Below are 53,472 nucleotides of genomic sequence, written 5' to 3' on the forward strand. Positions count from 1 at the left end.
GAACAGTCCGAATTGCAAAATTGAAATTCCCAAATGTGAGAAAAAAAAGTTGCAATTACCTTTTGAATTTTTTATTTTGTAGTTGAAAAAAAGTCAATTGCGAGATTTGAGCTTAGAACTCCTTTTTTTCTATACAGGATTTTTTTCTCTTTGAATTGTGTTTATATCTCTCAATTCAACATTAATCCATGGCAGAAACAGGCTTCTATATTCATATTCACAGTGATGTAAAACCTAATGAGAAATTGTACTTAAGTTAAAGTACAGAGGCTACGTCTAAATTAATTTTATTTACAAATTAATTCTTTTTACTGTGTAAAATGTATTTTAAAATACTTATGTAAAATGTATTCTTATTATTCCAAGCACATCTTATATATAATCTAATCCTATTTATTATTTTTTGATTATTTAAATCTCCTGTTAAACAATAGGAAAATAGACGTGCTATAGTTATATATTATATATTACACGATATAGTTATGTATTTATCTGTTTATAATACACATTTAAAACTGTATTGTATACCTACTGCTGCCACAATAAAGGCCCATTTAGCATGTTTATGTGCTTTTCTTCCTATTTCTGCTCCCAGTCGCTGTGGTGGAGCAGTTATGAAGTATTGTTCTTTTAAATACTTTGTATGCAAATTACACCGAAGTACAACAGTTAACGTACTTTACGGTGTTCAGGAGTGATCAAAAAGGGTTTAAGCACTGAATTTTTTATTGATTTCTTCTCGTAAACTCAGAGATGTGGAATCGGACGGCAGTTAAATTACCACACGACCTTGGTGTTTGTCAAAAAACAGTAGGTAATTCAGCCGGGGAATTTTACGGGGGTGGTGAGAGAAAAACACAGACATCCTGGATTCGGACGGCAAATAAATCACAGACTACCCCCTGTAAATGGTGAAAATCACTTTCATCCCCCTGAGAAACAATTACCGTCTGAATAGGGCTTATGTAAGAATCGGGACATGGCAGATATACTGAAACAGTATCCTGGAACATGTTACCAGAATACTTTCAGCTAAAATTATCTGCAGTCTTCAAGCTTCAAAAATTGTGGGAAACAGACCATAATAGTAGCCTGCCAGATGAAATCATATAATGGATGCATATACACTAAAAATATGGTACGATGTCAATGAGACTGGTCACAAGAAGCAATGATATTTGATGATACTTAAAGATATATAAAAGTGTAGTAAATGAATTACAAGCATTTTTATTCTTTTTGGAGTTAGACAGCTCCATACCATTCACAGTTATTGTATATTGTATACTTTTGTTTTAAAGTAGAAAAAATGATATTGATCATGCCAAAACATGATGACAGCATTTACCTTTTTGAGTGAACTTTTCCTTTGACACCACACACACACACACACACACACACACACACACACACACACACACACTCACACACAAACACACAACACACACACACACACACACACACACACACACAAACACACAAACACACGCACACACACACACACACACACTATTCACACACCCACACACACACACACACACACACACACACACACACACAATGAGGTCCTGTTGATGAATTATTGATGTAAATCCAACTTATTATTCTGTTTATTGCCAGACATGGAAGCTTGGGGCAAAATAAAAAACCTTCTGTTTTATAAAGATCTCATGATGAAGGTTGGTTCAAATGAGGGCTTGACGATTTTCATTTGATCGCAGGGAGGTCGACGCGAGGACGGAGTTCTGGTCCGTATTCAGAAGAGACGGATCAGTCTGGAGAAAGCGATCCGAACCCAACCATCTCCACCGTAATCAGACCAGCCATGGCCCTCATCAGCAGCATGCTGGCGGCCTACATCTACATCACAGGTAACACCACAACATCTGCAACCCACAGCTACTCAGATTTGACTTTGAGTCTGTGACGTGGATTACTGTCCAGAAGTTTGGGGTTGGAAAGATTTATGTGTAATGCATTTTGAAGGAGTCTCTTCTGCTCACCAAGGCTGCATTTATTTGATCAAAAATACAGTGAAAACTCTAATATTGTGAAAAATTACTACAAATTAAAATTGCTGTTTTTGAATATATTGTAAAATGTAATTTATTCCTGTGATCAAAGCTGAATCTTCAGTGTCTTCAGTGTCACAGATCCTTCAGAAATCATTCTAATGATTTTCTACTCAAGAAACATTTCTCATTATTATCAATGCTGAAAACAGTTGTGCCACTGAATATTTTTGTGGAAACAGTGATACGTTTTATTTTTTCAGGATTCTTTGATGAATAAAAAGTTCAAAAGAACAGCAAAAATCTTTTGTAACATTATAAATGTCTTTTCTGGCCCTGCTGATCAATTGAATGCATCCTTGCTGAAAACAAGAACAAAAAAGATTTTACTACTGACTCCAAACTTTTGAACGGTAGTGTATTTTTGAATGATGTTGGCTTATTTTTCTCATTATGTTTAGCAAGATATTGAATAGGAAATCTATGGTTGGACTTTATCCATCAGGAATTAATTTAATCATAAAAAGTGGGCGGTTTATACAAAAAATGGTTTGCTAAAACAGTGCCTGAACTAGCTTCAGTTGCCTAATGTCAAATTGGCCTTAAGTGGAGTCAGTACAATTTATCAAAAATCCCACTACACTCTTAAAAATTAGAGTTTCACAATGCCATAGAAGAACGTGTTTGTCTAAATAGTTCCATAAAGAACCTTTAACATCTGAAGAACTTTTACGTTTCACATGAGGTTCTTTGTGGCAAAAAAAGGTTCTTCAGATTCTAAAAAGGTAAGAAAGAGATGCTTCTTTAAAAACCTTTGACTGAATGGTTCTTTGTGGAACCAAAAATGGTTATTCTATGGCATCGCTGTGAAGAACCTTTTAAGAACCTTAATTTTTAAGAGTGTATTTTAGAGAGTTTATATCCCACAATTCTGTGAAAAAAAGTCACTGCATAAACTGATGTATAAATGCATTTCTTCTACCAAATGCATAATGTAAATGTAAATATCTAAAAAACTATCATAAAATATATTTAAAAAAATTATTTTGAGTCTGTGCACCCATTTTAACCATGAAATTTACAGGTCGAATTTACCCGCTAACATCCCCATCATACTAAAATGACATACATACTGCAGATTCCACAACTTAGCAGGCAAGTTCATGACCCTGAATGAGAAATACTCAAGGAAAAGATCATCTGTTAACCAGTATTTCACAAAAATGCATTCAGCTCAAACTGACCCGGAACATAACATAAATTTGAAGAAAGTAAATGGGTCACATTTGATGTTGTCTGTTTTGTGTCTCCATCCTCCCAGAGCACCCGGAGCGCTGTGCGCTGTATTTCATGTGTGGCATCTGTGCCGGTCTGTTCCTCACGCTCTTCGCGCTGGTGGTTCAGATTTCCTGTCGTACGGACTGTAAACCTCGCCACGGCGTCGCTAAGAAGCGCCCGAGACCCGCGGACTCCGACAGCGACACCAGCGACTCAGATTCAGACTGGGACTTGAGCTCGGACCTCTCGGCCCGACGGCACCGGCGCTTCGAGCGCACGCTCAACACAAACGTCTTCACGTCAGCGGAGGAGCTGGAGCGAGCGCAGCGACTGGAGGAGAGAGAGCGGATCATACGGGAAATCTGGATGAACGGACAGCCTGACGTCCCAGGAACCCACAGCCTGAATCGCTACTACTAGAGCGCCGCCTCCGATCGGACAAATCCAGACGGGAAGCTACTGGAGTCATCGCCTAGTGTGGCATTAAATGGCATATTTGCAGTGGAAATAAGCTCTTCATTGAGGCGCGGTTTATCCATGAGGTGAAAGGTCAAATGCTGACAAGTCTGATTTGGGAATATTCTTACCTGATGTCTTGAAGTTGGACATTTTCTGCAGCGTGCGGCTGAAGCTAAGGCTCATGGGAGATGTGGTTCAGCTGAAAGGAGTCTATAGGCAGCTCTGAGAGGCGTGATAAGCTCTAAGCACTGTGATTGGTCCTTCACTCCGCCTGTCAAACAGTGAGGACCGCCTTCTGTAGAGAGAGACCTGAGCAAATGAAGTGCCTTCCAGTTTGATCTGACAAATACACATACAGTACAGTGGGACTGAAATGTATTTGGACACTGATAAATATCTGAATGTCATTGCATTAGGAACACATATAACAAACCAAGCTGCGACTGCAAGAAAATGATGCTGGAGCTTCACTTTTCTGCATCAGTTTTGCTTCATGACCTTTAATTTCCTCCACAATGCCACATTGAATTTTTTGGTAACACTTTACAATGAGGTTCCATTTGTTAACTTCATTAGTTAACATTAACTAACAATAAAAAATACTTTTTCTATGTTGGTATTTTAAACATGAGGTATACAAGCCTGTTTTACCAAATAATTTTTTTTTTCTCAGAATTCTTTACATTTTGCAATTTTTCCCTTGCACCACAGAATAAAATCTTTAAAAAAATAAAATAAAAATAATTGTGACTTTTTAGCTCACAATTCTGAAAAAAGGTTCTGGAAAAAAAAAGTTATTTGAAAGATGTAAACTCAAAATTCAGATTTTTTTCCTCACAATTTAATATCTTGTAGTTGTCAGTGAAAACTGAGAAAAGAAACTCAAATCTGTCTTTTTTCCTCAGAATAGGGTTTTTGACTTTAGTGAGATAAAAAGTTGTAATTACTTTTTTTATTTTTTATCTCATGCTGAAAAAAAGCTTCCATAAACACAAATAAACTGTAATTTTTTATCAAATGTTTAAAAACGTTAATGAATACTGCAACAAATGTATTGCACATTTTTAGTTAATTTGTTAATTGGACCTAATTGTAAAGTGTTACCTTTTTTATTATTATATTTTTTAACACTAAATCATTTAATTATTTATCATACGTTTAAACCGAACAGATTTATTCTGATGATTTGCTGAAAGTCTGCTTGTGCTGTGCTTTCTTTAAAAATAAATGCAACTTGGTTTGATATTTTATGATCAAATGCAATGACATTTGTGCATTTTTAAGGGTGACTTAAGCATCCAAATATTTTTGGATATTTTATATATATATAGATATATATATAGACATGCTGTAAAATCATCTCAGCCTTTATGAATTCTATTTTGATATTTAAATAGCTTTTGATACCACTATTTTTTTGGATGACATATTTTTTATACTGTGGCAAAGCTTGCCTGATTGCTCAGGGATGCAATCAAAGTGCTCTGTGTATAATCATATATTCTTTAAGGGGATGAGAGACAAATGAGATTCAAATGTTCCTGCGTAGATGCAACCGTGACCTCAAAGAGGTTCTTATAGGATGATGATGATGCACATCGGTGCCGTGCCTTAAACACAAGATGCATCTGCCAAAACAGCTGATCACTCAATGTCCTTATGCAGCGCTTTCTGATTGTTACAACTGTGCTTAATGTGTTTCAGGTTCTGTTACATGATAATGAGGGCTCAGAATTAATGTTAATGATAAGAAATCATAAACAACATCCTTTCCGTTCTTAAAAATAAAGGTTTTCAATGCTGCTTCAAAGAGATTCAGCAAAGAGCTTCTTCTCATTAAGAACTATTTATGACTATATAAGGTTCCTGAGTTGGCTATATATATATATATATATATATATATATATATATATATATATATATATATATATATATATATATATATATCTATATATATATATATATATATATATATGCCAAACAAAGTATTACTATTGCGAGAAATATTATACCTGTACCTGAAGCCTTTATTTTTAAGAGCCCATTCCCACACAGAGATCATTTAATATATAATATTCAAGTTTTTTGCATTTTTTTTTTCAAAGCAAGCCAAAAGAAGTGACTGGACATGTGTATGCATGTGAATGTTTGTATGTGAAACAGCAGGATGTTTGTGTTGTAAGCCTCTCACACTTGTTTTATTTCCCTGTAATATTTCAGCATGGCTTTATAGGAGTATCAGCTCGTGCACAGAGCAGGAGCTGTGGGAGCTTTTGTTTTGGTTGTTATGGAGCATTAAATAAACTCAACTTGTAGCGCCGCCTGTTGGTGAATTGATCCACAAGACACGTGAAAGGAATTGTTTACATCACCATGACAACCGCCAGTGTTTGTGGTCTCCGTGGAGACGGCTATAAATAAACCTCCTCGGGGAAGCGCAGCAGTCCTATGAGAGAACAACGTAACCTATTTTATTTACTTAAACCTTTAAATTATTTTAATCGAGATTAGGGTAATAAACCGTAATGTCGATCCACCTTTTTCTTCAACGCGGGAGTAAGCCTATGGCGGAGACTTCCGGTTCATTAACGAGGAGAATAACAACGTGCAGTAAACGGTAAAACTGTTTGCACTACAAACCGGTGTGTTCGTAATTAAGATAATACATTAAAATAATATGATAAGACACAATTTTGTTGCTTTTTGTGTTTATATAAGCTTTGACAAACTAAATCAGGGGAGCCAAACCCCGTAGACATCATTAATAATAGTTCGTATTTCAATAATTTGACAGTACATTAGCATATTCACAGTTCTCTGATTTGGTTAATGTTCACATGATGACATGCAGGTAAACAGATACATTTTTATATACACTACCAGTCAAAGGTTTTTGAACAGTTAGATTCTGAAAGTTTTTTTTTTTTTAAGAAGTCTCTTCTGCTCACCAAGCCTGCATTTACTTGATCCAGAGTACAGCAAAACAGTAAAACTGTGAAATATTTTTACTATTTTAAATAACTTTTCATTTGATTGTATTTTAAAATCATTAGCATCATTACTCCAGTCACAGGATCCTTCAGAAATCTTTCTAACATTCTGATTTGCTTCTCTTTAAAAAAATTATTATTATTATTATTATGTTGAAAAGAGCTGAGTATTATTTTTTTCTGGTTTCTTTGATGAATAGAAAGTTCAGAAGAACAGCATTTATCTGAAATAGAAATATTTTGTAACATTATAAAATAATAATAATATAAATGTTCTTATCACTTTTAAACTTTGGAGTCAGCATGGTGGATTATAAAAATTAATTTAGCAATTGCTAAATTAACTTTTATAATCCACCATGCTGACTCCAAGTTTTTGAATGGTCTAGTGCATAATGTTACAAAAGCTTTTTATTTCAGATAGATGCAGATCTTTGGATCTTTCTATTCAGCAAAGAATCCTGAATAAAATTACTCAACTGTTTTAAATATTGATAATAATAATAATAATCAGAAATGTTTCTTGAGCAGCAAATCATCATATTAGAATGATTTCTGAAGGATCATGTGACACTGAAGAGTGGAGTTATGATGCTGAAAATTCAGCTTTGATCACAGGAATAAATTACATTTTTAACAATAATAAAGTAGAAAGCAGTTATTTTAAATAGTAAAAATATTTCACAATATTTCTGCTTTTGCTGAATTTTGGATCAAATTGCTTGGTGCTTGGTGAGCAGAAGATAATTCTTTAAAAAACATCAAAAATCTTACTGTTCAAAACCTTTTGACTGGTAGTGTTTAATTTTTTTCACTAAATTTTTTATTTTAAAAGTATTTATATATAGGGCTGCGCAACCTGACCAAAAGTATATTTTAAAATATTTGATAAAATAATATTATTTTACACTACAAGTTACAAGTTAAATTCAACAGACTGTATTTATTTAATTACATTTCAGCCTTTGTTTAGATTATGACACTAAGCTATATGGCAATTTTATTTTGACTCATTTTGCAGCCATAAATAAATATATAAATATACATATACATATATATATATATATATATATATATATATATATATATATATATATATATATATATATAAATATATATATATATATATATATATATATATATATATATATATATATATATATATATATAAATGAATTAATTTAAAATACAGTTAGAAATAAAGGAACAATATTTATTTTTAGTTTAGTGTGGTTTTCTTTTGCATTTTGTCTGATGTTTGTTGTTGTTGTTGTTTAAAGAAAAAAAGTTAAATAAAATAAAAGCATATATACATACAAATACAAAAGTAATACAAAAATACATTCAGGATTAATTGTATTTGTTGTAGCAAGTCATTTATTCCGTTACTTATTTTCCTATTAATATATATATTTATTTTTCCTTTCTTCAGGTTTGGTCCCAAATAGACTGCATTTATATTTAATTTGAGCATAATCAAGGGGTATAATCAGTATTTTAACCCAGAGATCTGTCTCTGTGTTCTGGAAGTTTCTCCACAAGATGTGAAGGAGTATTCTCTCCTGAAGACTTCAGGGTTGGTGAGGAGGTTATGCTGATGGGGAGGCGCTTCCTGCTGTGTGACTGTGAGGACTTCAGCAGGAAACACTATGAACAGATTCACCCCGACATCTTGCTCAAACCACTTACTGTAGACACCAGAACACTGCAAGACATCAGGCGGGTCAGATACTAATATCACATCTCATCTTAGATAAAAATTAATGTAATGAACAGTTGTATGCAAATAGTACATTATTATAAGTGATCTATCTTCCACTTTCCACAAATAGGATCCACTTATGTTCTCTAGAAATGTTTTATGTGGTGACACTGACATCTAGCGGTGTGAAAGAAGCACCACGCAAATGTGTTTAGTTTGTGATGCCAGTTTGTGATTCAGACTCAGCTTTACAAGAGCGAAATCTGTCTGAATTAAAACCTTACCCAGTAATCACAAATATTTTATTATTATACATTTTTACGGATATTAAATTTTTAATAAGTTGTCCATGTATGACAATTTAATTGATGATAATTATTTGGATTATTGAAGAGAATTAGATTATTTTTTTTTTTGCACTAGAAATTAAGCTCATGACCCCAATGCAAAATTATAAATCAGTTTTAAATACACGTTATTTTCAATTCATGCTGGTTTTAATTAATATAAAACATTTAATGTTCATAACAGGATTCTTTTTATTCATACACATTTTTTTGATGATGATGAAACACAAGGACATACAGTATTTTCATTAGATTCCCATCCATTATCAGTTTGTGATGAAATAATGAAATAAACATGTTGAAATGTTTCTGCAGAGACAGAAAACTCAAAACAATTTAACTATTCAAAAATGTTCAATATTTATAAAGCATTGTCATATACAATCACATATCAAACTGCATAAACGTACAAAGCTGTGTGTTCAAAGACATTTCACTACTACAACACTTGATTTTCCAATGTTTCTTTTGCTGTTTTTTTTTTTTTTTTTGGATTGTCATGCAAGTCTTTTGTTCATTACAAACCCAGAATGTGTGAAGTCTCAAAATAACACCTCAGATTCAAATCATCTCAATACGTTGAGTGTCAAGCCTACGGTCTTTTGTACCTCAAGACATGCAGATACAGACCAACCTCAAAACAGCGCTTTAATAAAGAAAGACTGAGTGAAGTTTACAAACATATGCAGAAGAAATTACATGAATACTGAAACTGGAAAGAGAAGTTTAGTACGTTGACCAGAGCCCGCTGAGGGTGCCATCGTCACTTCCTCTGAGAAATGCCACATGCACTTCTCTTGATGTGGAAACAGGAAGCAGCAGGCAGATGAACATTTTCCTGTTCCTGTGCCCTCGATGTGTGGAGGCCATGCGCTGGAATGGGGCTGAAGTTTACGGCGCCTTGATCTTCTTGAGACGAGGAGATGTGCCGTTCTCTGCTTTAATCAGTCCATTCTCATGGTGACCAACTGCAGAACACACAAACAGCTCGCGTCAGAGAGGAAACCTCATGTAACCCAAGACATCAGACCCTTCTTGAGCATCACATTTTAGCTTTCACACACACACAACAAAAGGATATTACTGCCTAGAGGGCAGGGAAAGTTCACCTAAAAACATATTTACAAAACCTGTATGATTTTTTTTTCTTTAAGTAGACAATTCTAAGCCATTCACTGTAGCTCTGTGTGAGGAAAACAACTAAATGTAAGGGTCATGAATGTGCATGCAGCTTTGACAAAACAAACTCGATTAACTTTGGTGAGGACTTTTGTGTTGGGGTCAAATTGACCGTTTCGTTGTCTAGTTGAGATTTACAATAAAAGAAGTCAGTCAAAGGTTGTTTTTTGTTGTTAGTTTTGTGTATCTCAATTACTAGACTGAAAGCACTGAAAATAATGAGAGAAACCATTTCATAAAAGCCAAGACAGGAGTAGTACAAATAGCAGTAAATACTATTTAAACGAAGTACAAATAAAGTTAGGTACTATTTATACTGTACTTGTAGTGACTATTTGCACAACTACAAGTAGTCATTGTGTGTACAGTAGTACGCTATATAAAAGGCCAATTCATTCTTTATGGGGAAAAATGTGTGTGTGCAGCTAATTTTTGACATACAAAATATGTTGGTCAAATTGATCCCTAACACAATGAAATTCAATGGAAATAGATGCAATTTATTGCATTTTAAGTCTCTGACAAGGTGCAATAGAGGTTTTCATTTTTATGCGAATCTATGTGTTTTTCAGTGTGCCGATTTTTTGGCAAATTGCATGAAAACCAATGAAACCAACAGGGTTAATAGCGTTTTTGGGAAAAAACAACTTTCAAATTTAGTCTTAAAAGAAATTGCTGCAATGAAAATGGTTTTAATTTTTTATTTTAATTGCACAGGGTTTCTCCAAGTTTTATGAAGCTAAATTTTAGACCAATTAAATACCAATTAAAGAAAATGTTAGGAATAAATTAAAGAGAACACAATGCATCAATGTTCTCTAAAAGTAAATGTTTAAGGAGAACAATGATTTAAACGAACCACACTTCAAGTTTTATAAATACAACTTCCAACCAATCTTCATTACCTTTTAACTCATTTTACAAAAATAGCTAACTATGGAATAATCACACTGTATGTTCTTCATTAGTATTTTTGTGTTGTTTTCCAATGCAAACATACTGTATAAAGATTCTTAAATAAAGATAAAGCAAAAATGACCCATGATAAAGAGTCTTGTTTTTTAAGACATTTTTAAAAATGAAGTGAAAGAAATAAATAGCTGTCAATGGCTCAGAGAAATCTACTAAAATCAAAGGGAGAACAAGTCTTCATTTCCCATGGACGGATGTTTGCTCTTGTTTGAAGTATAAACACAGCTAATTTTGTTCAATTTCTCTCCCTCTCAAAATACAAAAACAAAAACAAAAGAAGACTTCATATCTTGATTTTGCATCTCAAGTATCTTGAATTAAGGCTGTTTACAAATTTGAATTTGGAAAAACAAGATAAATGTACTGGCAAAGATGTTTTTTCAGTGCATGCAACATTTAATGAATTTAAACTTATTAGACTTTCTGTTCTGATTTAAAACCTTTCAAGGCCTTAATTTCTGGAAGAGCCTTTTAAGATGGTTTACTTTCTCATAAAACATACTTCAATAATTTTTTATTATTATTATTCATTTTTTAAATATGTACCTGAATCCCGTTTGAGCGTGCGCTGCATCTGCTGTTTAGCGGCCGCTCTCTTCCGGGCCGCCTGCTCCAGTCTCAGCTCGCGTGTTCGGCTCAGCTGGAAACGGAAGAACTTCCAGAGCAGCCATGATTGAGTGAAACACACCACGAACAACACCAGCAGCCTGCGCGTCAAACACAGCTTTATCCTCATGTCTGGGTCTCTGATGAAGTACTACGACAAAAACATCAAGTGTGAACGTGTGTCTCACCTGATAGAAAGAGTGTTGAAGTTTCCCGTCTCCAAATCAAGCATCTGGTTTTCAGAACGAGCCAAACCGAAGCCCACAGCCAGGAACATCAGAGTCAGAGTGATCATCCGGGTCAGGACGAACCCAACAGACCACATCTCAAACCTACAAACACAATACAAGCATGTTTGCTGTTATACAGAGATGTTATGATAGACACCACCATCAAAAGAGACAGCTTACGGTTTAGCTAGAAGTCTCTTTCGCTCACCAAAGCTGCATTCATTTGTTTAAAATGCAGTAAAAACAGTATTATTACAGTTTAAAATGACTGTTCTCTATTTTAATATATTTTAAAATGCAATTAATTTCTTTGATCAAACCTGAATTTTCATCATCATTACTCCAGTCTTCAGTGTCACATGATCTTCAGAAATCATTCTAATATGCTGATTTGCTTCTCAAGATTGTTTTTTTATTATTATTAAATTTGAAAACAGTTGTGCTGCTTCACATTTTTGTGGAAACCATAATATATAAGCATTCTTTGATGAATAGAATGTTCAAAAGAGCATTATAACGGTCTTTACTGTCACTTTTGATCTATTGCTTCCTTGCTGAATTTCTCTTAATAAAATATGTATGTGTGTGAGGAAGTATGGCTCACATTTTGTGCTGGTTTTCATCAACGAAGTAAAACAGTCGAGACAGATGGAAACCCATCTCAGAAAGATACTGCAGAAACAACAAAACCAGCCCGACCCGCGTCAAACTGAAGAGAGATCACAAATACATATTAAACACTCAGTACAAATATCTGATATTATAAAGTGGAAACTTTTGATTCATTGGTCTTACTTTAACAGATATGCAGCCAGAATGTGTAACAGATAAAGACTGACATACTGCAGCTGACGTGGGATTTCCTCCTGAAAGCAGAAAAAAGCATCACAATTCAATTATTATACAGAATAATTACCATGTATATACACACACACATATAAATATACATATACACACACATACATATACATACACAAATACACACATATATGTGTATGTATGTGTATATCTCCCTCCATCAATGTTTCTGTTTTCCTTTCATCTTCTCTTACCTTTCTTACTTTCTGGAAGTAAAGCTCAGGTAGTGTGTGAAACCAGTACGCCAGCTGTGTGAGGTAGAAAAACTTCACCTGAAACCTGACAGAAAGACCGTATTACAGTCACATGACACAATCACAATCAAAACAACCACTGATACTGACATCCATGTTTTATTTGTCATGTTATATTCAGTATGCTATATTTTGTTGAACATCTACGAGTGAATTTTACCTAAAAAAAAAAAGAAATTACTAAGTTGCAAAAAATAATATCAATAAAAGAAAGTAAAAAAAAAATGTATACTGCATAAAAAATTAAATGTCTTAAGACAATTAATACATTTTGCATGACATTTTTTTAAATTAAATTATTTTGAATGAAATTTTTTTAATATCAAAAAAAAAAAAAAAAATCTCAAACCTGCAACAACAATACAACAGAAAAAAAAAAAATTTAATTTACTTTTTCCACATACATTATATTTTTTTTTACTTTGCAGTAGTGAGAATTTTGAAGCATAATGCGACCAAAAAGATCTCACGATGCACACATTGAATGCTTTATGATTACCTCAGGTGAACATGAGGATAATTCTCCCAAAGGCTGCTGGGATGCAGAATGTATCCCTCCTGCCAATCACATGAAAACAATCAGGTGACAAACAGAGAGTTTGATGTTTAATGTGTGTACGATCTGGTGGCTCTTACTGTGGCGATGACGTAGAGACTCCATAAACTGGACACCAGGTAAAACACACACAGCTGCCCAGATTCATTAAACTTTGTGTTTTTACTCTTTGACAGATGCAGACGTCGGTTTACTTTCTGAAATGGAGCACACAACAGCCAATGAAATGTAAATGAATAAATAACAAGGCATGCACATTAACTCTTTCCCTGCCAAACACAGAATTTTTTCGGATTCCTGTTTTTTCACTGTTATACATTAGGGGGCGCTATTACACGTCTCCTGAATGAGTCTAGAAAGTGCCGATCAGAAACAGACCAGAAAGATGCAGAAATGAGCTCTCTCATATGTATGGAAGCCCGTTTCCATCACTGAATTAGAAAACATAAAAAAGGTTATTGGGACTTTTTATCTCACGATTCTGACTTTTTTTTTTTCAACAGAATTTCGAGATGTACTGTAAAGTCACAATTGTGAGATAACTCGCAATTCTGACTTTTTTTTGCTCGCAATTGCGAGTTTATATCTGTGAGTTATAAAGTCAGAATTACATGATATAAACTCGCAATTGCAAGTTAAAATCCAATTTTGGGGGGGTTATAGACTGATATGTTCTCAGAATTGCAAGTTTATATCTCGCAATTCTGACTTTATAACTCAAAATTGCGTAATATAAAGTCAGAATTGTGAGATATAAACTCACAATTCTGAGGAAAAAAGTAAGAAAATGTGAGTTTGTATCATGCAATTATGACAAAAAAAATAATCAGAATTGTGAGATAAAAAGTTGCAATTACCTTCTTTATTTTTTTATTTATTGGCGGAAACAGGCTGCCATACATATGCATATGAAAAATAATGCGATCATCAACACTGCATTTACTGCATTTAAATGAAAACTGCCTAATGTTACAGAGTAATATGTCAATCCAGAAAGATGTAAAGGCCTGTGCAAGCTTTGGAATACTGATGATCTACTGCAACTTTGCTTTGACAATATTACTGAATATGATCCAGATGTAGCATTTGAAAAAATAAAAAAATTTGCTTAAAATGTTGCATTTTTTTTAAACCTTAAAAAAACAAAAACAAAAACAAAACATGCTTGAAGCTAGAATAAAATGTATTATTTGTGTTTGAAAGTAGAGGGTCTGATATTTATTTTGATGTGCTGCATGTTCAGATATTCATACAAAAAAAAAAATATTCTGGGGTCCATGAAATGTAAGTGAAAATCATCAAAAACGCTGGAGGTGGCTGGCAACTTTTTTCAAAAACGCTAGCGGGGAAAGAGTTAAAGACCTTCAGCTGTTGCTTGCAAAAAATGCACTAATTAGGTTAAAACTACATTACCCAAAAAGTATTGCAGCACTTACATCTAGCACATACTCCTGCACCACCGCGTGAAGAATGATGGTGATACAAAGATAGAAGAGGACAGTGGCACAGTCTTTCCATCCATAATGATACAGAGTCACCTCTCCATCTGAAACACACACTCACACACACATGAGCTCACGTCACTGATGCATCAGACCGCAGCAGATCTGAGAGACTGTCATGAATGTGTGTCAAACCTGTGCTCATGGTGCTGATGTTATACTGAGGCTGGATGAATAAAATGGCTGTTTTCGCTGTTGTCTGAAAGAGAGAAGAGAGAGAAACTGATGTTCACTACATAGAATTCAGCTTTCCTGCACAATGAAGAGTAAAACACACAGATGTGACCCCTGACCCAAAGACACACACACACATCACATCACATGATCTATAATAAACTCTCATGTGCTTTCATACAGTTACAGCTAGAATTAAAGAAAGTATTCTTTAATTCTTAAACACTTGAAAACCTCCTGAATGTGTATTTTATTACGGTTTTGTTTAATAGGAAGATGAAAATCCAGTACAAATACTTACAGGAATAAAACGACAACAAACCAGGATAACTTAAACCATAAATGTCTATTTCACTTCAAATAAAATAAACGTTATATTTAGTAAGTATTTAGTTAGTTGCCAAAGGAAGATTTCTCAGTTTGGTTTGGATAACTAAAACAAAAATGAATAAAAACTAATAGGAAAAAAAAACTGAATTAATAAAATGTTAAAATTAAAATTAGGAAAAAAAAAAAAACTTTTAAATAAACGGAATACTACTATAATTATTTAAAAAATATTACATTTTTTAAAAAAAAAAATATATATATATATATATATATATATATATATATATATATATATATATATATATATATATATATATATATATATATATATATATATATATATATATATATAAGCATCTCAATGATACAAAAAATAATATGCAACTAACAGGGGAAATATAATAATAATAATAATAATAATACTGAAATAAAAGTCAAATGCATTATAAAATAATTTTATATTTTATTGCAACCTGTCATACTTTGCAATTGGTACTTACTCTTTATTTACTACATCCTAATAAAATGTATTTATTTCTAAGAAATGTTTCTCAAAATTGGACCTTGCAGGGGGAATAAATTATGTTGCTGTCTGCGATATTGTTGGACATTTGACTAATAAAACTTTGCCAAAATAATAGCTTCTTATAATAAATCTAGTGGAAGTGGTGTGTTCATGAACACTGTATAGATACTGATCAGAGGATTGAGATGAAAACCAGTACTGACATTTCATATGATGCATTTTAGCAGTTTGATCCATGAAAAACTGCTAAACAAGTCAAATGACTTCCCACTGATTTGTGTCTTAAAGTCATGAGCACAGAGGCGTTTGAATGAAACACACAGATGTCGAGAGCAGCAGGTGTGTGAAACAGCAGATGTGAAGGGAAAACCCCGTCTGAACACAGACATGATGCTTGCATGACAGAAAATAGTTTCATTCATTTTTCTGAACGTTTGCAAGCATTCAACAGGCAAATACGACAAACCTGAGAAGACTGCTTATCTAGAAACTTCAAATGCACATTTTCTGCTTTAGATCACGGCTTTCTAAGCGACAGATCACGATGTATTTAAATATGAAGTGTTTCTGAAATAGATTTAAACCGGATTCTTCAGGAATGTCAGTCAAAGTGAGAGCCCTTGAGAGATTTGACGTGGCACTTCAGCAGAAAACGTGAGCAACAGCACCATAAATTTAAAATAAACCATCATAACACCTGGTTTATGTTTTCATAACTAACAAATTACACATTAAATGCATTATGAACTTTATGTATCTTCATCCTCAGACATATGGGCCCAGGTGATGGTGACAAGTTTTGAATAAAGTTGTGAAATATTGATTTCTTTTAATGCATTGAATTCAACGTTTAATGCATGCTTTTAATGTAACGTTAGATAAAATGCATAAACGAAGTGTCTGAACTTAGTTAGTTGATGATGATTTCAAAGGCTTTAACGTTACATATTCACATTAAAAGTAAAGTTTGTTGGTCTGTTTTAAAGCTGCACGTTTAATTTCGATGTAACGTTAAAAGTCAGAAGACAGAAAGAGAGAGAGAGACAGAAAAACAGCTGTGTGAGACGCAGACAAGAAAAAAAAAGATCCAAAGAAATCCAAAACTCTTGAACTCACCTCAAACATCAGTCCAATCAAAACAAAGATCACCAAACTAAACACAATGTCCGCGTGATTCTGAATGAGAAACTCTTGGCTGAAGAAAGGATAACTCTTGTTTCTCCTGCGAAAAGCCATTTTACAAGTTCCCGATTTTCAGCCGTGCTTTTTTTCCTCCAAATCTAAAACTTCCACGAATCACTCCAAACTTCAGCGAGCGCACTGCGCCTGCGCGCTTTAGCCACGAACCAAATTTAGCGCGCATGCGCAGTGAGAAGCTAGGCAATGAGAGAAAAATGTAGCAAATCGTATTTTTTTCATAAATGAGTTAGCATTCCGCACATAATATTTATGTAATTATTATTACAATTTTATCATGTTTATTGAACAGTAAATTTAGTCGTGAAATACCATGCGAACTAAACTTAATTTTCACGAAAGTACAAATAAATTAAAGCTATTTAACTAAATACTATTATTATATTATAATAATGAAATGATACATTAATTAATAAATTGAATCTTGTAAAATTCACAGCAACAATCGCTGTAAAATAGTTTATTTATTTTTATTCTTTATCCATAATCGTAAACGAATATGATTGGTCTATCCTGACCAGCGCTGAGAAAAGTAACGCTTACCACGTGACAGCACATCAACGACTGCGTGCCGCTACAGAAGTTGCTTGTTGATCATTTTACAATGAAAACGTTTAATAGCCAGGTATTAAATTGTACACCTAACGTGTCTGCGTTAATCCAAGCGTATTTCACTACCATTCCACAAAACCTCGTGTCTGTGTAGTCTACAGTAGCCTAGATTGTATGTAACATGATTATATTTAGTTCAGTGCCTTATTTATGCTGTTTAATCTGACACTTCATTCTATTAATAATCATAGTTTCCACTATGTGTTTGGTATATTCAGCAATTTCCTGCAATTTTATTTATGACGGCTATTTTTTCTGTGCACGGCAGAGATAAAAATGAGCTTGATGACATTTCACAAGTGGAGACATATGTGAGAGACATATTAAAACAAGTTCATAATTCCTGTCAAATTAATTTAATGAGTAAATGGAATTCACCAGAAGAGCAAACAATCCACATCCAGGAAAACCAAACAAACTTCCATTCACAGTATCTGCAAAACTCGATAATCTTATGGCTGAATTTGCATTGAAATTATTGCAAATATTGACCTGTTAGGGGACACGACCCATAGTGTTTGAGCACAGACATCCTTCAGAATAATGCATGCAAATAATAACAATTATTAGATAGTACACACTCTCAAAATGCTTTCATGAAAAACAATGGAAACCACACACAGTGCACTTCAAACAGTGAAAAACCACTCCAGTGGATATTCACTAAAATACCCCTGAAACATACTATGACCTTTGAGCTCCTGTCCAAGGCAAATGCATCAAATATATCTTTATTATTATTATTATTTTATATAATTTTTTTGAGAATTTTAAAGATGAGCTCAAACCATGAATCAGCTTTATAAATATTTGATACATTTAAATTTAAATAAACTTAAATGTAAATGAAATAAAAAATTATTTAAATAAGTAAATGAATTAATTTAAATGAAATACAACACATTTAAAATTAGGGTGCAACTGTAACACTTTAAATACCCCAAATGAGCAGGGGAAATAATTCATATTACCGTAGGGTCAAGGATAATTTTTGAAATCTGAAAAATACAAAAATATAAAAAAACAAACCTGTCCTATCCTTTGAAAGGCAAAACCAAAGATTTGTGGATAAGACAAAGTGAGAAATATCCAAGTACCAGCAGAAAAGATCAGAGAGCAAATATTCTTATGCAAGCTCTCATTAAATCAAAACCCTTATTAATTATATGGTAATCTACATATTCAGAGTCCGATCATGTTCTAAGGTGAGTTTTGTGTGTATTTATGTCTGTATCAGGCACTGTATGCCAAAGACTGATAATCCAGACCACAGCCCTTCATAAGAGTGATTTACATCACAGTCTGAGAGGATACGACTTACACTGAACACCTGCAGCTCACAGGAAGATTGTGCTTTCGGCTCAAACCAACAGCATGTGGATTTTTATTGGTTATGTTCAGAATGGCTTACTTCCATACATGCAGTAGATTATACAGTACAATGTAGGCTAATTTTCTATATGCATGAAATACACACATTGCTTTTTTATCTCCTCTTTGACTAATTTGTTTTGTACTGGCAACCATGGATTAAAACTATAAAATAACCATTGTTATTTTTTAGATGATAACTAGATGCTGCTTGTTTAATTTAACATGCGATGTGAGGAGGTCATGTGATACTGTTACTTATTTATCGTTGCTCACTTCATACAATTTCACATACTTATTAAAAAGCAAACAGTATATACTGTGGAGTACTCCATTCTGAACATAAACAGAGAGAGAATTATAAATAGAACCGAATAATAAACATTAAAAAAAGGTTTTGTTCCTTTAAAAAAAGTGAAAGTGAAAGTGACGTGACATTCAGCCAAGTATGGTGACCCATACTCAGAATTCGTGCTCTGCATTTAACCCATCCAAAGTGCACACACACAGAGACAGTGAACACAACACACACACTGTGAACACACATTATGGGCAGCCATTTTATGCTGCGGCGCCCCGGGAGCAGTTGGGGTTCGAGCCTTGCTCAAGGGCACCTAAGTCGTGGTATTGAAGGTGGAGATAACTGTACATGCACTCCCCCCACCCACAATTCCTGCCGGCCCGAGACTCGAACTCACAACCCTTCGATTGGGAGTCCGACTCTCTAACCATTAGGCCACGACTTCCCACAAAGACAGTATGTTTAAATATTTTACTAAATTCTATTGTCTTAAATATCATATCCGGGTTCAAGTTTCAGCTGCTTGTATTTCATTAATTAATGCCCCGTTTACACTGACAGTCAATAAGCGGTTGTATGTAACTATTGTAACTATTATTTATATGTGTGTTTTTATATATATTTTGTTAGGAGTTGTTACAAATTTGGAGTTAGTACTAATTATACTGTTATTCAGCAAGAACACATTAAATTGATCAAAAGTAACAGTAAAGGCATTAATAATGTTACAGAAGATTTTTTTTTTTTTATATTTTTTTTTTTTTTTTTTTTTTTCTATTCATCAAAGAATCCTTTGAAAAAAAGTGCATCACAGTTTCCGTGAAAAAATTGAAGCAGCAAAACATTACATTATTAATAATCTGAAATGTTTCAAAAATCATCATATTAGAATGATTTCTGAAGATCATGTGACACTGAAGACTGGAGTAATGATGCTGCAAATACAGCTTTGATTTACAGCAATAAATTAAATTTCAAAATATTTTCAAATACAAAAGAGTTATTTTAAATTGTAATAATATTTCACAATTTTACTGTTTTTACTGTATTTTTGATCAATTAAATTCAGTCTTGGTGAGCAAAAGAGACTTCTTTTAGAGAAAAAAACCAACTACAAACTTCAGAACAGTAGTGTGTGTGTGTGTGTGTGTGGTGTTATATATATATATATATATATATATATATATGTATATATGTATAATATATATATGTATGTATATATATATATATGTGTGTGTTTTCCTGCCACTACAAATTCACATTCTGGAAGGGACGCAGTATTGAAATTGCATCACAACTTGAACAAGATGAATGAGTATTTTTGCATGAATGAAATTCATTGCTGACAATTTCTGATAAAGTTTTCCACAAATCATTTTTTAAATTACATCCCTGAATGTGGGCAAAGACAAATTTCACAAAACAGTGAAACGCTCACAACAACGTTAACTGCTTCTCCGTCTTGCTTCATTCGGGTCATCTTCACTCTCATTGGTATTTGCCATTGAAGCTAATTTCCATGAGGTTTACACTGCCCCCATTGCAACAACTTTCATACTGGAAACCGGTGTGAATGCCACTTATAGCTGCAGTTCATATGCTGTTAAAAGCCACCGTCCTCTTCTGGACCCCTGCGGGACAGAACCACCTGCCTGCGGGGGCCTCTGAGGTGCATCCCAGAACCCTCCGGAAACCCTTGCCCGCTCAGTCCAGGCGCGGAGGTGTAGCAGGGTCCTGCTCGGCCCAGAAGCCCCCGGGCGTGATCCCTGTGCAGCCCGCTGTCTGTGGAAATGGGGCTCAACTCGTCTAGAGTTTTCAGTCGGGTTCCAGAGCCGAGACCGAATGGCGTCTCGCGGTCCAGACGAGGGTTACTGGAGCTGCTGGGCGACTGTGGGTCAGCGCTGAAGTATAAAGTAGAGCTGGATTCAGTGGGGCAATAATTGGGCTTAGGACTGTCCCCAAAAACAGACTTTCCCTCCGGCGAGCTCCGCTTGCACTCGGACTCAGGCGACTCTAACGGGCTCTCCATTTCAAGACTATCATGTGCTTCGTCTTCTTCTCCGGCTTCACTCACGCTCTCAAACTCCTCTCTGCAGTCGGACAGCGGCGCCATCGTCTCATCCTGGCTTTCTGAAGTGGACACGCACCTGTCCTCCATGATCTCTCCCTTTTGATCCACCATCAGTATCCCGGACACACCACCTGCCCCATACGCCCCGTTGATCTTAACCGGGTCACCGGTTTTCAGAGCGAGCCGGATGAGCAGCCAGTGATGGTGGCGACACTCTCCGTCCGGCTTGATGCCGCAGCTCCCGGGATGCTCCAGAAGAGAGCCGGGGATCCCAGAGAGGGAGAAGGAAGGATGAGAAGACGGGAAGAGGACTGGAAGTGGGGCCGGAGGAAGACTTTTGTCCCCCAGAGAGAAGGAGGAATCACCCTGCTGAAGACACTCTCGACCCATGTGTGCACGCTGACGCAAACCCAGAGAGATTTCAGTGGACTTGGGATGCAGGAAACGATAGTACAACATCAGGGACGTCAAACCTGAGAGAGATAGAGAGCAATTTATTTAAATTAGCTGAAAGAGATCAAACGCAAATGTTACTTGAGAAGGGCAGATATGAATCTATAGAAACTACATTCATATTTGAACTGCGCATGATTAGAAATTAACCACTTTGGTTAGAATTTGTTTGTGTAATTTATTTATTTCGTATTTTTATAATATAAATTTAACACATTATAAAAAATAAAAAAAAATTAGTGAAAGGGCAATAATTTATAGAAAATATTTATTTTTATTTAAACGCTACCATTTAAAAGAGGTCTTGTTTTTTGTTTTTTTTAAAGAACACACAGACACATTAATTTGATCAAAAGTGACAGTCAAGATATTTATAATGTTACAAATTACTATTCTATGACTTCTATTTCAAATAAATGCAGTTCTTTGAACTTTCTATTTATCAAAACATACCAAACAAAAATATTTCGGTTTTCACAAACATATTAAGCAGCAAATCAGCATGTTAGAATGACTTCTAAAGGATCAAACCAGTTCATTAATATAAAATAGCATTTTTTACTTTTGCATCATACCAGTTATTTAACACATAAAGATTTACCAAGTTAAATACATCCCCTGTTTTCTATTAAATAAAAGTATTTTCCTCAAACATATTTCATTTCTGTGCAAACTAACAATGAAAATGGTCATAAAAATACACTCTTTTTTTATGGGTGTCTTCTTGATTTTTCTTAATTTGACACCTTTCTAATGTTGATCTGTCTTTCTATCATGCACTCACACACAAACACTCACCGAGCAGAAAGCTGCACAGCACAGCAGTGGGGACGGTCAGGCTATCCCATGATGCATCAGTCAGGATGTCAGATGCAGCCAATAGCAGTGTAGCATTTTCCAGCAGCATCACCTACACAGCACAGAAACAACACAGCTTTCACTCTATTGTTTAAAGTAACAACTCCACCAAATTTAGCAAAAACTATTCCTTTAAATCCATATTTTAATATAAATTCTGCATATTCATATTCTTTAAAAAAATCAAAGTTATATTGGCTATATAAGAGTACGACAAAGTGTTTTTAATGGTGTAAACAGACCAGAAAAACAGTGTGTTTTTCAGTGTGTTTGTACCGTGTAGAATCCCACCATCCGGAAGCGGGACGGGCCATCCTTCACGTTGAGAAACAGAAACACATGCACACCTCCCAGAATGAAGTTAAACACGCGCCATGACCACTGACCCACATATATGTCAGTCTGCTGCGAGACCAACCACAGCGCAGCCATCAACCAATGAGACGCTGGGAGAAAATGAGACGCACAAAGATTAAGAGACGTACTATACAAACTGAGAGATGACGTCATAATATTATTGTGTTTCAACTAACATGCCATAGAAGCTGTTCACAGGCTATACATTTGGGGGAGATTGCACTTAATTGTCAATAAAATCATCACACAATGCAAAAATACTTGATTTTATCCCCTTTTTTGTGCAAACTTTTTTTTAATTTTATAATTTGGTGCAATTTTCTTTATTTTGATTATAGCTTGAAATAATATTGTGAAATATTGTGAAAATTTAAAAGAACAGTTTTTTTATTTTAATATATTTTAAAATTTACTCAAGTGATGGCAAAGCTTGGTTCACAATAAAAAAATGTCTTATTATTATCAGTGCTGAAAACAGATGTGCTGCTTCATATTTTTGTGAAAAACTTTTTTTTTTTTTAAGATTCTTTGATGAATAGAAAATTCAAAAGAAGGGCATTTATTTGAAATAAAATCATTTGTAAGATTATAAACGTCTTTATGGTATTTTTTGTTAAAATTAATGCACCCTTGCTTAATTCATATTATTTATAAAAAAAGTAAGAAAATACAAACAAAATAATAATGCAAAAAATATTCCTAAATACAGAGTCAATTTTATTTGTGCAAAATAGTTATGTATTTTTTAAGTATGTTTTACAATAATATTTTTCAATATAATTTTGGGGATTTTTTAATTTTTTGGTGCAATGTTTTTTTCTTTTGATTGTAACATGAAATCAGTCACTTCTGATACAAATTAACATGTCTTTGCTGAATAAAAGTATTAATTTCTTTAAAAAATTATCTTACTGACTCTCAATTGAAAATGTGTAATTTCTTTATGAGATTCACATGTTATTGGCAATTTACCAACAAAAGCTGGGCATGCACATCTATAGAGCTGATGTGGCTCGGACTCACCCAGGACCCCGATGATCCAGCAGCCGAAGGTGCGGGTGAACAGGGCGAGGCTGGTGAAGCGGGCGGCTAACATGCCCATCCTCCACAGCAGCTGACAGAGGAGAGCCGCCGGCGGCATCTGCAAATGCCCAGGACGGATCAAACAACAGGCTCGGCTGTAGAGCACCAGCGCCCAGGACAGTGAGAGCAAACACATGGCACCACATAGAGCAACTGAAAAACACACACATGGAGAGTGCACTGTTTTTATCTGCAGTATAAATGTTGCTTTTAACATCACCAAACAGAATTACATAAACAATGACCGTTTTCGAACAGCTTTCTATCTCAAGACTGACCTGGAGATGAGAGGCCATAGTCAGTAACTGTGAGAGCGTACGTCTGCAGGAGCGTCTGTGGTAGAGTCATCAGCAAAACCTCCAGCAGACGCAGAGCAGACACGTCTGCATGCTGCATCACCTCCTGCGCATGCGACTGCGACGAGCCCTGAGCCGTCCATTCACACACACTGCAATCCCAAAACCTGACACACAACACACACATTACAATGAAACTAACAAGACACAGTTTGTGAGGGAACTGCAGGGGATTTTCATTTTCCTGATGAAAATTAAAAGAATAGTTGACCCAAAAAAATGAAAATCAGCTGAATATTTACTCACCCTCAGGCCATCCAAGATGTAGATGAGTGTTTCTCCACAGGAAAAGATTTGGAGAAACTTAGCATTAGCAGTGAATGGGTGCCGTCAGAATGAGAATCCAAACAGCTGATAAAAACATCACAGTAATCCACACCACTCCAGTCCATCAATTAATGTCTTGTGAAGTAAAAAGCTACCTTTTTAAGAAACAAATCCATCACTAAGATGTTTTTAACTTTTAACTGTCGCTTCCTCCAGTAACAATTTCCATCTCCTGTTGTCTTTTTGCATCAAAATCCACTAATATATTTGTTTAGAGCTGTTTTGGACTGTTTTCACTTGTAAACGGTGTTTGATCTGTGCATATTTCTCTCCTGATTCTGATAAGATGACCTTTTAACTGGAGAAAGGGTTATTATAGATTAAAGACGTGTATTTTGGCCTGAAGCGAAGGTTAAAAAACATGTTAATATTAATTTGGTTTCTTACAAACACACAGCTTTGTGGATTATTGTGATGTTTTTATCAGCTGTTTGGACTCTCATTCTCATGGCACCCATTCACTGCAGAGGATCCATTGCTGAGCAAGTGATGTAATGCTACATTTCTCCAAATGTGAGGAAGAAACAAACTCATCTACATCTTGAGGTGAGTGCATTTTCAGCAGATTTGTATTTTTATATTATCTGTTTACTTGCATGTCATGTGACCATTAACCAACATCAGGCGCGCACATGCAAATGTGCCATTAAATTATTGGAATAATAACTTCAGTTCTCAGGTGATAAATATTTTACATCTAAAGGACTCAAAGTAAACCTCTGAAGTAAATAAACAGAATTGTAATTTCTGAAGGCATTATTTCTTTAAACAGATGCACACACACACACCTTTTGAAGATGCCCAGGTGAAGTGTGTGTATGATGAAATTGTAGCATGTCCGTTTGTCTCCGTCGGCCCTGTACCACCTGAAACTCAACACCTGCACCAGTGACCCCGGCAACAAGAGGGCAAAGGTCAGTCCGGCCAAACACAGCTCCTCCTGCCACAGGTAGAAGCCCACACCGCAGACCACTGACGAACAACAGAGAACATGTGTTACCATCATACATCTCCATCTGTGCACTTCAATATGCTTTGTGCTGTATGAGATTATCACTACAATATTCAACATAACAAAAGAGCAGTGAAATGGGATGAGATTATATCACAGTAAATCCAGGTTAAAATCTGATATGATCAAAACAATTCTGTAATCTTTCATTTCTGACAGAAACGCCGGATCCCTCCATTTCTAAAGCTGCTTTGGAACAATATTTATTTTGAAAAGCGCATTTCAAAATAAAAACTTAATTAAATTGAAAATGTTTCTGTTCAGTTTTAAACATCTACATCTATGCAACAATACTTTAATAGCAGATTTAAATTGTAAATATTTTCCAGATGAAAAATACTACTACTACTACTACTATTTCTACTACTACTATACCAATAATAATAATAATATAAAAAATAACATTTATATAAAATATTATACTTTAAATCATTAATAATATTTTGTCTTATATTTTATAATTAGCCATGACATATGAATAAATTTAGCCATGTTTATATATATATATATATATATGTATATATATATATATATGTATATATATATATATATATATATATATATATATATATATATATATATATATATATATATATATATAATATATATATATGTAGATATACAGTATATATATATATATATATATATATATATATATATGTACACTCACCGCCCACTTTATTAGATACACCTGTTCAATTGCTTGATAACACAAATTGCTAATCAGCCAATTACATGGCAGCAACTCAATGCATTTAGGTATCTAGATGTGGTGAAGATGACTTGCTGAAGTTCAAACCGAGCATCAGAATGGGGAAGAAAGGGGATTTAAGTGACTTTGAACGCTGGTGCCGGATGGACTGGTCTGAGTATTTCAAAAACTGATCTACTGGGATTTTCACACACAACCATCTCTAGGGTTTACAGAGAGCGGCAGCTGTGTGGACGAAAATGCCTTGTTGAGGTTTAGAGGAGAATGGGCAGACTGGTTAGAGATGATAGAAAGGCAACAGTAACTCAAATAACCACTCGTTACAACCAAGATATGCAGAATACCATCTCTGAACACACAACACGGCGAACTCTGAAGCAGATGGGCTACAGCAGCAGAAGACCACACCGGGTGCCGCTCCTGTCAGCTAAGATCAGGACACGGAGGCTACAATTCACACAGGCTCACCAAAATTGGACCATAGAAGACTGGAAAAATGTTGCCTGGTCTGATGAGTCTTGATTTCTGCTGTGACATTCAGATGATAGGGTCAGAATTTGGCATAAAGAACATAAAAGCATGGATCCATTCTGCCTTGTCTCAACGGTTCAGGCTGCTGGTGGTGGTGTAATGATGTGGGGGATATTTTCTTAGCACACTTTACGCCCCTTAGTACCAATTAAGCATCGTTTAAACACCACAGCCTACCTGAGAATTGTTGCTGACCATGTCCATCCCTTTATGACTACAGTGTACCCATCTTCTGACGGCTACTTCCAGCAGGGTAATGCACCATATCACAAAGCTCAAATCATCTCACACTGGATTCGTGAACATGACAATGAGTTCACTTTACTCAAATGACCTCCACAGTCACCAGATCTCAATCCAATAGAGCAGCTTTGGGATGTGGTGGAACGGGAGCTTCACATTCACAGCTGACAAATCTGCAGCAAATGCGTGATGCTATCATGTCTATATTGACCAAAATCTCTGAGGAATGTTTCCAAAACCTTGTTGAATCTATGCCATGAAGAATTAAGGCAGTTCTGAAGGCAAAAGGGGGTCCAACCCGGAACTAGCAAGGTGTACATAATAAAGTGGCCTGTGTGTGTGTTTGTTTATTTATATACAGTATATATATATATATATATATATATATATATATATATATATATATATATATATATATATATATATATAAAACATACATACATGCATAAAATGGCTAAATGTATTGTAAATGTAATTTGACAAATTAAATATAAACAAATGTATAAATTAAAATGTTTAATTACATTTTAAATTATATTTTATACAAAAAAAACGATTTTTATTCTTCCTTCAAATATACATACATTTATGTGTCACAGTATTTACATAATGCTCCAAGGTATTCCCAAAAAACCCTGGTACTACCAAAAAATCCGTTATACCATGGTATTTTTTTACGTATTACGTGACAATCCACAGCTGCATCAAACCAGAGGTCATCAACGGTATCGTTTAAAATGCAGTCACACTAAAAGTCTATCGAAATGTACCATGGTTTTACCATGTGTTTGAACAGGTACCACTGGTTACATCATTTTACACCGTTGTGATATCATGTTTTGGACGTATTATGGATCTACAATAGTAGTACTATGGTATTCTTTGGAGTACCGTGTAAATATCGTGGTATAAACACGGTACAGGTCGTTATGCTGTGATAAACGGGGTGCATCAGATGCACCTGTGATGCGGTGTAAGGTCACTCACGCGCCGCTCTCTCCGCCAGCAGCACGAGCGCGGACGCAGCGAGCAGCAGCACGCGCCAGCAGCTCGAGCACGCGCCGCATCCTCTCCGCTCCGTTACCGGCATCTCACCGACCGGGGCTCGGCGCTCCGCGAGACATCTTTGTGTTTGTTGTTGTTGTCAGCGGCGGATCCAGTTTCTCCGTCGTCCTGTCAAAATACCTTACGTCATGCTTCTGGATTTTTAAAGAGACAGTAACGCGCATCCGATAATAAAAATGGTATGTGATTATATAAATGGATGTTTTATTATATTTCTGTAATTATGTTACATCATGTGTAGGCTTACCTATGTGTGCGTGTGTGTTACTGTGACCCGGATGTTTACAAACAGATGCTGCGCTGTTGGACAACACAAGAGAAATGCGATATCAGCTGGACGCCTCTCTAACACACACGCACACACACACACACACACACACACACACCTACCTACCTACCTAATGTGTAAAAAACAACACTCTTGTATTTAAAATGTTTATTTAATGGTTGTTTAAATAGCAAAATATTCTGATACACTGCAAGTAATATTTAAAAAAAAAATCATGAAATAGCACAAATGAAAAAAGCATTAAGACAAAACTATTAAACCACTCTTTTAGGCAACAGAAATTGCATTTATAAATTATGTGCAATTATAACTTCTAAAACAAATGTCAGCTTTCTGCTGTTTGACATTTATGAAAACACTCTTGCCCTGAGACTACAAGTTCAGTTAAAATCTAACTTCTGAATTCTTGTTTGCTTGGATTTACTGTGCTCCTTTGTTATTACACAAATATGATATTACACAAAAATTATGATATTGGATAAAAACAAAAATAAAACCCAATGTGACAACTTGCCCCGATCTCTCCTTAAAACTATATAACATGTCTTTTGCCAGTAGTTTATTAATAACAAATAAAACCAATGACAACATCATGCAACATTTAGCACTGTGCATTTAGATGTTATTCATATAACATATATTAGCACACAATATCATTCAAAAGTTTCGGGTCAGAAAGATCTTTAAGTCTTTAAGCTCACCGAGGCATTTATTTGATCAAAAAATACAATATAAACAGCAATATTGTGAAATATTATTGCAAATTCAAAATAACTGTTTTCTGTTTGAATATATTGTAAAATGCCATTTATTCTTGTGATCAAAGCTAATTTTTCAGCATCATTACTCCAGTCTTCAGTGTCATGATCCTTCAGAAATCATTTTAATATGCTGATTTGCTGCTCAAGAAACATTTCTGATGCAGTTGTGCTGCTTCAATTTTTTTTTTTTAGGATTCTAAAAGAATAGAAAGTTTGAAAGAACAGCATTTATTTGAAATATGTGTGTGTGTGTGTGTGTGTGTGTGTGTTTGTGTGTGTGTTACATTATAAATGTCTTTACTGTTAGTTTTAGATCAATTGAATGCATCCTTGCTGAATAAAAGTGCTAATTTAATTAAATAATAACATATCAGACAATTTACTGATCATCTTCTTTCTGTATAATGGAAACCTCTGGAGAAAGAGAGCTGGATGAATCAGGTGTCACTACTGTTTGGGCCTGTGCTGCTCCCTGCTGGACAACAGGTGGAGCTGCAAGCGCCCAGATCACCTGACACATCTTCTTGATAGACTCCAGCTCCATGAAAGCCTCAAGCTTTGCTGCAACTTCACTCAGTTCAAACCTCTGGTCGCCCGAGTGCAGCCGCAGGTGAGTCTTCAGGTTACTGCAGCTGCTGAAGCGCCTGTTACACACCTGCACACGAGACACATCACATGAGCACATGAGATCTCCACTGACTCTGCTAGACAGCAGTGAGATGTTCCTCTGTGTGCTCTTACCTGGCACTCATGTGGTTTCTCTCCCGTATGAACCTGGATGTGCTTTTGAAGGTGAGCCAGCTGGGAAAAGTTCCTCCTGCAGATGTTGCACTTGTATGGTTTCTCACCGCTGTGAACCCTCAGGTGCACCTGGAGCACAGAAAGTCAAGAACCGAGAGCGATTTAGTGACAAATAAATAAATAATAATAAAATTAATAAATAAAAAATTAAGTAGCACATTTTTTTTAACATTGATAATAATCAGAAATGTTTCTTGAGCAGCAAATCAGCATATTAAAATGATTCTGAAGGATCATGTGACACTGAAGCCTGGAGTAATGATGCTGGAAATTCACAGGAATAAACAATATTTTAAAATATATTTGAATATGATGCAGCTTTTTAAAATTGCAATACTGTTTTTACAGTATTTTTGATCAACTAAATGCAGCCTTGAGCCGCAAGATTTCTTTCAAAAACATTTTCTAAAACTTTTATATTATCATTTTTATTTTTATGTATAATTGATATACTATAATAGTTTTTAATATTTTGAATTCATTTTTTTTTTTATATTTTCCACTTTCAATTTCGTGACAGTTTCAGTAATTTTGTTGTTCATTTGTTATTTTAAGTAGATTTTAAAAAATATATATTATTTCAGTTTTTGTTTTAGTTATTTTCATACTTAAAATTTAACTCAAATTAAATGAGGACTGATGCCTTGACAACTAGTGGAAATAAAAAACAAAAAATAACTGTTAGATTTTTATATTTTATTTCAGATAATGTTTATTTAATTTTAAGTTAGAATTTTTATTTATTATTATTATTTTTTTTTTTAATGATTTTACTTTTAGGTAATTATAATATCACTGGTATATATTTTTATACCCTTTCAACCAGTTTTAATTTAATAAAAAAAAAACTAAAAAAGTAATAAAATTCCTTATATATCATCATCTCAGACATTCTTCACTGAAACACTTAAACTGCAATTAATAAATCAGAGATCCATAAAAGATAATAACCCATGTACCTTCAGATTAGACAGTTGACTGAAGTTCTTTCCGCACACGTTACACTTATACTGGATCTTTCCATTCTGTCTCTGCAATGGATACGGTAAAGACTTGTAACCTACAGTCTGTTGCTTTTGGCCAGCCTGAGACTCTGTGCCGTGGCGGGTGGAGGCGGAGACACATGAGGAAGCCACGCCCATCTCAGGTGAGTCTCTCTGGGCTGTGATGTCATCTGCACTGGACACTTCAGCTGGAGACGGATCCGTTGTTTTAGTGAGGGCTGGCGGTTGGTTTGTGGAGCCTTCACGATTCGTTTCTCTCTTTACAGAGTCTGACACTTTAATTATGGGGTCGCCTCTATTGGTCAGCGCTAATGACAGATGATTCTCATTGGATGTTGGATGCAAGAGAGATGGATACATGTGGATTGGTGGAACATTATGGGACATGTGTGGTGTTGTTCGGCCAAATCTCACTGGCTGATGTGATGGCATGTATTGAATAACAGGCCATATATACACTGGCATAGAGGACTGTGGGATAGCAGAGGCATGTACATGCTTCCCTACACTAGATGCCATTTTCAAGTTTAAAGAGACCTCAGAGATGGCATTAGTCACTAAAAATGGAGGTAATTTTGGATTCTGCAGGTCTCTGGTCACTTTTTCCCCATATTTCGTTTGTGTGATGGAGTTAAACGGTTTGCTTGGAAGAGTTTCTGTGTGATGATCAGTCGAGCGATCCAGATCCAGGATTTCAGTGACCGTGTGACCTCGCTTTCTCCTCCTCACTTGATCTTTATGCTGAGAATGAGCTGAAGCAGAAAAAACACACAAAATATTCAGAGAACATTGAGAACACAGAGAACAAAGCCACAGACTTTTTTGGCAGAATATAGGTGTAATTTTCGCATTAACTTCATGCAATAAACATGATTTTAGTGTTGTAATTTTGATTTTATTCTTAAAATATTGATGTTAATCTTATTTATTTAGTTAGTTATTTTTCAGTGTGACACTAAAATGCCCATACTGCATGCAAACAGAATCTTGGCACAGCGGCCAAAAAAAACAAATAAAAAGTAAAAAATAGTATTAAGTTGATGATCCTCATTGGACGCGCATTTAGAGAGAAATGCATCTTTATGGATTACATAGACTAATGAAAGAGTTTTTAATTTTTGATTTGAATTATTTAGTTTTAAAGTGGTCATTTATAGCATTCTTTTAATATATTTATGTCAGTGAGGCAAGTATTTGCTGAGTTTCGGTTCAGTTTTTGTGAAGCGTTCCTGGTCAAGATCGAGACTGCAGAAAGCTACCCTGTTTATTTTCTTTATTTTACAAAAGCACAACGTTTTGTTGATATTGTGAGTGCGCACAAATAAAACACTTTGCAGTTCTGCATGATGTATATTCTTATTTTTATGAGGAAAAATTATGGTGTATTTTAAGAAAAAAAAATTATGGTCTTTTTAAGAAAAAAAATGCAAGTGATGGCGCTGGCGCCTCCATGTCCTTGCACTTCAGCTTCCACTCTTCACACAAACAATTGGATATTTACAACACATTTATCTTACATTTTTTCAATTTAAGATTAGAAGCTGTAATCCCATGAAACAGCAAAATATTAAATATATTACTAATAAAATAAATGCATTAATTTTATATTTTTTACTTTTCATATCATTCCAGGTGTATGGCTAAGAATAGCATGAAATTGATGTGGCTGTCACTCACAGTGTGTGGGAAGTGGCTGTTTTAGACAGGCAGTTCTGAGGCCGGTGCTCATTGGCTGTTCGTGTTTTAGGCTCCGCCCCACCAGCAGCTCCTCCCCCGGCATTAGAACCTTCATGGCATAGAAGTAAATCTGCATTCCAATTTGGAATGCGGCAAGATTCTGTTGCCAAGGAGACGGGGCATAGTTTACAAAGCGCATCCAGTTGCTGCCTCTCTCATCCTCACAAGACAGGAAGTGATGCAATCGCCCATCTGAGAAGATCTTTGTAAGAGAATAAAAACAGAACCAGAAGATTAAAAATGACACTTTTTTAATCATCCGCCAGTGTCAGTATGAGCAATAGTTATGCTTAGCAAGCACTAATAAGCATCCTGACGGGTTTAGGAAATAAAACCACATGAGATTAGTGTTTTGTTCTCAGACTGAAAGTGCACATCTGTTTGCGTGAGCAACTGTGTGAAAGTGAGAGTTGGCGTGGTTTAGTTGTTGATTCAGTCTTTTAGCTGCCGGTTGAAGAGCTCGACTGTTTGACCTAATAGCACCTGTTTCTCTTTCTCTCTTTCTTTTTTCAGTTTAGTTTTTCCAGTCTAATATTGAACTTAAGAGATTGCACTTGCATGCTTTGCGTTTGATGTGGTCATACAGAGAGACCAAATTAATTTCCATTTAAAACAATATTTACCCCTCTAGACATTTATGAGTGCATAAATTAGTATAGGCCTATAAAACATACTATGTTTCACTACTGTTCAAACGTTTCGGGTCATATCTTATGCTCACTGAGGCTGCATTCATTTGATCAAAAATACAATAAAAACAATAATATTGTGAAATATTATTGGAATTTAGAATAACTTTTTTATTATTTATATATATGTGTGTTAAAATGAATTTTCAGCATTATTACTCCAGTCTTCAGTGTCACATGATCCTTCAGAAATCATTCTAATATGCTGACTGGCTGATCAAGAAACATTTCTGATTATTGTCAGTGTTGTAAACACTTATTTTGTGTAAATCAGGATACTTTGAGGAATGTAAAGTTCAAAAGAAGAGCATTTATTTAAAATAGAAATATCTGGTAACATTATAAATGTATTATTTACTTTTAATAATATAAAAGTATTTATTTCTTATTTATTTATATTTATTTTATTATTTACTTTTAATAATATAAAAGTATTTATTTCTTATTTATTTATATTTAATTTAATGGCTGTCCAATGATTAATCACGATTTCTCAGTCAAAAAAAAGTTTTATTACATTTATTATGTATGATGTTATATTTATTATGTATATATAACCTGTAAACAAACATAAATTAAATTTAGAAAATATTTACATGTATATATATATATTATCTATATTATATATATATATAAATATATTTATATATATATATATATTATTCTTAATATATATAATATGTGTGTGTATTTATATATACATAATAAATATACACAGTATACACACATATATTTGTAAACTGGATGTGATTAATAAGTGATTATCATTTGACAGCCCCTATATATATATATATATATATATACATTTTTGACTGTATAAGACATATCTATAATATTAAAGTATGAATTTAGAGTGTTTTATAAATTTTTAATATTTTAGAATTTTGAGGCCAGTTTCCACCCACAAAATTCTAACCCTGAGAAAATGAACGTATACATCAGAAATACTGACTGAATGTAACGTGTGAAATTCAATGGTACTGCAAATGCATCAGAATGATCTATTCAGCTTTTCTGGAAACACTGCTCTCCCTTTGTGTGTGTGTGTATGCGCTCCTGTCAGCCACTTCCTTGCTGAGTCAGTGTGTGAGACACGAGTAGCTTTACTGGCACATGTAAGCGAGGAGCAGTGCGTCAGAGAAACCCAACACAAGCGCACACACCCCTGAAGCATGACTGGTAAATATGAACCCCAATGACTCAAAATGGTTTTCGATCTCTCTCTCTCACACACACGCCTTTTATCTTTCTCACATCTGCTGACATACCATCCAGATGTGTTTTTTGCGGATGTTTGCAGGCAAATGTTCAGGGTGAAGATGTTCTCCGAGCAGCGGGCCGAAGTGGGTCCCTGCAGGAATGACCCCTGTGGCAAAAACACCCAGCACCTTCTGATGACACACCATTAGGAAAAAAAAGACAACAGAGAGCCTCTTTATATGTAAAAATTGCTTTGTGAACACTTTGAAATATGAAGCAATTTTGTGCATGAGCTTATAAGTGTAACTTTTAATGAACTGATTTTTTGTGATTTTTAGTGGATGTATGAAGTCAGTTCACCTCAGGTTCACACACTACACAGTGTAACTCTATTTTTATCCTTTTTTAAATCCATCAAACGCAATTTGTGAAATATATTATAACTGAAAAGCATGCTTGTGACATGCCAGTGTTATTTTAGTATAATTAAGATTGACCATTTGAAACCTTCTTTCTGCTCTCATGATGTTCTCCCTCCACGTATTTTAAAACAATTTTTTGACTCAGTTGGACCTAGTTTGGTGTCTTTTCTGAATAAATGTTTAGTTTCAGGGACTATACCTGATAGCCTCAAAGAAGCTACTGTGACACCTCTTCTTAAGAAACCTTCTCTTTATGCTAGTAATTTTAATAATTTTTGACCTATCTCAAATCTTGTGTTTATTACTAAAGCACTGGAGAAAACTGTGTTTATTCAGCTACAGTCTTTCCTTAGTGCAAATCATATTTTTGAAACTTTCCAGTCTGGTTTTAAGCCTCTGCATAGCACAGAGTCTGCTTTATTATGGGTCCTTAATGATACTTTGTTGGCGACTGACTCTGGTGACTCTGTTATCCTAATTCTGTTAGACTTAACCTTGGCTTTTGATACAGTTGATCATAAAATTATTTTATCTCAACTAGAATATTTTGTGGGCATCCAGGGAACTGTTCTTAGCTGGTTCAAATCATATTTAACAAATAGAAGTTTCTCTGTCAGATTAGGTAGTTTTTCTTTGTTGCCTGCTAAACTTTCCTGTGGAGTGCCACAGGGTTCTATTCTCGCACCCTTTCTTTTTTCTTTGTATTTACTTCCTTTGGGCTCTATTTTCAGAAAGCATAGTGTATCATTTTGCTGCTATCCAGATGATACCCAAATTTATCTACCTTTGAAACTAAATAAACATGCTGCTCTAAAATCTCATTTTGCATGCCTGGATGAAGTGGAAATGTGGTTCTCTCAAAATTTGTTTTATTTCTGAATGAATAAAAAAACCAAGGTTATAGTCTTTGGCCCCAGTGAAAATTCAGGGAGCAGAAGTATCGACCTGGACTACCTTGCTCCTTTTACTTCTTCCTGTATTAAGAATCTAGGTGTTTTCTGGGATCAGAGGCTCAAATCTGATAAACAAATAAATGCAGTTATTAGTTCCTGTTTTTTCAGCTATGCCTTCTCTCAAAAATTAAATATTTTCCCTCTGTGAAAACTGTAGAGATTGCTATATATGTGCTCATTGCATCTCGCTTGGACTACTACAACTCTCTGTATCTTGGCATTTCTAAATCTTCCATCGCAACTAATCCAATTAGTACAAAACGCAGCTGCTAAATTCCTCAAAGGACGATGTAAATTTGAACACGTTACTCCAGTTTTGAAATCGTTGTATTGGTTACCTGTGCATCTTAGAATTGAGTTCAAAATTCTTCTCTATGTTTTTAAATCTATAAGTAATCTGGCAACGAGCTATCTATCTGATCAACTTTATCCATACAATCCTACACGAAATCTGAGGTCTGGTGATCAAAGACTTCTCGTTGTCCCCAGATCACGGTTAAAGCATAGAGGGGATAGAGTCTTTGCGGTTGCTGGCCCTATATATATACACACACACACACACACACACACACACACACACACACACACACACACACACACACACACACACACACTATACACAATATTTATATTAAAACTAAATGAAAATGAGAAATGTTGCCTAAATGTATTTTACATTTATTTTATTTTAAGTAACAAATTGTTTTATTTAACTATAACCTTTTAACTTTTAAGTATGATTTAGGTGTCCAAATAGGTTTTTGTGCCACTGTACATGTATGCATGTATGTACCTGATTGTGATATGCAAAACTGAGGTTTCTGGGTAATGATTTCTGGGCTATGGTTTCCTTCCACCCATGAAAGTCTGGGTCACACTGATCTTTAACATGATGGTTGTGTCTCACATCCACTTTCTGCTCCTCAGTTTGTTCAGTGATGCTCTTGTTTGCTGTGGTTTTGTGTGTTTTTGATGGCATAATCAAACTGAGTGGAGATTACACCTGTGATTGGCAAAAAACGATACACATGATGATCAATGTAAGATAAAACGTTCTGTATTTCCTATGCAGCTGTGTTCTTTTGTGTTACTTGATTTAATAGAATAGTTCACCAAAAATAAAAAAAAGATTCTGAAGAATTACGTGCAGGCCATCTAGTATGTAGATGAGTTTGTTTCTTCATGGGAACAGATTTGGAGAAATGTAGCATTCCATCACTTGCTCACCAATGGATGCTCTGCAGTGAATGGGTGCCGTCAGAATGAGAGTCCAAACAGCTGATAAAAACATCACAATAACCCACACCACTCCAGTCCATTAGTTACTGTCATGTAAAGCAAAAAATCTGCATGTCTGTTTCAAATAAATCCATCATTAAGATGTTTCTAACTTAAAACCATTGCTTCTGGCTTAAAAGCTTCCTTCAGAGAAAAAAATTTCCACTGACATCAAAATGCACCAAAATAGTGTTTTGGCTGCAGTGCTTGATCTGTGCATATTTCTCTCTTGATTCAGATGAGATTACTATTTGACTGAAGGAAGCATTATTATTGATTATGGATTCATACTTTGGCTAGAAGCAACATTTTGTAGTTGGATTGTTTCTTACAAACATGCAGCTTTTCACTTCAAAAGACGTTAACGGACTGGAGGTGTGTGGAATTCAGCTGTTTGGACTTTCATTCTGACGGCACCCATTCACTGCAGGGGATCCGTTGGTGGGCAAGTGATGCAATGCTAAATTTCACCATATTTATTCTGATGAAGAAACAAACTCATCTACATCTTAGAAGGCCTGAGGGGGAATACATATTCAGCAAATTTTTATTTTTGGGTGGAATATCCCTTTAATTATTAATTATAATTAACTGAGGAATCAATTGACAAAACGAGCAACTGAAAAGACAAAACACAAATGAGATCTCTTTAGCAAAATGAAATCAAATGCATATTTTTCAACATCAACAGTTGCAATCAAAAGCAAAAAACATGAGCTCATTTGCATTCATTTTATGGCTCTATGCTTTTATTGTACCATATGTCACCAGTTGTTCTATTTGTATATTTTATTCTCCTAAGGAGTTTTACAGGCATCTGAGACAAAGTTGATAATTATATGAAATCTTAGCTACAAGTAAGAAACTACTGAGTAATAAGATTGTACTCATGGAATGCAATCATTCTTTTTTTTTATTGCAGTAAGACCAAAAGCACAGGTTTGACAAGTCCACGACATGTCAGACTGATATGGGAATTCAAAGTAACAAAGCAGTAAGAATGAAACTTAACACCAAAGCAGTTCTCGCTCACGCATCGAGCTGCGACCACAACACACACTCAACATCTGCCCTGAAGAGGTTTCCTTCAGCCTGAGGTTCAGCTGATTCACACGCTCCATAGCTTACAGACCACATGCATGTTCAGAAAAAAAGCACTTACTGTGGCTTATGTTATGTGAGCTTCTGTCCAGCCGTCTGTAGGAGGACGTTGCAGTCAAGCTCTCCGTCTCTGTTTCTCTTGAATGTGTAGAAACTTGCGTTTTCATTCAGACATCATCTGAAGACAAACTCCACCCTGATGTCTTCCTCCACCCCTCTGAGTCTTTCTCTTTTTCTCTCTTTGAATGTGCATTTCGCAGAATCTCACATGGTCTCTATGTGACAGCTCAGAAATATCAGTTTTGATATCTGTTTCTAATCAATGCTGAATAATAATAAAAAAAAAACTCACATAATTTAAATGTATTAATTTAGCTGATACATTCAAATGAAACAAAACCATGATCTTGTATTGGCAGGTTTTTTTTGATGAAGAAGACACATAAACTGAATTAACTTTTTGTAAACAGACTTACATTATTCTAATATTTTCTGATTTTCTATACTGTATATCTGATTTTTTGGGGAAGTCGTGGCCTAATGGTTAGAGAGTCGGACTTGCAATCCAAGGGTTGTGAGTTCGAGTCTCGGGCCAGCAGGAATTGTAGGTGGGGGGAGTGAATGTACAGCACTCTCTCCACCTTCAATACCATGACTTAGGTGCCCTTGAGCAAGGCACCGAACCCCCAACTGCTCCCCGGGCGCCACAGCTTAAATGGCTGCCCACTGCTCCGGGTGTGTGTTCACGGTGTGTGTGTGTTCACTGCTGTGTGTGTGCACTTTGGATGGGTTAAAAGCAGAGCACAAATTCCGAGTATGGGTTACCATACTTGGCTGTATGTCACGTCACTTTCACTTTATTTTCTGTGTTGCAAGAACAAAATATTTTAGTATACAAATATGGCTTAAAATGAATGAATGAACAAACAAACGCATGAATGAATGAATGAATGAATGAATGGATGGATAAATAAATAAACAAACAGGCCTAAATAAATAAATAAATGAAAGTGCTTTACAAGAGAAAAAAACAAAAAAACAAAAGTGCTATAAAAGAGGCTGATAATGTTTCTTGTGTTTTTATTTTATTTCGTATTCACTCAAACGTTTGTTTATACACGCGCTGTGCACTGATCTCCATAACGTAGCTAGGCCTACATAAAAGAGAAGAAATAAAAATGCGCAAAAAAGACATTGAATAAAAATAAAATGCAATAAAATTAAATTGTAGACCTATGGAATGCAATAAACATTATTAACAAGATATTATTAATCACCACTTAGTGAAAGATTGGCTTATTAATATTCAGAAGCACGTAAGCAGAACCTAATTAATATTCATGATGCGTGATCACGGCCGGCGTGTGTTTGAGGGAACAGCAGAGGACGCTGTGAGGATTCCTGCGCTCTTTCCAGCAGCGCGTTTGTCTTTGTACGCAGTCTTTGACTGTTGATTCCGGACATTGTGCTGCTGCTAAACTCTCCAACACTCGTCTCAGTTTGTTTCATCTGTTTAGCAGCTCGGAAGATCTCTGAATAATGGCTTTCCAGTATCTAAACGCCTATAAGGACGAATCAGTGGTGAGTGACTGAAAACTGAGTAACAGAGAGAAAAAGGACATGAATGAATAGATGGAAGGATGAATGAGAGCAGATAGATGAAGGAAGGAATGATGAAATAAGCGAATAGATGAATGCATGAATGAATGGCTGAAAGATCTATGAATGAATGGCTATATATATATATATATATATAATATATAGCGATAATATATATATATATATATATAAACATAATCATGGTGTGGTATGCATGCATGCATGTATGTGTACACACACATATCCACACACACACACACACACACACACACACACACACCCACACACATACATATATATATATCCTATGTGTGTGTGTCCGTGTGTGTGTGTGTCATGAATACATTTGAACTAAAGTTTATAAAATATGAAAAAAAAAACATTTCAGCCACATTTCTCTTATTTATTTATTTATTTATTTATTTAAAGTAAGTCCCTTTATTCTATAGTAAGGTATTCTATAGTCTTTGGTTGAACTTGATGTACTAAAATAACTACAACAAATTGAAAAACTAAGGTTGCATGAGTGACGAATGGATAAAACATACAATTGAATAAAGGAATGGGTGAATAGATGATGGAGTACGGGAAAAATGGCTGAAATTATAAATGAATCCATGAGAGAATTAAGGATGAATAAGTAAATGAACCCATAAGAGACTGAATTAATGGATAAAAAAGAAATAGAGGTCCTGGTTGTTTATCTGAGAAATTCTCTTTCTTTATTATTTCTTTAGAGATTGTGTGAATGTCTGTATATACTAAGTTTGTAATTTATAAGACATGTTAATGTTCTTGAAAGATACTTCATTAAAACAAACAAACAAACAACAAAAAAAAAAACATTTAGGCATTATCAAACACTCTTCCTGATCTAACAGATAGTCCCGCCCCAAAGCCAGCGCATTAGTTGATCATCTTCCCCCTGTACTATGATGTGTGATGATGTTGCGGTAGTGACCTCACCGCTCATGTGATGCATGTGTATGTGTGTTATCAGGTGGATGACTATCATGGCTGTAAAGTCCCTGACCCCTACAGCTGGCTGGAGGATCCTGACAGTGAAAAAACACAGGTGATCTCCACACGAGCACGTGAATTATGATTCTGTATAACTGAGATATGACTCTGTATGTGGGATGTTTTTGTGTCCGTCAGGCATTTGTGAACGCTCAGAATAAGCTGACCCTGCCGTTCCTGGAGCAGTGTGAGATCAGAGACATCTTTAAGGACCGTATGACTGAACTCTATGACTACCCCAAATACAGCTGCCCCTTCAAACGCGGGAACAGGTGAGACGCGAACAAATAACGAATGAAGTTAGTGTTTAGAGTGGAGCGCTTAGAATGGGAGACTATGCACTGCAGTGGAATAAACTATAAAATGCTCTCCAAGCTTTTGTTTTGTATTTGTGAACACATACACTACCGGTCAAAAGTGTGGAGTAGTTGTTTTTTTATGTTTTTGAAAGAATTTAGTTATGTTTACCAAAGCTGCATTTATTTGATGCAAAGAAAAGTAATATTGTAAAATATTTTTACAATTTAAAACAACTGTTTTCTATTTGAATATGTTTTAAAATGTAATTTATTCCTGTCAAGTCAAGTCAAGTCAAGTCTGCTTTATTGTATTTATTTGATGCACAGTACATACATACAGAGAATCGAAAATTGCTTTACTCTCTATGCTACAGTAACAATTAACTATAGTTAAAAAAAAACTACCGATCAAATACTAAAATGTCGATACAATTATACAATAAGGGAATTATAAAAACAAAAAAAACAAAAAAAAAAAACGACTATATAATAAAATAAAAGTTACATAAATAAAGTTAGTAAATAAAGCAGCGCAAGGTAAGTGACAGAATATAGTTGGCCATCAATGGAGTAGTGAAACAACAGTGCAGTTAAAAGATTTTTTTTAGTGCAAAAAAAAAAAAAATCACTTTAAAATGTAATTTATTCATGTGATGCAATGCTGAATTTTCAGCATCATTACTCCAGTCTTCAGTGTCACATGATCCTTAAATAATCATCCTAATATGCTGATTTGCTGCTTAGTTATCGATTATTATTGATTCTCAATTATTAATAATGGTTATTATTATTAGCAATGTTAAACATTTGTGCTGCTTAATAATTTTGTGGAAACTGTGATACATTTTTTTCAGGATTCTTTAATGAATAGAAAGTTCAAAAGATAGCACTATTTTGAAATAGAAATATTTTGTAACATCATAAATGTCTTTACTGTCATTTTAGCTAGCTGAATATAAAATATAATAAGTATTTTATTTTATTAATTGTACATATCCCCAACTTTTAAATGGTATCACAATTTCCACAAAACTGTTCAGCAACATTTTCAACATTGATAATAATAATAAATGTTTCTTGAGCAGCAAATCATCATATTAGAATGATTTCTGAAGGATCATGTGACAGTGAAGACTGGAGTTATGATACTGAAAATACAGCTTTGCATCACAGAAATAAATTACATTTTACAATATATTCAAATTGAAAACAGTTCTTTTAAAAGTGCAATGATATTTTTAAACAAATACAATAAATGCAGCCTCGGTGAGCAGGAGAGATATCTTTCAAAAACGTTAAAAAATCGTTATTATTCCAAACTGTTGACAGGAATTGTATGTGTGTATGTTTTCTGAAGTACTGCCCTAATAAACACACTTTTTTTTTTTTTTTTTTTTTTTACCCTCTCCTGAAGTATTTTCACTTTTACAACACTGGTCTGCAGAACCAGAGTGTTTTGTACATGCAGGAGAACCTCGAAGCTGAGCCCAGTGTGTTCCTGGACCCAAACACCTTCTCAGAGGACGGGACGGTCGCTTTACGAGGTGCCAGATGTTTCTGTGTGTGTTTGATGCAGTGTGTATCGCTGTATTGACCGTCAGCTAAGGCTTGCGGTGTAATCTCAGGTTATGCGTTCTCTGAGGATGGCGAGTACCTGGCGTACGGCACCAGCGCGAGCGGCTCCGACTGGGTTGAGATGCGCTTCTTGCGCGTGGACGGCGCTGTACTTCTGGAGGACCGACTGGAGAGGGTCAAATTCACCTGCATGTCCTGGACCCACGACGGAAAGGGACTCTTCTATAACTCTTATCCTGAGCAGGAGGGCAAGAGTGACGGTAAACACACACAAACACACATGATGCACAAATTCACACATGCAGGTATAAGAGACAGTGTTAGGTATTTACATCCTATATTAGTATTTATTAATATTTTATATTAGCACGTATTTTTACATTTTCAGTTTTCACGATCCTCTATTTTCAAGTTTTGGTATTGGTATGTGCTTTTGTGTCAATTTATATATATATATATATATATATATATATATATATATATATATTATATAATATATATATATATATATAATAATATATAGTTTTTTAGCTTAATTTTTTTTTTTTTTCAAATTTTGTTTAATGATTTTTAGCACTTTAACCTAAAAATTTTTCGGCTGTTTTTTCATCTAATATTTCTATATTATAATTTAATTCAGCTTTTTAAATTTTATTTCAATATTTAATAGCTTTAGTATTATTATTTCATAACTGATAGTCTCTTTGTTTTAAATATTTCTATTAAGTTTTATTTTAGTTTTAGCACTTTAACCTAAACCTATATAATTTCTCATTTTTGTTTAAGTTTTTCATCTAATATTTATATTTTATTTTAATCACCAAAAATGATTTTTAATTGCTTTAATGGTAACAGTTTACAATAAGGTCCCATCTGTTAACATTAGTTCATGCTAATTGAAATTTGCTTTTGCTTGAGTTTAGATTTGTTTTTGTTTTTGTTTTTTATTTATTATTTGTTATTTGTTAATAAAAATGTTAATTTTTATTTTTTTTTATTTTCATGTGCACAAAAAGTCATAAGTAACAATTTGTGCATTGAAATACTTGCAGTGAGGCATATAATAAGTATTTATTAAAAAATAAATAAAGGTCTGTTATAATGTTAAAAGATATAACTTTTACTTGATGTACTAGTAAATGTTTAAATGAATATTTACTGAGATTAATAAATGCTTTAGAGGTATTTTTCACTGTTAGTTCACGTTAACTTATGTAGTTGAAGTGTTTTAACACCAGTAAGAGATCTTGACTGGCTTCTCTCTGTCTGTCTCTCTCAGGCACTGAGACGTCCACTAACCTGCACCAGAAGCTGTACTATCACGTGTTGGGAACCCCTCAGTCTCAGGACGTCCTGTGTGCTGAATTTCCCGATCAGCCGAAATGGATGAGCGGTGTTGAGGTAAGAAACACACACACAGATGGTGCTTGATTTCTGCTTGTGTTATGAGGTTAGTGACGTGTGTGTGTGTTTTCAGGTGTCTGATGACGGCCGTTATGTGCTTCTGTCCATCCGAGAGGGCTGTGACCCTGTCAACAGACTGTGGTTCTGTGACCTGAACACCGTGCCGCAGGGAATCACTGGTACAGATGCTCAGAAACGTTATCATTCAGATGAAAATGCTTGCTTTCTGCTGACAGGATCTCATGTATATCTTCATGATGACAGGATTGCTGCCGTGGGTGAAGCTGATCGATAACTTCGATGCGGAGTATGAATACGTCACAAACGAAGGAACCGTTTTCACTTTCAAAACCAACCTGGACGCTCCTCAATATCGACTCATTAACATCGACTTTGGCCAGCCGTCCATCAGCCAGTGGAAAGAGCTCATTCCCCAACACGACAAAGACGTCATTGGTGAGCAGAGATGCTTTTAATGAGATCTTTACTGTCTTATTGTGCCTAATTCATCTGCAAGAGAGACACTATGTTTTCGTGATCTTTTCCCTTTTACTTTCCCCACAGAAATATGCCACATTATGGAATTTAAATGTGTTGCAAATTCAGTTTTTTTTTATTCTGTTTAATTTATTTCAATTTATTGATTTAAAAAGAATAACATAAGAGTTTTATTATGTCATTTAAGATATTTGTCAAAAGTTTGAATAATTGACATAATTTTTTTTTTTTTAATGTTTTTGGAAAGAAGTCTTGTATACTCACCAAGGATGCATCTATTTGATTAAAAATTCCAGTAAAAGCGGTAATACTGTGAAATATTATTACAATTGAAAATAACTGTTTTCTATTGTAATATATTCTAAAATGTTATTTATGTCAATGATCAAAGCTGTATTTTCAGCATCATTACTCCAGTCTTCAGTGTCACATGATCCTTCAGAAATCATTCTGATATGCTGATTTGTTGCTCATTGGTACTCAGTTATTAATAATGGTTCTTTTTAAAATCAGTGTTTTCACAATTCTTTGTTTACTGCAAAAATTCAGCTTTAATTTGAAATAAAAATCATTTGTAATGTCTTTGTTAGTTTTTTTTGCATTGATTGAATGCATTTTTTGTGTATATTTTTTTTTAATTAACTTTTTTTTTACTTAACCAATACCTTTCATATAATATCAAAAGCACTGTGGTTAAGTAAAAAAAAAAGTTAATAAAGTTAAAAGTTTATATATATATATATATATTCGTATAGATATATATATATATATATAATATTATATATATATATATATATATAAATGTGGCTTAATTTTTATACTTTTAAATAATTCAAATACAAACAAATAATTTAAATATTGAAAAAACTGAGCCATATTTTCTCTTATATTTCTCACATCTCTCTCTTTCAGTGTTTGCTACCTGTACATACTCCAGGTTCCTGTTTGTGTGTTTCCTCCATGACGTGAAGAACGTGCTGAAGATGTTCCATCTGTCCTCGGGGGAGGAGATACACACGTTTCCGCTTGATGTCGGCTCGATTGTGGGCTTCACTGGGAGGAAGAAAGACTCTGAGATCTTTTACAGCTTCACCTCGTTTTTTTCTCTAGGTGGTTCGTGGATTATTCAGGATTTTGTGATATAGAGATTTTTTGTTTTTAGGGGGAGTTTTAGAAAAAATTTTAATTTTGTTTTATTTTTTATTCACCCTCAAGTCATTCGAAATGAGTTTCTTTCTTCTAAAAGAATATATTTTAATTAAGGCTGGTAAACAGTTGACGGTAGCCATTGACTTGCACAGTATGGAAAACAAATGGGTACCGTCCAATGTTTGGTTACCAACAATATTCTAAATTTCTTCTTTTGTGTTCAGCAGAAGAAAGAAACTCTTACAGGTTTGGACTAACATGAGAGTGAACACATTTCTGGGTGTACTATCCCTTTAATAACTTTAATAACAGCAATCAGGTAATGTTGTAAGAGGTGTGTATTGTATGATGTATGTTGTGTTTTCCTGCAGCGATCATCTATCACTGCGATCTGACGCAAGAGCCGCTGCAGCCGCACATCTTCAGAGAGGTCACGGTGAAGGGCTTCAGTCCTGCTGACTATCAGACCACTCAGGTGCAGCAACACGCTTGCAGACGCTTCATCTGTCCGTCTGCGGTACGAGCGCCTTCACTTCAGGTCTGCTTGTTTCTTACAGGTCTTTTATCCCAGTAAAGACGGCACCCAGATCCCAATGTTTATTGTCCATAAGAAAGGAATCAATCTGGACGGATCACATCCTGCCTTCCTGTATGGATACGGAGGATTCAACATTTCCATCACACCCAGCTACAGGTACAATACTAACCGAACACAGAAACATACAGCTGATCACACACGCCACTGATGCAGTGCTGTTCTTGTAAGCATCTGTCTCTCGTTGTTTGTGTTTCAGTGTCTCTCGGCTGATATTCGTCAGGCATCTGGGAGGGGTTTTAGCTGTTGCCAATATCAGAGGAGGTGGAGAGTATGGAGAGACGTGGCATAAAGGCATGTGACTTTAATTCTGGAGCTAATCAGGGATTGAGCTGCACAGATGTTCATAATAAAATACTAGCAAATTGTATGCCATGTATTTATAGCTTCCTTTTATTTTAAATAGTACAGTAGCTTGGGGGTGAGTAAGATTTTTTTTGGTTTGATTTTGTTTTAAAGAAATGTACACCTTTTGTCAGCAAGGATGCATTCAATTGATTAAAAGTGAAACTAATTATACTTAATTATACTGATGTTCTTTCTATTCATCGCAAAATCCTGAAAATATGCATCACAATTTCGACAAAATAGGAGGCACTACAACTGTGTTTAACATTGATAATGTTTCTGGAGCAGTAAATCAGCATATCAGAATGATTTCTGAAGGATTATGTGACACTGAAGACTGGAGTAATGATGCTGGAAATTCAGCTGCGCATCACAGAAATAAATTACATTTTACAATATATTCAAATAGAAAATAGTTATATTAAATTGCAATAATATTTCACAATTTTTAATGTTGTTACTGTATTTTTGATCAAAAGAAAATTTGTAAACAGAACAGACTTTTTTTTTTTTTAAAGCGTTACAAAATCTTACTGCCCCCAAATATTTGAACAGTAGTGTAGATACTACAGTGATGGTTGCATTTTATGTGTAGTATGCATTTGAAAGATACATATCTTTAACATTCTGATGCATTTAATGAAATCTGTCTCTTTCTTCTCTCTTCCTGTGCAGCGGGGATGTTGGCCAATAAGCAGAACTGTTTCACTGACTTTCAGTGTGCAGCTGAGTATCTGATAAAAGAGGGTTACACCTCCCCCAAAAAACTCACCATCAATGGAGGCTCCAACGGGGGGCTGCTCGTGGGTATGACACACACACACACACACACAGACACACACACACGCACACACACAGGTTTGTGTTCTCCTGCTCCTAAATCCCGACTCTCTCCTGCAGCGGCGTGTGTGAATCAGAGGCCTGATCTGTTCGGCTGTGCTGTGGCTCAGGTCGGCGTCATGGACATGTTAAAGTTTCATAAGTTCACCATCGGACACGCCTGGACCACTGATTTCGGCTGCTCGGAAATCAAAGAGCAATTTGATTGGTTAATCAAGTAAGTTTACTTCTACTTGCTACAGTGATGCACAGATACATTTAATTTACTGAGACATTCTGTTACTGTGATTTTACCCCATTAACTGTGGTAAAATCATTGTAATGCACATCGTCAAGTGGCTTATTGATTTTATAGAAGATGGTAATATCAGTATGGATAAACTATTTAATGCATTTATTAGTATACCTTAATCTTATTTATTTGTTTTGGTATTTATAATATACACTGTTGATGTTGTTGTTGTTGACTAAAACTGTTCGGTTGTTTTTTTTAGTAATTAAAATAAAGTTGAAATAAAATTTAAGGTTTAAATGGAAAAATATGGCTTTGGTAACTACCTGAAAGTTGAGGTACTAAAACTAAAATAAAAATAAACTAAAGCTAAATAGGATAAAAAATAATAAAAATTACAAAAGCACATAAAATTACAAAACTTTAAACCAAAATATTCAAATATTAATAAATACTACAATAATATGAAATAACTAAACCTAAAATAACACTGATTATATACCTATAATCTTTAAATACGGCAGATTCACCAGCTGAATATTTTGCATTGAAATATTTTTTTTGTATTCAATATAGTATTTCTTATTTTATTTTATTCAGTTTTATTCAGCATTTTATTTTATTGTGGATGCATTTTATCCCTTTGTTAAGTCATGATTCAGAAACTATTTTCAGATTCAAGCCTCCCCGCCATTTCAATTGTTAACCTTTAATGATAACTATTTATTAAATTATTCTATAATTTTTAATATATGGTGTTGTGAACTAAAAAATAAAACTAAAATGAATGTTGCCCTGGCTGTAATGAGAGTGTTAAGCGAGAGTGTTCTATATATATCTATATATATATATATGTCTATATATATATATTTTTTTTTTTTTTTTTTTTTTTTTTTTTTTTTTATTACAGCCAGGGCACTTCTTTTTTTTTTTTAATTCAGAAAAGATAAATCATTGTCTGGCCAACTGAGATTTTGGTATGGGGATAAAGACATTAGGATCATGATCTTTCAGTAGTACTACAGGAAAACATAAGTGCATAACTAACATATCATAACTGTTCTGAATTTAAAGAGCTGTAAACGTTCTGACCCTGCAGGTATTCTCCTCTTCATAATATCCGTGTCCCAGAAGCTGACGGGGTTCAGTATCCCGCCGTACTGTTGTTAACGGGTGACCATGACGACCGTGTGGTGCCGCTGCACTCGCTAAAATATATCGCCACACTGCAGAGTGTGATCGGTCAGTGGTCCGGCCAGTCAAACCCTCTCTTTATCTACGTGGACACAAAGTCGGGTCACGGCGCAGGAAAGCCCACCAGTAAAGTCATTCAGGAGGTGGCCGACACGTACGCCTTCATCGCTCGCTGCTTGAACCTCAGCTGGATCGAATGAAGCCAAAGTTACGAGGCTCTAAGCTGTTCCTCTCCTCCTGCAGGTTTTTCTTCTGACAGTTTGATTTTGTTCATGCCTGTTTGCTCTCCTGTTCACTCAAATATTCCCCTTTTTTGCTCTCTTTTTGTCCCACTTCTCCACATTTTCATTCTTTAATGTTACATGCGAGTAAAACAGTCCAGTGTTGGTTGAAAACTGAATCACATTAATGACTGATTTCATATCAATTCACCATGTGTTACGGCTGCGTACGAGATACACTTAGGAAATATAAGCATTACAGAGGTCACGGGGTGAAGTGTCATAACCTCTCTAGCACTTTACTAAAGCTGTATTTATTCAACGACGGGGAGACATTAACAGTTTATGGATCACTTAGATGTACAGCACCCATCAAAAAATACGTTTGCAGGTGAATCTCATGCAAACATGTTCAGGTCACATTTTGCTTCAAAACTAAAATAATTTTTTATGTATTATTACACTATTTTTAATTGCAGTTAAGCACATTTAAAATAGTCGTCAAGTGTTACAGATTTTATCTGGACATGCTTCTCATAAATCTCAGAGGTTATTCTTATTACTAAACATGAGAATATAATACATTTTTACATTTAAATCAGCATAAATTATATAAATCCTTTGCAATAATGTCATGTAATAAATGAGTTTTTGCATACAGTATTGAGAACATATCATTTCTTTTTTTTTTGGTTTTGATATATAAGGGGGTGTTTTTTGTTGTGGTGAGATTCATTATTGTGTTTTTTGTTTTTTGTGTGTGTGTGTGTGTGTGTGTGAATGAGCTGTATCCCTCCACAGAAATCTGTTTCTACCTCCACATTTATGCAGATTGTTTTATCTCAGAAGGGAAAAGCAAACAAAATAACCTACTACAATAAAACACATTTGAACATGAATATGTTTTGTGTGCTCAGTAAGATGTTTTTAGCTCTTGTTTACCTGTTAGATAATTTTACAGAATAATATTAGCATTTCAAATGTTTATTTTTTATGTTTTAAATATTAAGAGAAATGATTAACCTCATCCGGTGTGAATTGAATCTCTGCAGTGTCTCGCTGTCTTCCTCTACTGGCTTGTCGCAGGATTACACACTGAAACAAAAATAAAGCAGCAGTGTTCAGCAAGATCTAATTTCATTAAATGGCTCCGAATATCCTGCAGAGGATCATTCTTTAATGTGGTGTAATGATTTTTTTAATACTTGGTAGTCTTCCCTAGCAATAATTTTGATAAACCAATTAAACATATGTAGGCTACACAGAGCCAGCAGAGGCATCAGTAAACTAGCGGCCCCCAAGAATACATGAAATGACAGCTTGCTTTATTTTTATTTTTGTGATATATGTAATTGGACAATGGTACATTATACAAAAAACGCAAAATTAAATATTGTAGTCTTATTTTTATTAATATTTCTATAGGAGCTCTTTATGACAGATGTATCACTTTATGTATTTTTTCCTTTATTTTTCAAAATATACACAAACTTGTTAACTATATTATAAACAATATGATATAGCCTATTCAGCATATCAAAAATATGGACATTAGTTTTTTTTTTTTTTTTTTTTATATTTTAAATTTTTTATTTTTATATTTTTGTTTTTATAGTTTTGTTCTTTTAATAGTTTAAAAATAATTTTCCTGGGTATATATTTATTTTTTGTGATTTTGTTTTATGTTTTTTCTACTGATAACAGCTTAACATTGGCCTGCCTTTGGGGTCTTTGCTTTATTCCAATATCATTATGCCTCAGCAACCTAGTTATAGATTAAGAGTTGTTGTTTTAGATGTACAGATGACGTGCTGGTGTATTTAATAATTTATGTTGTTAAAATAATAACAGTAAATGCATTGTCTGCTGGTTTATTTAGCTACTTTTCAGTATGCCACTTAGTAGACTTTGAATGTTAAAGTGCAAATTAACACCTGACACTCTTTTGGGTTTGCTACCATTTCTACTTGCTACTGAGTCTGTCTCATTTTGTTCTAATAATTTTAGCCACCACTGTATACGTTTAGCAGACAGCAGAAGACAGACTCGTTTCAAATCAAAAATTTACTTCCTATTATGAAACAGGACATTGTTTCATACATGTCCACTGTTGAGGACACCGGGACTAAATGCATGTTTATTATGCATTTTGGGAGACAAAACAAATTATATATCAATATTCTTATGAAACATAAGATGCTGGCCCAATAGCATATGCAAATACAGTGTATAGTCAACATTGTGTTTAATGGGAAGACCAGTTTTACACACATACACTGCATTCCAAATTATTATGCAAATGACATATCAATAGAATTTGGGTACAATAAAGAGTCTGATTTTTGTTTGTGTGGTTTTTCACATCTTTTTAGATAAGTGGTATCAATCTCAGACAGGTTTGTTCAATAGTTTGTCAGGTCTTCTTAGGTAAATGAAAGATCTACTTAAAGAGGTTGGTCCCACATTATTAAGCAAGTACGACACGTTCTACATGAAATATGGATTGAGGAAGAACGAGTCTTTCTGAAAGATGAAAAGTATGAAACAATGCAATGTCTTGCATAAAGGCAATCAAAACACACAATATTTCACGAAAAGCAAATAGAGATTATTGAACTGTCAAAAGATTTGTGAGTGACTTAGAGCACAGAAGATCTTGGTCAGATAAAGATTTATTAAGGAAAGTTTCTGTCAAACAAATCAACTGTATTGTAACGGCAGCTGTAAATGAATGACAGGTGTTTGAAGCTACTGGAGTCTCAAGATCCTCTCCATGCAGACTAAAGAACGGGCTCTTAAAAATAAAGGCTTCAGGTACAGGTATAATATTTCTCGCAATAGTAATACTTTTTTTTGGCATATATATACATATACATATACATATATATATATACATATACATACATGTAAATAAGCCACTGTGCAGGTTTCTCTTTGTGAGGTTTGGTCAGCAGTGACTGAAACACACAACTGTGAGTCTGCATGGAGAGGATCTTGAGACTCCAGTAGCTTCAAACACCTGTCATTCATTTACAGCTGCCGTTACCAACAACATTGATTTGTTTGACAGCAAACTTTCCTAATAAATCTTTATCTGACCAAGATCTTCTGTGCTCTAAGTCACTCACAAATCTTTTGACAGTTCAATAATCTCTAGTTTGCTTTTCATGAAATATGTTTTGTGTTTTGATGCCTTTTGCAAGACATTGCATTGTTTAATACTTTTCATCTTCAGAAAGATCTTTCTTCCTCACCATATTTCATGAGAACTGTGCCTTGCTTAATAATGTGGGACAACCTCTTTAAGTAGAGTTTTCATTTACCTAAGAAGACCTGACAAACTATTGAACAAACCTGTCTGAGATTGATACCAGCTATCTAAAAAGATGTGAAAAACCACACAAACAAAAATCTGACTCTTTATTGTACCGAAATCCTATTGATATATCACTTGCATAATAATTTGGAACACAGTGTAGGCCTATTTCATGACGCAAAATCATTTTGTTATATCTTCTATCATAGTTGAGATTCATCCTTACATAAAGTTTGGTATAGAAAATCCTAAAACCTAATAAATGTTTCCATTTTTTCTTATGCTCTAAACAATGCAATGCATGAAAAAATACAAAAGTTCACAAAGTTTTTTTTTCTCCTTTTTGTTCTGGATCTCAGGAGGACATAACTGTTGCAAAGTCTATGAGGTCAACATCGCCCACCCCCCAAAAATCTTTCACTA

At 34.6% G+C, this 53,472-nt stretch overlaps 5 protein-coding genes across 8 annotated transcripts in view; 2 read left to right on the forward strand and 3 right to left on the reverse strand.

Annotated features, from left to right (window-relative positions):
• LOC109113678 (protein eva-1 homolog A) overlaps positions 1-5,651 on the forward strand; it is a 43,805-nt gene extending 38,154 nt beyond the window's left edge. For 2 of the 3 annotated variants that reach the window (XM_042746327.1, XM_019126494.2), the window contains 2 exons: positions 1,722-1,871; positions 3,334-5,651. In XM_042746327.1, coding sequence (XP_042602261.1) covers positions 1,722-1,871; positions 3,334-3,710 — 527 coding nt within the window. In that variant the 3' untranslated portion in view covers positions 3,711-5,651. The remainder of the gene's footprint in view (positions 1-1,721; positions 1,872-3,333) is intronic. The other variant, XR_006157449.1, reaches the window with a different exon arrangement.
• A 3,472-nt stretch (positions 5,652-9,123) lies between these two features.
• On the reverse strand, positions 9,124-17,300 carry tram2 (translocation associated membrane protein 2). The gene is made up of 11 exons (XM_019126492.2): positions 17,092-17,300; positions 15,081-15,144; positions 14,880-14,989; positions 13,524-13,640; positions 13,387-13,445; positions 12,828-12,912; positions 12,571-12,641; positions 12,380-12,484; positions 11,734-11,877; positions 11,486-11,646; positions 9,124-9,756 (listed from the first exon to the last, which is right to left on the reverse strand). The coding sequence occupies exons 1-11, from the start codon at positions 17,209-17,211 to the stop codon at positions 9,680-9,682; spliced, it is 1,113 nt and encodes a 370-aa protein (XP_018982037.2). The 5' UTR covers positions 17,212-17,300; the 3' UTR covers positions 9,124-9,679.
• Positions 17,301-20,669: 3,369 nt separating this feature from the next.
• xkr5a (XK related 5a) lies at positions 20,670-28,580 on the reverse strand. 2 transcript variants are annotated; one of them, XM_042746835.1, is made up of 7 exons: positions 28,447-28,580; positions 25,750-25,933; positions 24,557-24,741; positions 24,219-24,431; positions 23,115-23,284; positions 22,779-22,890; positions 20,670-22,000 (listed from the first exon to the last, which is right to left on the reverse strand). In XM_042746835.1, the coding sequence occupies exons 1-7, from the start codon at positions 28,547-28,549 to the stop codon at positions 21,060-21,062; spliced, it is 1,908 nt and encodes a 635-aa protein (XP_042602769.1). In that variant the 5' UTR covers positions 28,550-28,580; the 3' UTR covers positions 20,670-21,059. The 2 variants fall into 2 exon arrangements, with proteins under 2 accessions (XP_042602769.1, XP_042602770.1); XM_042746836.1 differs by having other exon boundaries at positions 28,421-28,558.
• A 1,241-nt stretch (positions 28,581-29,821) lies between these two features.
• Positions 29,822-39,307, reverse strand: LOC109113063 (PR domain zinc finger protein 1-like). Its single transcript, XM_042746837.1, has 7 exons — positions 38,821-39,307; positions 37,174-37,383; positions 35,074-35,196; positions 33,057-33,318; positions 31,335-32,131; positions 30,316-30,444; positions 29,822-30,229 (listed from the first exon to the last, which is right to left on the reverse strand). The coding sequence occupies exons 2-7, from the start codon at positions 37,357-37,359 to the stop codon at positions 29,954-29,956; spliced, it is 1,773 nt and encodes a 590-aa protein (XP_042602771.1). The 5' UTR covers positions 37,360-37,383; positions 38,821-39,307; the 3' UTR covers positions 29,822-29,953.
• An 836-nt stretch (positions 39,308-40,143) lies between these two features.
• LOC109112798 (prolyl endopeptidase-like) lies at positions 40,144-49,949 on the forward strand. Its single transcript, XM_042746331.1, has 15 exons — positions 40,144-40,340; positions 41,359-41,433; positions 41,517-41,650; positions 43,091-43,221; positions 43,303-43,512; positions 44,532-44,653; positions 44,730-44,835; positions 44,921-45,112; positions 46,067-46,264; positions 46,675-46,778; positions 46,861-46,997; positions 47,098-47,192; positions 47,922-48,053; positions 48,147-48,303; positions 49,418-49,949. The coding sequence occupies exons 1-15, from the start codon at positions 40,299-40,301 to the stop codon at positions 49,710-49,712; spliced, it is 2,130 nt and encodes a 709-aa protein (XP_042602265.1). The 5' UTR covers positions 40,144-40,298; the 3' UTR covers positions 49,713-49,949.
• Positions 49,950-53,472: the final 3,523 nt, after the last annotated feature.

Source organism: Cyprinus carpio, chromosome B20 (assembly GCF_018340385.1).
Source record: "Cyprinus carpio isolate SPL01 chromosome B20, ASM1834038v1, whole genome shotgun sequence".
Classification (NCBI taxonomy): Eukaryota; Metazoa; Chordata; class Actinopteri; order Cypriniformes; family Cyprinidae; genus Cyprinus; species Cyprinus carpio.

Coding starts and splice junctions, on each gene's coding strand:
- tram2 (XM_019126492.2), bottom strand. CDS start 17,211: ATGGCTTTTCGCAGGAGAAACAAGAGTTATCCTTTCTTCAGCCAAGAG. Junction 13,446..13,523: donor GTCTCTACGTCATCGCCACA/GTAAGAGCCACC, acceptor TGTGATTGGCAG/GAGGGATACATTCTGCATCC. Junction 9,757..11,485: donor CACGCTCAAACGGGATTCAG/GTACATATTTAA, acceptor TGTGTTCTGCAG/TTGGTCACCATGAGAATGGA.
- LOC109113063 (XM_042746837.1), bottom strand. CDS start 37,359: ATGCCATCAAAAACACACAAAACCACAGCAAACAAGAGCATCACTGAA. Junction 30,445..31,334: donor GTCAACTGTCTAATCTGAAG/GTACATGGGTTA, acceptor TCTGTGCTCCAG/GTGCACCTGAGGGTTCACAG. Junction 30,230..30,315: donor AGAAACCACATGAGTGCCAG/GTAAGAGCACAC, acceptor TCTCGTGTGCAG/GTGTGTAACAGGCGCTTCAG.
- xkr5a (XM_042746835.1), bottom strand. CDS start 28,549: ATGCCGGTAACGGAGCGGAGAGGATGCGGCGCGTGCTCGAGCTGCTGG. Junction 25,934..28,446: donor GCTGGCGGAGAGAGCGGCGC/GTGAGTGACCTT, acceptor GTTGTTCGTCAG/TGGTCTGCGGTGTGGGCTTC. Junction 22,891..23,114: donor GGATGGTGGGATTCTACACG/GTACAAACACAC, acceptor TGTGCTGTGTAG/GTGATGCTGCTGGAAAATGC.
- LOC109112798 (XM_042746331.1), top strand. CDS start 40,299: ATGGCTTTCCAGTATCTAAACGCCTATAAGGACGAATCAGTG. Junction 44,654..44,729: donor AATGGATGAGCGGTGTTGAG/GTAAGAAACACA, acceptor GTGTGTTTTCAG/GTGTCTGATGACGGCCGTTA. Junction 46,779..46,860: donor CTGACTATCAGACCACTCAG/GTGCAGCAACAC, acceptor TGTTTCTTACAG/GTCTTTTATCCCAGTAAAGA.